General features: G+C 33.9%; 5 protein-coding genes and 1 non-coding gene across 6 annotated transcripts in view; 3 read left to right on the plus strand and 3 right to left on the minus strand.

Annotated features, from left to right (window-relative positions):
• LOC146915055 (FBD-associated F-box protein At4g10400-like) overlaps positions 1–1,130 on the minus strand; it is a 1,420-nt gene extending 290 nt beyond the window's left edge. The window contains exons 1-3 of the mRNA XM_085721218.1: positions 384–1,130; positions 157–294; positions 46–54 (exon numbers count right to left, since the gene is read on the minus strand). Of these exons, the coding sequence (XP_085577344.1) occupies positions 46–54; positions 157–294; positions 384–1,130 (894 nt within the window). The remainder of the gene's footprint in view (positions 1–45; positions 55–156; positions 295–383) is intronic.
• Positions 1,131–23,920: 22,790 nt separating this feature from the next.
• On the plus strand, positions 23,921–24,026 carry LOC146915056 (small nucleolar RNA R71). Its single transcript, XR_015017221.1, has one exon. It is a non-coding gene; the product is annotated as a small nucleolar RNA R71 (small nucleolar RNA).
• A 9,363-nt stretch (positions 24,027–33,389) lies between these two features.
• Positions 33,390–39,923, plus strand: LOC146915057 (albumin-1 D-like). The gene is made up of 2 exons (XM_085717615.1): positions 33,390–33,507; positions 39,395–39,923. Exons 1-2 carry the CDS (start codon positions 33,456–33,458, stop codon positions 39,733–39,735), a joined length of 393 nt encoding a protein of 130 aa, XP_085573741.1. The 5' UTR covers positions 33,390–33,455; the 3' UTR covers positions 39,736–39,923.
• On the plus strand, positions 36,028–39,082 carry LOC146915058 (small ribosomal subunit biogenesis GTPase RsgA 1, mitochondrial-like). The gene is made up of 5 exons (XM_085717614.1): positions 36,028–36,267; positions 36,357–36,551; positions 36,643–36,836; positions 38,196–38,262; positions 38,625–39,082. Exons 1-5 carry the CDS (start codon positions 36,049–36,051, stop codon positions 38,676–38,678), a joined length of 729 nt encoding a protein of 242 aa, XP_085573740.1. The 5' UTR covers positions 36,028–36,048; the 3' UTR covers positions 38,679–39,082.
• Positions 39,924–54,215: 14,292 nt separating the features above from the next.
• Positions 54,216–57,270, minus strand: LOC146915059 (small ribosomal subunit biogenesis GTPase RsgA 1, mitochondrial-like). The gene is made up of 5 exons (XM_085716274.1): positions 57,031–57,270; positions 56,747–56,941; positions 56,462–56,655; positions 55,036–55,102; positions 54,216–54,673 (listed from the first exon to the last, which is right to left on the minus strand). The coding sequence occupies exons 1-5, from the start codon at positions 57,247–57,249 to the stop codon at positions 54,620–54,622; spliced, it is 729 nt and encodes a 242-aa protein (XP_085572400.1). The 5' UTR covers positions 57,250–57,270; the 3' UTR covers positions 54,216–54,619.
• A 9,426-nt stretch (positions 57,271–66,696) lies between these two features.
• LOC146915060 (uncharacterized) overlaps positions 66,697–72,089 on the minus strand; it is a 5,497-nt gene continuing 104 nt past the window's right edge. The window contains exons 2-3 of the mRNA XM_085721219.1: positions 69,815–71,114; positions 66,697–66,833 (exon numbers count right to left, since the gene is read on the minus strand). Of these exons, the coding sequence (XP_085577345.1) occupies positions 66,697–66,833; positions 69,815–71,114 (1,437 nt within the window). The remainder of the gene's footprint in view (positions 66,834–69,814; positions 71,115–72,089) is intronic.

Here is a 72,089-nt window from a genome sequence, read left to right on the forward strand (position 1 = left end):
AAAATAAATTAAAACACATAAAGGTGTGTGTTAAAAGTCCCACACTGGATGAGACTGCGAAATTTCTCATACTGATTTTATAGGGTTAAGTTAAGCCTAACGAAAATTTGAAGAGCGTGAATGAATAAATAAATCAGATATTATCCTTTAACAAACCGGATCAAGGTCAAGCTTTTGAAGCTTAGGGCAGCGGTTGAGAACTTCTATTAAGAATTTCAAACTAAAATTCCGAGATATAAGCTCCAGCTGAGTCAAATTATGAAAAGTAGGAAGAAAATCATTGCAGAAATGATCCTAGAATATGCACAAAGACAAATTGTTAGAAAATAGGGCAAACGTATATTCTTTCCTATTCAATTCTATAGTAAGTATCATTAATAGACCTGATCAAATTCGAAGCTTAGAGACAGTACATCGTGAACTGCTTTCAATGGAAAGTAAGAACCAACACAATCAATATCCGCTTGGATCAAGTTATTTAAGCAAAAGCTCTTCCATTCTCTATAGGTAAGCGATTCCTCGGCATCAAAGGGCACATCGTATGTGAGTAAATTCTCAAGGATTGGGCAACCCTTTAGAAAGGACATAAAATCTCGAAGTTCATGGAACCGAATCCGTCCCAAGTGAAGGGTTTTGAGAGATGGAAGTAGAACGGAAGAAAAACCCTCCACACAGAAACCAAAAAGCTTGAGAACAACAAGTGTCTTGCATGTTAGAATACTAATGGGTAATTTTTGTAAACAACCCACTCTGTCCACATAGAGATATATGAATTCAACACCCCGTGTTACCACAAAGTTGAGCCATATGGGGATACTGTTACTGGGATAGTGAAGTTCGGGATAACTGTATATCAGCTTAAGACGGAAAGTCTTAATGGGAGGTGCAGCCTCTCTGGACATCAAGACAGAGTATACAAAGTCGTTAAATCGAAAATCGATGTTTTTCTCGTTCACGCCTATCGTGTTCTTGAAATACAGAGTGGGAACTGAGAGCCAGAGATGTTTCCACCGTTTCGAAATAATGGATGTGGCATTTGCTTGTTTGGTTTGGAGAAAAGAGAGAATATGACAGAGAATCTCGTCTGGTAAAGTGCTTATGATATCCTTCTCTTCCTCCTCATCCGCCATTGATATTGAGTTATTGACAACAGAGAATGAAGAACGGCTGAAACGAACCAAGCAAACTAGGTCAGACTCTCATGCTCTTTTTTGCATACGCCCTAACATCATATATTCCAAAAATACCCTAAATTTAACTTTAAAAAAAGGTAATGTTAACTTGTGCCCTTAGGGCACATGTTAAGAAATCCCAAAAAAGAAATATTTCCTTAAATTTCGTGCATTCAACTCTTTAAAACATTAAAGATTAAATTTAATGCACGCATTCCAATACATTATTTCTACATTTGGCTTCTAAACTTGTGCCTTAAGGGCACAAGTTAACATTTCCCTTAAAAAAATATGGAATTTTTTTTCATTATCCCTATTTCTTCAACAAATTCATTTATTAGTAGTCCTCATGAACTTGTGACAATGCATAATATATGCAAGGTCCGGAGTTCAAACCCCGACCACCATAAAAAAAAATTCATTCATTCTTTCTAAATGTTAATTTTATTCACCAAATTCATATCTATCTATTCAATCAATCTACTAAATAAAATAAAAATTAATGGATTGTTTTTGATCCATCCACCTTATTATAAAAGTATGATAGATCACCTCAAATAATATACACATTTATGATAAAATAAAAATAATTTATTTGTAATATTTATTTAATAAAAAAACTGGGAAAGAATAAATTTTAAAATTATCTTTGTTATGAATATTATAAGTGGATATCCATATAATAGGGTTATTTGATCATACTATTAGCATATTGGGTCATACACTTATGTTTGTTCCCTAAGTCATTGGTATTTGTTCCCAAGTCATTGTATTTTTCTATAAATAGAGCTCATATGTAATTTAATAACAACTTGTCAAAAAAATGTAATTTAATAACAAGAGAATAATATAATATTTTTCTTTCTTCCTCTCCTTCTCTTTTTCTTGTTCCTATTTTATTAGTTTTATAACATGTTATTAGCGTGCTCTAACCAACTAAGAATGTATACAACTCTCTTTAATCTATATATTTCATAGGTTATACTATTACAATTCCATCAATTGGAATCAATACCTTATAAATACATTTAATCCACTTACGAAATCACGAGTAGCTTTTGTTTTGATTATTATATGATTATGAATCGTATGAACCTTGTATATTTATAAAGATTAAATATCTTTTATACTATATATAAAAGAAATAACCCCTTTCATCTCTTTTAGGCTGACTTTTCTCTTTCAAAAAATGTCTTCAATTTCTAATACAAATAAGACATGTAAGAAATAGATAAGAATAAATTTAAATATTAAGAATATATACCAAACATGATTTGAATAAGTGTAACAACTAGATGAGTATATTTATACTTAATTTTTCATTATCTCATTTATACCCTTAAACAATTTTTTTATATAATAAAGATCGTTGTTAGTGTCATTAAAAAATTAGATTATATATTTTTTGTTTTATTGTTGGTATCATTGAAATAAATAATCATGATTAGTTTGATTTGTTATAACTTGAAAGCAACAAACATTTTTATTTTTAGTTCTAATCCAAATTAAAATTTCATAAAAAAAACACCGTTAATAATTTTCAAACTTTATCGCAATAAAAAGAGTGGAAAGAAGGGCACGTGAATGCCGTCATTTCACTAGTAATTATAATTAGGCTTATTCAATCCTCCGGTCCTTTAACTTAATTGTCTCTCACAAAATGGTCCCCTAAATATAATTTGTCTCAAAGTGGTCCTATAAGTTTTCTGCCGTTATACCTTTCGGTCCTTTCTGTTAACACCCTAATCTTAAATGTCTAAGGTGGACAAATATTGTAAGTGGTCCACCATAGACTTTATTAAAAATATTATTTTCAACCATTAGATATTTTTTTAGGCAAATGGGGTACAGAAGAATCTGTAACACCCTAAGTAGATTAAAATAAAAGAGAAAACTACAAAACACTGGGGGACATAAAACCTAACCTAGTAAAAGCAGTGAAAAACAACCCCAAAGAGTTAAACAAGACAACCCAACATCGTATATAAAAAACAGAACTCAATCCAAAGCAAATCACTACACATCACAAAGCACAATCCAGCGAACCTGCGTACGAGAACAAAACCAAATTGAAAAAAAAAAGTGTTGCGTAGGTTGACAAGTTTCAGACAAGAACTTTGATTACTGGGATAGGACTCGACCGCCAACACGGTAGCAAACCCACAAACCCCAGCCATTTACTATCTAAAAAACAGTCAATTTACCGTGCCATTTTTGGCTATACAATCTGAATCCAGTTAGCAGACCAAACCGACTTTGAAAAGGACAATGACCAAACCCATCTTACTTTAGTCAACCATTGGCTCTCCAACACCAAGAAAACTGCAGATCTCAGCAGACCTGGAAGAATCATAAATCAAGGGATGGAACGAACTAACTGCGACGATGTAGAAAAGGACTTGAACAGATTCGCCAATCCAGATTTTGAAAACCCAGATTTTGAAACATCTTTTCACATCACAAATCCTTCGTATCAGCGGTGAACCAACCTACAGTAGATCCACGATCCCAACCAGCTTTCAGAACCAATGCGCGATTCCAAAAAACTTTCAGAACCAACCCGCTAACTACAACTTGCAACGTGTTTTACAGACCCAGTACCACGACCTTTGTATCAACACGAACCCGAGGCCATAAATCTCAAATAGAACCAAAATCCTTGTTTTTAGCAAAGCAACGGTGTGGCAGCAACCACCACCACTGTGAACAGAAACAACGAAAACTACTTAGAAAGGTGGAAACTGAAGAACAACACCATAAACCAACAAAACAACTGCGGGTAGATCTAGTTTTGAGGTGGTGCGAATGGATAACACCGACAGTCGTACCACCTTCTACTTTGGTTACATCTGAACGAAATCATTTGGATTGAAGTAAAGGAAGGGTGGTGCAATTTAGTTTTTTAGAGAGAGGTCAGAGCAAAAAAATTTTTAGGTAGAGAAACCAAAAAAGCAAATAGATATTTTTAATAATTTAATTAAAATAAAAAGCCTATGCACGCCCTTTTTTTACCACAAGAACATTGTAACATACCTAATTTCAACCATTAGATCTTATTTCTTTTAAAAATGACGGTTTGATGGCGCAAGTTTATTTTATCTTATAATGAACTGTCAACAACTAATTTTTATCGCATGTATTCATTTCTTCCTTTCTCATTTTCATCACCTTTATCACACCTTCATCCTCTAAACCCAGAAATTTAAAAATAAAAAATTAAAATCCAAATTTAAAATAGACGAGGTAAAGAAAGAATAGAAAAATGGAGAGAGCCAAAATCAAAATCCACCATCACCCATTTTCACTCCAATTTTATTCATCAATAAATCACCATAAATCCTCTCCTAATTTGAGTTCACACAAAAAAATACAGATGAAAAAAAACAGAAGAAAATCAAAAGATGAAAGAATGATATAATCAGAGCGGGGAGGTTTCAACAAACTTCTTCTCATCTCTGACTCCACTACCACGTGCACCACCGTCATCAGATCCGTAGCACCACCATAACAACTGTCCCTTTCTCTGACTCCCTCTCTTTTTGTACCGAAATTAATTATGTCGCCGTTGCAAACACCATCATCGTCGGCGTCCCACTCATAATCTGAAGCCTCTAGCTATATTTTTGATGATGTTTTGTTTTTGTATCTTTGATTGTTTTAGGTTAGATCATGTTTGTCTAGCTTTTCATTTTGATTAGACTATGTTAAAGCACCCTAGTGAGGCAACTTGTAACTGTTCATCCTGGTACCCTTTCATTTGTGTCTTGTGTCTGCATGAATCGTCTCATTCCTGTTTGAATCGTCTCAAAAAAGTTCATGACTTTGTGTGAATCGATTCACACTGTATATGAATCGATTCATGTTTGAATCGTATCATTCCTTCTTGAGTCGTATCATCAAACTCTCTGGCTCTCTCTGAACCGATTCATTATTACCTTGAATCGATTCAAACATCCATCTGGGTAGCTTGAATCGTTTCATACATCTCTTGACTTGCATCAATCTTCATATAATTTACTTCATCTTGATTTAGTCTTTCTATTGTCTGAATCGATTCAATAAGTAAATGAATCGATTCAATTTGTTGTTTTTGGTGCGAAAATTGTGTCTTTTCACCCTTACTATATAAACACTTCTCCTTCTCATCTTCAAAGTATTGAATCATTTGCAACTATTCTCTCTAGGTCTCAAAAACTCATTGTTCATACATTCTTCAAGATTAAACATTTTTTCTTAGAATCACTTTGTTCTTTGAGTGTGTAGATTCTGTAGGGTGCTAGTAGGGATTGTAAGTTGGTTCTCTCAAGAAGATTGATTGGGCTTAATCAAGGCTTCAAAGGAAGTGAGTGATTTCATTTCACCTCCAAAGAACTTGGGGGTATTTCTAACTGTTCTTGAAGTCGAAGGGGGTTCGTTTACCGGACGTAGCATTGAAGACTCGAGTGAAGAGATCAAAGCAGTGCACGGGTAATTCAAGGATCCGAAGATTCAAGAAGCACCAAATTCAAGGGGTACTTGAAGTTTGGGGGAGTGTTTTACATAGGAGTTAAAAAATTAGGGATTTAATTTGAAGGAACTCTTGAAAATATTGTAATCAACTTTTCATACATAGTGAATGACCTTGGTGAAGGCGTACTTCATCAAGTAGAGAAGAGGTAGCCCTTAGCGAGGACGAACAAGGGTGAACTACTATAAACATCGGTGCTCTCTCTAATTTTATTATTGCACTTGATTAATTGAATAGTTGATTAGTGAATTGCTAGTTTTAATCTAAGTAGTGTTTTCTCAAAAGGTTAATCTCAATCCATTTGATTTAGGTTAAATCAATTTTACTTGGATCAATTAATTGCAATACTCACTCAATTATTCAATTTCATGTGTATTGTATTTTCTCTTGATAACTAGGTTTATTGTCATATAGGTTTGGTTTGAAATTGTGTATTGCTTTGTACCTTGTTCAAGGATTGTTAATAATTAATTGTGTTAAAAAGATTTGTATCGTGAATCTCTCAATTCTAAGATAAAATCTTATTGCACATATATTTGCTATTTGTTGATTCATTGATTGTGATTGTTCAAGCAAATTTCAAATAGTCAATTTGTTAAAATCATTTTTCACTAAATCTTCAAAAAGTGTTTCAAAAGCGCTATTCAACCCCCCTTCCCCCTAGATTGGTAACCATCTAGCCATATAGACCAACATAACCATCGGATATGAAGCACCACCATCATAACCGTCGCAACCGAGTATGACCTCCCATCAAACCACCACAGATCCATCAATGTCAATCCCGACAACCCATCTGGACCTCTCTCGCATGGTTCTTGGCAACATCCCATAAATAAAAATATTTTTTTATCAGACCAATATAAATTTTCTCAACAAAAAAAAAAAATCAAGAACATGAGAATCACCATGAGTTTATTAGAAAAAATGCATGATTTTGTGAGTTTTCCATTATTATCAAACCGATATAAATTTGGTCCCTTAATCTTGCATATGTGGTGGAGATCTTGTAGAAGAGTGATGATGTTTGATTTTGATTGATAATGTAATTAATCTTTGGGAAGTGAATGATGGTGCTGAATGATTCCGGGTATGGTTTTGGTGTTGAAATGTTAATTTTAAAAAAAAATATTGGGTTGAAGCTCTTCTTTCGGATGGGAAGGTTATGGTGATGGTGGAGTGCATGATTTTGGGTTTGAGTTGATGATGATGAAGGAGGGTGTTGATGATGGATTAAGATGACCACTGTATACATTTAAAGTTAAAAGATAACGGAAAGGACCAAAAGCTATAACAATAGAAAACTTAATTAAGGGACCACTTTGAGACAAATTATATTTAGGGGACCATTTTGAGACAAAATTAAGTTAAGGGACCGGAGCATTGAATAAGCCTATAATTAAAATTAAATAAATAAAGAAATAAATTGGCATCATGTCTTTATGTTTGGATGTTCGATGTTGTTTGTACTTTGCAACCTACACATGTCCGGTGAAACACCAATATGCTTCGTGACCGATATCATTATGGTGAAGCATACCACTTTGATCATTCATATTAACATAAACATGTTGATTTATTTTATTTATATGATATTTATTTGGATATTTGATATTGTTTGAGCTTCATGACCGACATCAGTATGGTGAAGCATCAATATACTTCGATCATCCATACTAATATAAATATATTAATCTATCTTTATTTATATGATATAGATATTTATTTTTGCAATCATATTCAATTAGTGTTCATTTATTTCCTTATGAATTTCTGACGAATTCGACATGCATGCATCCTTGAAGGATTGCATTCCATAAGGGGTTGATATTATATATTTTAAAGACATAATATATAGAAAAGTTTTAAATTTATATAGTTCTTGAAGAGCTTTAACATAATAGTCTCGAATTTATTTTCTATGAATTCTAGAAGAATTCAAAAATCTCATTTTTTGTTGAATAGCTCATGAAGAACTTAAAAACACATATTTTATTCTCGATGAATTTTTTAAGTATTCAATAGTGATACATCATTGAAGAATACAAATAATTTATTAGTTTTGTTATACTCCCTCCGTTTCAAAATGAGTGTCGCTTTAGCCAAAAAAAATTGTTTCAAAATGAATGTCACTTTTAGTTTCCAATGCAATAATAACTTTTTCTTTTCAATTGTACCCTCCAATTAATAAGGATAATTTGGTAAAATAATCATTCTCTTTCTTTTAATTATTGCATTTCTTAATATGTGTGTAAACACCTAAAACGACATTCATTTTAAAACGAAGGGAGTATAGTTCTTGAAGAACTTAGTAAACAAACTCATATTTTCATTCTCCATCAATTCTTGAAGAATTCAATAGTCACGCATCTGCGAAAGATTGCACAAAGAATTAATTTTATTATTGCATTTGCATCTATGATACTGCAAATCAATAATTATCATGATGCCTCTATAATTTTTATCAAAAATAAATGATGCCTATATAATTATTAATGCAAACAACATCGTGATGTGCCTTTTTATAAACCAAATAATTACTCCCCCCGTTTTAAAATGAGTGTCGCTTTAGCAAAAAAAAATTGTTTCACAATGAGTGTCGTTTTCGGTTTCCAATGCAATAATAACTTTTTCTTTTCAATTGTACCCTCCAATTAATACTTTGTACATTACTTCCAAAGTATTACTTTTAAAACTAACCAATAGTTAATAAGGATAATTTGGTAAAATAACCATTCTCTTTCTTTTAATCAATGCATTTCTTAATATGTGTGTAAACATCTAAAACGACACTCATTTTGAAATGGAGGGAGTAAATTTTATTCCCGGATATAAAATGTTCATAGGAATTGAAAAAAATTCCCAAAGAAAAGGGTGGGAATAAAGTTCCCTTGGAGATGAGAATAAATTCATATGTAGTTACCTATTATAATCACTATTTTTATTGTTCCTAGGAATATTATAATGTTAACCAAATATATTTTTGCTAAATATTTTAGAATAAAATTCTCATCTTTATATTTCAAAGAATGTTATTCTAAGGAATGTTATTCGTAGTGGGAATTCTTGCCCCATTAAAACGAGCTAAACGAGCTAGCAATTACTCCCTCCATTTCAAAATGAGTGTCGCTTTAGCCAATTACCACTACTAGAAAAAAGACATTTAACGTCAGGGTTTTAACTTCAGTCAACATATACTTGAGGTGAAATATAACACGATGGCAATTTTGTAATTATTTAGAATTTTACAACTGGTCTAGACATCAGTGGAAAAAATACCTGAGGGGAAAAATAAATGATGGAGGCTTTTCTCATCAGTGGATATAATAGCTGAAGGGAAATAACCTTTCACTTCAATAATTTTCCTTTTCCCTTTTCACAAACACAAACGTTCATTTTCACTCCCACGTAAACCCAAATCACTTCACCGAAATCTTCTCCACCTCAATCGTTTCTCGCAGTCGTTTCTTCACGGCACCTCTTCGTTCTCATAGCCGCAACCATCTTTACCTCTTCAAAGTCTCTCGCGTGACCATCTTCACCTCTTCTCCATCTCTCGTTGGACTATCATCCTCCTCCTTCTACCATCGCACAATCCAAGTGAATCGAACCACTCCAGCCTTTAGTTCGGCCTCCAACAGAGCATGAACAACGATGTATGTATGTCTATTTTGCATTTTTAAAATTTTTGTTTGAGCAAATAGTCGCTTTAGTCCCTGATTCTGCAGCTCGCTGTCATATAGGTCCCTGACTCAGGATTAAATACAAATAAGTCCCTAACTCTGCACTTTCGTTATCACTTTAGTCCCTGACGTTAAAAAAATCTGTTAAGTGATGATGTGGTACATATGAGGTGTCACATGGACCAAAGTGAAAGTAAAAAATGGTCACTTTGATCCCTGAACCAAAAATAAGTATCCCCAAATTGAATATCAAATCCTTAAATCCGTAAATTTTAAATATTTAAATGTCATCTAATTATCTTTTTTGTTCAAAATCAATCTTCCATTAAACACCAACCTACTGTTAGGTCCCTGACTGTGCATATTTACTATCAGTTAGGTCCCTGACAGTAAACACGAAATTTCACTAAAGTCCCTGGCTATTAGGGACCGTTTTGGCTTGAAAGCTGGTCTTGAGGCAATGATATGTTGGGCTAAGGTTTGGAGTTTTATAGTAGTGCCATAGTGTTGTGGTTCTGTTACCTCTTTCTCCCTTTAGTATATAATGACATCATGATTACATATATAGAGAAATGAATTATGAATGGTGTGTTTAATTATAATCCCTGTAAGTATTTTAGAGTTATAGCTTGATTTTTGATGTGTCTTTCAACAACAATATCCAATTTTTGGTGGAGAGATTTGAATAACTAATGCATAAATTCACTTACTAAAATACACATGCTTGCCTGTTGTGATTATTATTATCATAGTTTAAGACATTGTGCATAGACAATGATATTCATATTTATGCAAGAAGGTGTTGATTCAATAGTATCAAATATAATATTCATGCTATTAAGTTAGATGAAATAACTTATGCTTTAGTTGCTTTAGCTTCTCATGAAAGAAAAAATTAAAGTGATAAATTTGATAATAAACTTGGAAACATAAACATCATCTTATGTTAGATGTAGCACTAACCTACTAAGTAGAACAAATTTTGAGTTAGAAATTATGTTAAAAGAAATTTAACAGAAATGAATTATCTTTTAAATATATCTTGAGCTCTTGATTATTGTATGCTCAGACCTACGGGGTAGAGATATGAATTATCATGTGAATATAACGATAATCAAGAGTAATAGATGCTAATGGATTTGCTAATTCTTTGTCAGGAACCTAACTGAAAGTAAGTATGCACAGTCAGGGACCTAACAATAGGTTAGTGTTTAATGGAAGATTGATTTTGAACAAAAAAAAGATAATTAGATGACATTTAGAGGGTGTTTGTTTCAAATTATATTTGTAGATTCTTGGGAATAAAATCAAAAAAATACATATGTCTATGTTTGTTACAAGTTTACTAAATTTTATTCCTGGGTATAAAATGTTCCTAGGAATATAAAAGTTTTACCAAAGAAAAGGGTAGGAATAAAGTTCTCATGAAGATGGGAATAAAATTATGTGGAATTACCTATTATAATCCCTATTTTTAAGGTTCCTTGCAATATTATAAAGTTAACCAAACATATTTTTTCTAAATACCTAGGAATAAATTTGGTAAACTTGAAACAAACACACCTTTAAGGATTTAAAATTTAGGGATTTAGGGATTTGATATTCAATTTGGGGATATTGATTTTTGGTTCAGGGACCAAAGTGACCATTTTCTACTTTCACTTTGGTCCCTGTGACACCTCATATGCGCCACATCATCACTTAACAGATTTTTTTAACGTCAGGGACTAAAGTGATAACGGAAGTGCAGAGTCAGGGACTTATTTGTATTTAATTCTGAGTCATGGACCTATGTGGCAGCGAGGTGCAGAGTCAGGGACCAAAGTGACTATTTGCTCTTTTTTTTTTAGGGTTTTTTGATTTGTGGATTTTTGAATTTGGTGTTTTTTTTTTATTATGAGTCATTGCATAAATAAATTCCACATAATGCTTTAAATTTCTAGAAGAAATATTGGCTCGTCATTGACAAGATCTGCGTTTGTTTTTATCATGATGTAGGGCACCCTTTCAAAATTAAGTGGTAAGAAGGAGGTTGAGAAAGATCCTGGTATTCCTAATGATTGACCTTTTCAGGAACAAGAGGTTAAATTACTTGAAGGTCGTAGATGATATTGCTGAATTGGAACAAAAGAAATAAGGTAAAGACAGGGTATTTTTTTTCTCTATTTTTTTTTATATTTTGTTATGTTTTTGGATTGGAAGAAAAAATAATAATATTTTTGTGATTTATTGTTTGAATAATGATGGGTAATTTTATTTAAATGTAAATATGTGAGATGTGTATGTTTAGTTTTGTAGTTGAAATATGCTATGAGGATATAAATGTATTTTTTTAAAGGAAGAAAAAAATAGAATTTAATGTGATTTGTTATGGTTTCTGGAAAGTTAAAAAATAAAAAATAAAATTGAAAGACAAATTGGAAATTTTATTTGATATTGAAATAGTGAAATTTTGTTTGGTAGGTGATAATGTTATAAGCCCTTCAAGACATTGAAATAGCCTCAAGGTTAGTGGGAATTGAGGTCAATAATGATGACTCCATTGACGTTAATTATAAGCTCTGCAGTGATATATCTCCACTTCCTCATGACAGTGAAGATGTTTTATTAGTTGAGAAGTTTCTACATTACTACCCAACCCCCCACACATATGGCATGTCTATATTTTGTTAATTAGTGCTTATTTGAGTATTCATATTTCCTGTGTGAGCTCTTATTTTCTATAATGTATAAGTTCCTACAATTGCTCTGCATTTTAATGTACATGGGTCTTTGATTAAGCTGACTTTTGCAGATATATATATTTTTTAAGGAAATTTTGTAGATATATGTTGCGTGGACAACTATTAAATTTTCTTACTTTCTTTTTGTGAGTAAGTTATAGCTTATTTTTTACGCAATTTTTGATTGTCTCTGTAATTGCAGGGGGAGAAAATCTTGTGTGGACCAGGACTAAGAATTTTGGTTTGGTCACACACAAAAGAAGAGAGAGAAAATGTAGAAGAGAGAAGAGAAGAGAGAGAAGGAGAAAATCTTGTTTGTGTGATCAAACCAAAATTCTTGGTCCTAGTCCACACAAGTGTTTCTCTTGCATGAGACTACTTTTTTTATGGGTGATAGCTTTTTAACAAGAGGGAGGGTCAACAAAGAAGAGGTACGTGGAAGTTACCATATGATCTTATTTTCACAATAAATGCTCACATTAAAAATATCCACATATTTATATATTTTTGGCTTAATTGATTCTCCGGTCCCTTAACTTAATTCTTTTAGGGTTAATTATGTTTCTAGTCCCTATAAAATAGCGACCTTGTAAGTTTAGTCCCTACTTAATTTTAATAGCATTTTTAGTCCCTATAAAAAAAAATTTACTTATAATTTTAGTCCCTGCTAAAACAAAGTTTGATTAATTATCCTTAAACTCTTAAATTTTTGAACGATTTTTTTGAGACAAGATTAGAACACTATGAAAGGTTCGTTTACTAAAATTTAGAATTTTCTGACATGAAATGAATTAAATATGAATTTTTTAAAACGACAAAAGTTAAAGATAAAAAGTAATAAAATCTGGATGTAGAAATCAAATTTTGCGATAATTTTTTGCGGACGAACTTTTAGTAATGTTCTAAACATGTCTGCAAAAAATTGTTCAAAAATTTAAGAGTTTAAGCATAAATTAAACAAATTTGAATTGAGTAGGGACTAAGACTCAGTGCAGAAAAACAAAATTAGGGACTAAAAATGCTATTAAAATTAAGTAGGGACTAAACTTACAAGGTCGCTATTTTATAAGGACTAGAAACATAATTAACCCATTCTTTTATTCACAATGGTCCCTTAACTAAAAAACGTCTCAAATTGGTCCCTTATGTATTCTACCGTTACCTATTTTAGTCCTCTCCGTTAGTTTTTAACTCTAAATATCTAAAGTGGATCAATATTATAGGTGGTCCACCATAGACCTTATTAAATTTTTTATTTTAACCCTTTGATCTTGTTTTAAAAAAAAGGACCGTTGGATCATCAAGGTGTATTGTATCTAGTGTAAAACCACCTACAATTAATTTTCTCCCCTTTCTTCATCTTCTTCCTTTCTATCCTTCATAATCTTCAACATAACCATCATGCCAACCCATCAAAAACAACAACACACGGACCCAGAAATAAAAACCTTCAATTACCGTCCACCACTCTTCTTCCATTTATTTCCACTATTCCATTTTCATTTCATTCCACTTTACTGCAAAATCAGTCTCACCTCTTCTTCTTTTGAAAATCAATCACATGACTTTCCCTTAAATTGAATGTTTTCTGGGATAATTTTGTAACTTGGTGTATTTATTATTTTGAAATAATTATCCATTAATCCAATGCTATCCTGCATTCACAGATACTTTCTGTAACTTTTGTAGCCTTTGATTGGTTTTAACTGAATTTTTCTTTGAGCTTCTTCAAAACAAAAAAAAAAAAAACTGAATTTTTCTTTGAATACAGAACCTTGAGAGAAAAAAAAGGCTTATTCGCTGTGAATAGAAGCTGAAGAGGCTTTTGTAAACTTCAACCCTTTTTTCTTTGACCATGTTTTCAGATTGAGATTCATTCACATCAGCAGTATCAGATTCAGATTCAGACTTCAAAGGAAGAATCAAAGTGAGATTATCAAGAACTAACCTTGCTTGTTCAACAGAGATCTGAACCAATTTGAAAATCGCAATAGACAGTGTTCTACGGGCTCACGACGTGTATGAATCACGGTGGTTGGTGTGAGAGGCGGACAAGGAGTGGAAGGTGATGATTCAGTTGGTGTTGGTTCTGTCATGGTGAAAATGAGAGAAATAGAGTGAGTGTTGTTGTGTTACTGTGTTGTAATGGGGGAAGAAATGAATTAGGATCCAAGTTCTAACTTTGTGAGAAGAAATGAATTAGTGGTGGTGATTATGTCATGCTGTGTTGCTGGCTTGCTGCATTTCAATTAGTTTTGTTTTTTTTTATTTTTTTATTAATAATGGGATCCAATTAATTAGAAATTTTAGTGAATGGTCAAAGATTCAATCAATTCTTGTTTTTTTTGAACTTGTTTGTTCAAATTTTTCTGGGTTTACATGAACTTAATACTCAAGATGATGAAGATCAAGAGGAAGAAGAGGGAAGGAGAAGAAGAAAAGGAAAAAAAATTAGGTGTTGGTGGTTTACCGTTGTATACAATAGACTTGCAATCGAATGGCTGAAATCACATCAAAAATATTTGACATTAAAAAACTAACGGATAGGACTAAAATAGGTAACAGTAGAATACATAAGGGACTAGTTTGAGACGTTTTTTAGTTATGGGACCATTGTAAAAAAAAGAATTAAGTTAAGGGACTGGAGGATCAATTAAGCCTAGATTTTTTGCTTTAAGTTGTTGGCATATAATTCAGTGTACATGGTTATTAGATATTAGTTAAATCTATAACTAGCTTCCATGAAGCCTATTGTTCATAAGATTTTATAACTAGCTTCAAGGAAGCCTATTGTTCATATGCTTATTAGATCAATATATAACTAGCTTCCAGGAAGCCTTAGTTTAATATAAATTAGGCTTAATACATTCCCGGTCCCTTAATTTATTTTATTTTTTCAGTTTGATCCCTTAAATATTAAGTGTTTCAATTTAGTCCAATAATTCTTCTGCCGTTTACTAATTTGGTCCTCGCCGTTAACCCCACGTCCATGTGTAATTTAAGATTGGTGATCAATGGCTGGATTTAGAAAGAACACAAATATACAATGATCTCACAACATAAGATCATTTCTATTGAATTTCCTACAAATAAAAATAAAAAAAAATAAAAAAATTCTCTTCTCTTCTCTTCTCTGTGTTCCCTTCGTTGTCTTCTTTCTTCCTCTTCTCTTGTTCATTCTCTTCCCTCTTTGTTCATGTTCACTTTTTCCAATCTTTCATAAAAAACTCATTTTTGAATTACAATCCTTCATCATCAACATCAATCCTTTCATATTTCAATTTAAACCCATTTTTGGATCTAATCTAAACCCTTCCAATTCCCAATCTAAACCCATTTTTTATGAACAGTAACCCATTTTGATGTTGTTGTTGGGGAGCAGATTTGGACCGGATTAAAAGAGAAAAATGGGTTTAAACCTCTGATTCCTGATGCACTGTTGTTGCTGCGTTTTTGTTCTTGGAAAAATAATTCCAATCCAATTTTACTGCACTGTTGTTCCTTTAGTTCTGCTGGGTTTTTGTTCCTTTTGTTATGCTGCACTGTTGTTCCTTTAGTTCTGCTGCATTTTTATTCTTGGAAAATTAATTCCAATCCAATTTTGATTCCTATTCCTGCTGCGTTGTTCCTTCTGTATTGTTTGTTTATGCGTTTTTGTTGTTGTTCCTTCTGTTCTTTTTAGATTTACCAATTCAATTCTAGTTTTTTTTTTTTAAATATTAATAATGGGTTTCAATTAATTTGAGATTTTGGTGAAGAATTTAATTAATTTTTCTGGGTTTATAAGAACATAGTATTTAAGATGATGAAGATCATGAGAAAGAAAAGAGAAGGGGAAGGAGAATGAGAATGTTTTCTTTTTTTAACGAATGATTCTGATAGTATTTTTTTTTTTTTTAAGAATGTTAAGGAAAATGAAATGAAGATGATGATGATTCTGGTGGGATTTTTGATTTTTCGGTTGTTTTCTTTCCTTTAAGATGATGAATAAAGATGAGAGTTTTATTTGGGGATGATTTAGGGAAGAATATGGAGAAAAAATTAGGTGTTTGTGGTTCATTATAACCTACGATAGATCTCTCCTTGATCTAACGGTCTCCATTTAAAAAAAGATCAAACGGTTAAAAATAAAAGATTTAGTAAGGTGTATGGTGGACCACCTATAAAGTTGGTTCACTTTAAACATTTAAGGTTAAAAACTAAGAAAGAGGACTAAAATAGTAAACGACAAAAGAGTTATGGGACCAAATTGAAACACTTAATAGTTAAGGGATCAAACTGAGAAAATAAAATAAGTTAAGGGACCGGGAGATGTATTAAGCCTATAAAATTATTAGTAATTTGGGATTTGTGACATGTTATTCGATTGTATTTGATTGAATGTTTGAATTGGGGTGAGTTTGCAGAAATTAAGTGATTTTTTAAGCTCTAAAGTGTACTTTGTCCGAAAATCATGCTCTCAGGTGTTGTAAAATGGGTTTTGGTGACTAATTAGTCGTGTTAGTTTGCTCAGTCGTGTTGAAAGGAAAGGTAAGTTTAATATTTGATAGACGTTTGACAAGTGCACCAAATACTATCGAAGTAGTAAAAATATCGATTCCACGAGGACTGTTTTTAACTTCAATAATTCAATCGCGTTATAGAAATAGGATGTGTAAAAGTTATTTTGAGTTGCCACTAGGCAGTAGATTTGGTTTGATTTTATGAAATCAAATAAAAGAAAATAGATTTAATTAAGAAAATATGGACAGAGATGAGATCAGGTATATCGAATTCTCTATGTTTCTTTGCCCTAATTGGTTACTGCACCTATTATTACTAATGATTCTCTAGTTTCACGATGGTTAACAAATTAGCTCTAATCAATCCCTTGAGTTAGGACCCTCTTCTTAAACTAAAGCCCCTAATTTCTTAGGTGGTCTAATAATCCTTGAAGGTTTTATGAACGTTAACCTAAAATCACTAACAAACGATTATCCATTCCTAGACTAACCATGTTTATTAGAACAATTTAATTAGGTCTAAGTCGAAAGCTATGGTCAGTAGTCATTCGTTCTCACAAAATCATGTTTATATTTGATCAGGATATAAAAAGCATTAAGAACAATTGAATTGAATAAAAACTAGAATATCATTAATAGCTAATAGAGTTTCACAGCAACATATATGAATTAGGGTTACATAGATTCATCTCTGACCTACTCTCTGAGAGATTTAGCTACTCATAATTGAGTTTACAAATAGCATAATCAATGGAAGAATTAAAACATACATAAACTGAGTTAGAGATGATGAAATCCTCTCCTCTGCAGTCTTCTGTGTGTTAAAATCGCACTTTAGCTCTCCAAAATCGTAATCCCCTTTGTTTGAGACTGACTTCAGCTTAAATAGGCAAGTTCTGATCGCCCAAAATCGTACCACGATGGTAACAATCGTACCACGATTAGTACTTTAAACCCTAATTTCCTTCAAAGCTCTTCTTGAAATCGTATCACGATTGGATGGATCGTACTACGATCCAGCTCCTTCAAAAACATGCTCTCTGACTTCAAGAAATCGTATTGCGATGGTGAAAATCGCAATACGATTGGCAGCTTCCAGTTCTTCCAATTTTGTTGCCTTTAACATCTCCTGGATACTTTATATTGCTTAGAACTCTATCAAAATGTCAAAATAAGTCCTAAAAAATTACGTAATGACAGCATGTCATCACAACCCCAAACTTGAACCATTCCTTGTCCTCAAGGAATTCATTTGCAACATTGACAGTCGACAGTAAAATAACAATTACCTGATCAAGTAATACCACCAAAAAGTTCAATCACCTTACCAGCTAAAGATGAGCTAGTTTGACTTGTTCGCATCCACCAATTCACAACTCCACGCAACAATTTGAATAGGGTTCCAGTTGACATGCAATCTACATATTACCATACGCTTGAAAAGTTTCTAAACGTCAATTAAAATCAATGTCAATGCACACTTTGAGGTCTTTAAGGGTTATAACGGGGCTTAGGTGAAGGTGGGATAATATTTGGATAAGTAGGCTACACAAAATTTGAGTTAGGCATTCCTACGAAAGTTAAGCACAAAATTCAATCCATCATTCATTCACCTTATGGAAGAACAATATTGCAAAGGTACTAGAGAATATTTATAACATTAGGGACAATCGAGTTTGAAGTTACTCGGATTTTCAATGTTTTGTCCCTTTTTTCATCATTCAATTTCATTTTTTTTTGATACGCCATTTTTGTGTGTATTTTTCATGATAAAGTTCATTCTTTGTTCTTTTATTCTCTAGTACCCCCACCCCAAACTTAGTTGGTTGCAAATTCCAATAGCAACCCCAAACTTAATCTTTAGCAACATTCTACAATGCCTTAACTCAAAAAAATAATAATAAAGGACAAATCCTAAAAGTTTCTAGGCTTGTAATGTAGTTTGTCACCGAACAAAAAATTCTAATCCTATCGGCTCAAATTGGCTAAGAAATGGATAATATATAACAATTAAAATCAGGGTAGGCTTCAAAAGGCTCACAGGACCAAGCATTTTTGCCTCAGTGTGCTAATGACAAAGACCAATCAACAGTAGAGAAAAATTGCAAGTTCTAGAAATGTAGTTGCATGGAATAATCTAATATAAGTAAATTGAAAAATAAAATTTGGCAATGAACCTTATGGCTGAGATTTCTGGGAGTTGTGACTACCTATCTTGAACTGCCTTACACTTCGCCTTTGAAATACCAAGTCACTCCTCCTTTTGAACTTTTGGAATATCACTTTGATCAAACAATTGTTACTAAACCGTAAAGAGTCAACTAACAAACAAATTCGTCAATAATAAACAAGTTCAGATTTATCGCAAACGGGGAAATAAGAAGTTCACGGACTTTTCACAATACATGAAAATAAAAACATTACGAAACAAAGTTCTCAAAATAAAACTTAGTGGGTTGCCTCCCACCCACCGCTTCTTTATCGTCACTAGCTTGACTGCCAAGGATCCTTAGAGGTCCTTTAGAATGAGTCCCACCCTTCCTTTTGGTAGGTCGCCACCTAGGTATGACTTAACTCTTTGTCCATTCACTTTGAAACTTCGATCTCCTTCAGGTGTCACTAGTTCCACAACTCCATATGGTGACACACTTTTGACCAAGAATGGTCCAGACCATTTTGACTTGAGCTTTCCAGGAAACAGCTTCAACCTGGAATTATACAACAAAACTAGTTGTCCATAGTTAATATCCCTAGGCACTAAGTTTTTGTCATGATACCTTTTCATCCTACCTTTATAGATGAGCGCATTTTCATACGCTCTAAGCCTCATCTCTTCAAGTTCATTAAATTTCAAAAGTCTTTTCTTACCAGCAGCCACTTGATCAAAATTTAGGGCCTTAATGGCCCAGTAAGCTTTATGTTCTAGCTCGACTAGAAGATGACATTCCTTCCCATAGACTAACTGATAGGGTGAGAACCCAAGATGAGTCTTAAAGGCTGTCCTATATGCCCACAATGCGTCATCTAATTTCCTAGACCAATCTTTCCTATTTGACGCAACTGTCTTTTCTAGGATCTGTTTCAGCTGTCGGTTTGAAACCTCTACTTGACCACTAGTTTGTGGGTGATAGGGAGTTGCAACTTTGTGCTTAATGTTATACTTTTTGAGCACATTTTCAAGAAAATTATTGCAAAAATGCTTCCCCCCATCACTGATCAAGACTCTAGGGGTTTCAAACCTAGTGAAAATATTCTTTTGAAGGAAATTGACAACAATTTTTGCATCATTAGCAACACAAGGTATCGCTTCAACCCACTTTGTGACATAATCAACACAAACTAGAATATGGAGATAAGAGTAAGAGGAAGGGAATGGACCCTTAAAATCAATACCCCAACAGTCAAATGGTTCAACTTCAATGATTCCTTTAAGGGGCATTTCATTCCGTTTTGATATGTTACCTGTCCTTTGGCATCTGTCACATCTTGTAACAAAGTCGTGGCAATCCTTGAAAAGGGTGGGCCACCAGAATCCACTTTGCAAAACTTTTGCAGCTGTTCTTTCTCCACTATGATGGCCTCCATAAGCTGAGCTATGGCAGTGCCACATGATACTATGTGCTTCCTCACCTACAACACAACGTCTAATCAAACCGTCAGTACCTACCTTAAACAGATAAGGGTCATCCCACAAGTAGTGGTTCGCATCTTTGAAGAACTTTTTCCTCTGAGGGTAGGTCAGATCATCAGGAACTATGTTATCGGCCTTAAAGTTCGCTATGTCAGCAAACCAGGGCCTTTCTCCAATAGCAAACAACTGTTCATCGGGGAACTCGGCCTTGATGGCCTTCTCCTTCTTTGTCACCTCATCATTCTCCAGCCTTGAGAGGTGATCAGCGACCACATTCTCAACTCCTTTCTTGTCACGAATCTCAAGATCAAATTCTTGCAATAATAGGATCCACCTCAACAATCTAGGCTTTGAATCCCCTTTGGTCAAGAGGTATTTAAGAGCTGCATGATCTGTAAAAACAATGACTTTGGAGCCTATTAGATAAGAACAAAATTTTTCCAATGCAAAGATTACTGCAAGCAATTCCTTTTCAGTTGTGGAATAGTTAACTTGATTTTCACTTAAAACCTTGCTTGCATAGTAAATTGCATGGAAAAATTTGTTCTTTTGTTGGCCTAGGACTGCACCAACAGCATAATCACTTGCATCACACATAAGTTAAAAAGGTAAATCTCAATCAGGTGCAATGATTATTGGTGCTGTAACCAACTTGGTTTTAATCAAAGAAAAAGCATTCAAACATTCAGAATCAAAATTAAACTCATTTTCTTTGACCAAGAGGTTACAGAGGGGTTTGGAAATTTTAGAAAAGTCTTTTATGAATCGCCGATAGAAACCGGCATGCCCTAAGAAACTCCTTACTCCTTTAACATTAACAGGTGGAGGAAGTTTTTCTTTAACCTCTATATTAGCTTGGTCCACCTCAATACCTTTAGCACTTATTTTATGCCCCAAAACTATACCTTCGGTTACCATAAAATGACATTTTTCCCAATTCAAAACAAGGTTAGTTTCGGTGCATCTTTTAAGGACAACATTCAAATGGAACAAGCATTGATCAAAAGACTTACCAAAAACAGAAAAGTCGTCCATAAATACCTCAATATTCTTCTCTATCATGTCAGAGAAGATGGAGAGCATACACCTTTGAAAAGTTGCCGGCGCATTACACAGCCCAAAGGGCATCCTAAGATAAGCAAACACCCCAAATGGACAAGTGAAGGCAGTCTTCTCTTGATCTTCTAGAGCCACTGAAATTTGATTATACCCCGAATACCCATCCAAGAAGCAATAAAAAGCTTGGCCAGCCAATCTCTCAATCATTTGATCCATGAATGGTAATGGGAAATGGTCCTTTCTTATTGCGGTATTCAACCTCCGGTAGTCTATACACATTCTCCAACCAGTGACGGTCCTGGTGGGTATCAATTCATTTTTCTCATTAGCCACCACCGTCATTCCTCCTTTCTTAGGCACCACGTGAACTGGACTTACCCATGAACTATCTGAGATAGGGTAGATTATACCTGCATCTAGTAACTTCAACACCTCTTTCTTCACTACTTCCTTCATTGTTGGGTTAAGTCTCCTTTGAGGCTGAACCACGGTTTATATTCAGCCTCCATGTGTATTTTGTGCATGCAATAAGCTGGACTAATACCCTTCAAATCAGAAATGTTCCACCCTAAAGCTCCTTGATTGTCTCTTAACACCCTCATTAATTTTTCTTCTTCTAAAGGTGTCAAGGTATTGCTGATGATTACAGGTTTAGAGGCATCTTGGGTGAGAAAAACATACTTCTAGTGAAAAGGGAGTTCTTTTAACTCTGGATTTTTCTCTCCTTCTCCACTCAAAATAGGAGCATCTATAAAGTAATTACCCCCTAATTCTTCAATTTTTACCGGTCCCAACTCTTGCTTGCTTGCCTCAAGTTGCTTGACACAATCACTCACTTCAAGATCTTCATCAGCATCACAACTTGCTATAGAATTCATAATTGCTCGTTCAAGAGGTTGTGTTGGTTGAGGTTCACGAGAGTCATCTTCAACTATTTCTTCAGCAACATCAATCCGGTAACACTTGGGGTTTTCATCTTTGTGCTTCATTGCCTCAAATATATTAAACACGACTTGCTCCTTATGGAATCTCAACATTAGCTCTCCTTTCTCAATATCAATTAACGCACGACCAGTTGCAAAGAAGGGTCTTCCTAGAATGAGTGGCATTTCTTCATCTTCAGCCATATCTAAGATCACAAAATCTGTTGGAAACACCAAGTCATTAACCTTGACTAGCACATCTTCAAGTATACCGAAAGGATAAGAGATTGACCGATTAGATAAAGTAATGGTCATTCTTGTTGGTTTTGGCTCACCACACTTAAGCTTCTTCATCATTGAAAGAGGCATCAAGTTGATACTTGCTCCTAGATCACATAAAGCTCTACCAATGTCTACCGGTCCAATGGAACAAGGGATAGTAAAAGCACCAGGATCCTTTAGCTTAGGTGGCAGCTTCTTTTGAAGAATAGCACTACAATTCTCTGAAAGTGCTATATTCTCATCATCTTTAGGCTTTCTTCTTTTAGTCAACAAGTCTTTCATGAACTTAGCATATAATGGCATTTGATCAAGAGCTTCACCGAAAGGAATATTCACCTGAAGTTGTGAGAAAAGTTGCATGAACTTCTTGAATTGACCTCCATCTTTTTCTTTCTTCTTGGCTAAGTGAGGGTATGGAAGCTTCACATGTGATGGAATAACTTGTGGTTTATCTCCATCTTTCAAGATTTGACTCTTCGACTTCCTCAAGATTGAATCCTCATCTATCAATTTCTCACTTTTTTCTCCCTCTATTTTTTTCTTCCTTTCATTTTCAACTACTCCATGATCATTTTCTTTTTCAACTACACCCTCATTATTTTTTTCAACTTCACCATCTTCCTCCATCTCCTCTACTACATCATCAGCTTTCTTTGGAGCTTTTGGAACTAAAGGTGTTAAAACCTTTTTGCTCCTTAATTCAATAGCATTACAAGACTCATTCTTAGGGTTTTCTTTAGTGTTACCTGAGAATCCGCCTTTGTTTTGTTCAGCCAATTTCTTAGCTAATTGTCCCAATTGAGTTTCAAGCATTTTCCTTGAGGCTTCATTGTTCTTTATTTTAGCCTCTTGACTCTTCTTCATCTCTTCAAAGTTGCCTTGAGTCATCTTCATAAAGTTCATCATAGTTTCCTCAAGAGCTGATGACTTTCTTTGTTGTTGTTGTGGAGGAGTAAGCATCTGAGAGTTCAAAGCGTTGTTATTTGAGTAGCTTAGATTGGGATGCTTGTTGATTCCTGGAGTGTAGTATTGATTTTGCCTTTGATAGCCTCCCATGTAGTTAGCTTCCTCACTAGATCCTTCGGGTACACATTCACCATTGGGATGTTCTTCACCATATAAGTCACACTTGATTGCAACTACTTGTTGTTGCTTGTGAGCCAAAGTGAAACCTTGAAACTCCTTAGTTAGAGCCTCTATTTGCTTGTTCATGGCTGCTTGATTAGCTAGGATAGCAGTTTGCTCACTTACCCCAAACACTCCTCTTTCTTTCTTCTTAGCTTCAGCACGATACTCATTACCTGCCATGTTTTCGATTAGGGCTTGAACTTCATGATCAGTCTTGCTTTGGAGACTACCTCCCACGGAAGCATCTAAGAACATCCTAGTGTTTGGTGTCACCCCCTCCGTGAAGATTTGGAGGTATTGTTTCTCCGTGAATTCATGATTAGGGCATCTCTTAAGAAGCAAATTGAATCGCTCTCAAGCATCATACAAAGACTCACCTTCTCCTTGCTTGAAGTTAGAAATCTCCATCTTCTTTTCCCAATATTTAGACATAGGGAAATATTTCTCTGGGAATTTCAGCTCTAACTCTTCCCATGTTTGGACATTCCCGTTTGGTATTGTTAACAACCAATCTTTTGCTCTTCCCGTCAAGGTGAAAGGAAATAGCCTTAGTTTCTTTTGTGCTTCAGTCACGGTGGCTGGTTGTACACAAAACTCACATGTTTTGGCAAAGCGGCTTAAGTGTTCATGTGGGCTCATGGCTTCGGTTCCATCGAATTGTTTGTCTCTTAAACCGTTGAGAACGGTGGTCTTGATGTCAAAAGCAACGGGGTTAGCTGGTTGAAAAGTGTGGGTCAGTTGACCGCGATGAGTTGCTAACCCATAGTCTCCCAATTTTGGTCTTGGTGGTACAACTTCTTCCATAGTTTCAGAGTTAGGAGAAGCAGTTGTTTCAGATTCAGTTGAGAGTGGCTCCGGTATCGGTGTTCGTTCACTAGGTGGCACAGATTGAGACAACCTTTGTAACCGGACAGCTTTCCGAAGTGCTCTAGCAGTCCTTTCTATCTCTGGATTGAACTCGAGATCGTCGGAACTCCTTTTACCTCGCATAAACAGCAAAATACCTTAGTAGCACTGCACAATGCAAAGTAACCAAATGAATACTAAAATAGAAAATTAAAAATAAAAACAGAAATTTAAATTGCAGAAATCCTAAATTATAACGTAATTGCCTTGTTGAAATAAATCAACAGTTCCCGGCAACGGCGCCAAAAACTTGATAGACGTTTGGCAAGTGCACCAAATACTATCGAAGTAGTAAAAATATCGATTCCACAAGGACTGTTTTTAACTTCAATAATTCAATCGCGTTATAGAAATAGGATGTGTAAAAGTTATTTTGAGTTGCCACTAGGCAGTAGATTTGGTTTGATTTTATGAAATCAAATAAAAGAAAATAGATTTGATTAAGAAAATATGGAGAGAGATGAGATCAGGTCTATCGAATCCTCTATGTTTCCCCTAATTGGTTACTGCACCTATTATTACTAATGATTCTTTAGTTTCACGATGGTTAACAAATTAGCCCTAATCAATCCCTTGAGTTAGGACCCTCTTCTTAAACTAAAGCCCCTAATTCTTTAGGTGGTCTAATAATCCTTGAAGGTTTTATGAACGTTAACCTAAAATCACTAACAAACGATTATCCATTCCTAGACTAACCATGTTTATTAGAACAATTCAATTAGGTCTAAGTCGAAAGCTATGGTCAGTAGTCATTCGTTCTCACAAATTCATGTTTATATTTGATTAGGATATAAAAAGCATTAAGAACAATTGAATTGAATAAAAACTAGAATATCATTAATAGCTAATAGAGTTTCACAGCAACATTTATCAATTAGGGTTACATAGATTCATCTCTGACCTACTCTCTGAGAGATTTAGCTACTCATAATTGAGTTTACAAATGGCATAATCAATGGAAGAATTAAAACATACATAAACTGAGTTAGAGATGATGAAATCCTCTCCTCTGCAGCCTTCTGGGTGTTAAAATCGCACTTTAGCTCTCCAAAATCGTAATCCCCTTTGTTTGAGACTGACTTCAGCTTAAATAGGCAAGTTCTGATCGCCCAAAATCGTACCACGATGGTAACAATCGTACCACGATTAGTACTTTAAACCCTAATTTCCTTCAAAGCCCTTCTTGAAATCGTATCACGATTGGATGGATCGTACTACGATCCAGCTCCTTCAAAAACATGCTCTCTGACTTCAAGAAATCGTACTGCGATGGTGAAAATCGCAATACGATTGGCAGCTTCCAGTTCTTCCAATTTTGTTGCTTTTAACATCTCCTGGATACTTTATATTGCTTAGAACTCTAGCAAAATGTCAAAATAAGTCCTAAAAAATTACGTAATGACAGCATGTCATCAATATTCATACGTCGTCGCCGGTAATAATTTAACACCAAATGAGGGAGAATGGAGATTTGGTGAGTTAACGCCACCACACACATCTCGTCCTCGAAAAAGTTACTTCTTTTCTCAAATGTCCGGTGTCATCTTTCTTGAAAAAGAAGGACGCTAACTCAGACATGTAACAGATGTCTGGTTCTCTTCTTCAGAACAATCCTCCCTCTTCAGATGTACACGCTAACTCCGTTGCTCCTTAAAGAGGAGTCATGCATGTGTTTGACAAATTGAATACTCATGCACAAATATAGGTGTCAACTTCTTTCACATGGATATGATCATATGAATGTCTCTTTGTTACTTCTTAAGTAGTGTTTTTGTCAATTTGATTAATGTTGTGAACCAAAGGATTACACCTAGTAATCAAGGTTGGTTTCATGGGTTGACTTGTACTTTTAGGCTCGTGCATATAATTCATAAAGTTTCTTAGTTTATGATTTTTCTTTTGGATATTTTGACAGGAAGAGGATGATTTTTATGTACGATAGATATTATACTCTACAAATATTGACTGCCCTTCTCAGTATTTTTCAACAGAGGTATTAGTTTACTAGTTTCCTTGGTATTCCCGATATTGTTACATCTTGTGTGGAAAGGACCCTTGCTGACTTCTTTAGGTTCCAGGAAACTATACTGGCTATCCACCGCGATATAACTCGGCTAATGGATTATGAAAAAATGATCATTGTTTACCTTCTAGGTGATAAGAAACGAGGCCTTGCTGGTTCTTACTCATCTTACCCGTGAAGCTGAGATAACCTTTTTGCTCTATCATAAATGTTTTTCCCACTACTCATAGAGACCATAAGATTCGATTCATTGATACTGTTTTGAAGCTGAGAGGAAGTTCTTACTCTTTTTTTTTTGAAGAAAAAGTTCTTACTCTTTTACTCAACAAAAGGTTGGATTCTTTCAATTTTTTTACTTTAACTTTGTGCTATTAGTGAACCCTTATCTAATGTGTGTTAAAATATTTGCTCGCAAGGTGTGCCGCAAGGGATACATTTTGGTTACTACAGATGGCAGGGTAAATCAACAAAGGGTAACTATAAGTATTCTTTGCCAGACTGCTATTTCTATTGAAACCTAAAGAATCCATCAGTATGTTCGCTGCTCTTATTTTTAACTGCAAGCCAAACATAAAATAAGTTGAAGGTTATGTCTTTCATGTAGTGTTTGAGTATGAGACTATGATTACATAGGAGTAGTAAAAAGACATCTACTTTTGACTGTTGACATTGGTTCTGATCCACAGTTAGCAATGTAGCGGCAGTTGCATCGCAAATGTAGGCTCTCTCGTCTTTCAAATTTGGTGGCCAATTGTAGCTGCTTGTGTTTGGGCGGGTTGTGTTGGTTGTAGTTGATTTCTGGTTTGTTCTGTTTTTGTGTGTTTATATTCGTTGACAAGGGAACCTTTGATAATTAAGAGACTAATAACAAACATAGTAGGTGGTTTTGATTGCTTTAGCTGGCTATTTGTGATTCATAAATTGTTTGCTGATTGAAACAAAATGACACTCTTGTAACACTAGTTTAACAGAAATATGATTAATAGTAATGTTGGCAAATTCCATGCAATATATTTATGTCACATTACTGTTATGGATGTTCTAGTAACACAATTGAAAATTGAAAGAAAAAGCCACATGGTAGTCAATTCTCATTTCATAATAGTGAATTAGCACTATTTTTTTTTTTTTTGATATTTTATTAGACTTTTTGCTTTGTTTTCTCTGCAGATGTATATGTGAATTTGATTCAACTATCATTCACCGGACGTGTTTTTCTGAGACTTTTAGAATTATAGGCTATCCGGGTTAGGATTCTCTCCATTTTCTATTCTCTCAAATTCTTCCATTACTATAGTTTTCGAAATATAAATACAAAAATGTGATATTTAATGAGTCCAATCTTTTGTAAACTTTTCAAAATATTTTAAAACTTACTAGTGGAGAGAATAAATGGAGAAAAAGAATGGACAAGTCCTAACTCGGGCTATTATCATGTTTCTTTTTCTTTGGTTGCTTTTTTGGTTCATCAATGTTTCTTTTGAATTATTAGACAACCAACAAGGACATGAATCATTATTAAGTTTGTTTAATGCAAGGGACTTGTGAGCAGTGAAATCTTATAATTCCTCTTCTATTTTTATTTTTCTTTTATTTGTTTTTTTCTTTATAATGTGTTTTGGTTTTAGTTTAGTCCTCTAAATATGCATATTTTTATCATAAAATGAAAGATTATAGTTTCAGGCTGATTTGTTTCAGAACATATATATATAGGGTTATGTTACAAGACACCCTTTGGTGGTGTCTTTTATCAAGCAACACCTTAAGGTGTGATTTTCACTTTTTAGTTATAACTTTGCTAAAAGACACCTTCATAAAAGTAAGTTGGTGTCTTTTCGCAAAAGCTCATAGAGTAACTTGATAAAAGACACATTCACAAAAGGTGTCTTCTATCATAACCCATATATATATATATATATATATATATATATATATATATATATATATATATATATATATATATATTTAATCGGAGGGTTGTATATTAACTTTTTTTTTTTGAGGTAGAGATTTCACATCGGTGGTAAATATGACTGATGTGAAATATACATTTTTCACATCAGTTTCTTCGGTACAGCCGATGTGAAATCCTCTGTTTTTGGTTTAATTGATCATATGTCAAATCAGTGATTGGCTGCCAGATGTGGAAAAGCACATACCACAACGGTTCCCAGCCCGATGTGAAAAGCTGTTGACTTACAACATCACCTTTAGTTACATCGGGCGCCACCCGATGTGAAAAGTGAATTCCAACCGATGTGAAATCTCATTTCTGTAGTACACAAATTAAGGAATAGAATAAAATAGTCAAATGTCATAGCAATTTTACCAAATTATCCTAACCACCTATTGGTTTGTTTTTCATTAAAGAAAAGTTAATACTTTGGAAGTAGTGTAACACAGTATTAATTGAAGGGTACAATTGAAAAGAAAAAATTATCATTGCATTGAAAACCGAAAGTGACATTTATTTTGAAACAAATTTTTTTGGCTAAAACGACACTCATTTTGAAACAGAGGGAGTATATAGAAACATTATAGGTGGTAGTTGCCACCCCAGCCATTATTGCTAACAATTATATAGAAACATTATTGGTGGTTGTTGCCACCCTAGCCATTATTAATGTAATTATATTAAATAGTAATTTCTTTTGAAAGAAAGATTTTTTTTTTTTTGACAAATTGATAGAAAGATTATAGGCTTATTTGATTCAATAGTCCCTCAAATAATTTCAAGTTTTCATTTTGGTCCCACAATTAATAAAACGTACATTTTAGTCCTTTACTTTTTCCTCTGTTTGCCAAATAAATCCAAACTGTTAATCCATCATAGACATTTGAGATTTAACTTAACATCTAGGAATTTATTTGGCAAACGGAGAAAAAAGTAAGGGACCAAAAGGTACGTTTTATAAATTGTGGGACCAAAATGAAAACTTGAAATTATTTGAGGGACCATTGGATCAAATTAAGGCAAGATTATATTATATGGTACCCCCTCCATTTTAAAATGAGTGTTACTTTAGCCAAAAAAAATTGCTTCAAAATGAATGTCACTTTACATTTTCAATACAACTTTAATTTTTTTTCTTCCAACTTTACCCTCAATAAATAATCAAACTTTTCTCTCACACAATTTCCAATGCAACTTTAAGTTTGTCTTTTTCATATAAAGTAAGGGCAGTTTAGCAAAGTGTGCAATTGGCTAAAGCAACACTCATTTTGAAACGGAGAGAATAATATATAGTGATAGTAGTTGCCACGCTATAAGACGAAATAACATACCTCCCTATTACTAGTACTAGTAATTAATGATAGTGAGATTCATTTAATGATATGATCCACCACCAATATTGTGTTTATCTCTTCCTTAATGACAATCTCCATTTATTTTTAAAGAAAATGCTAACATGTGCTCTTAAGATAAATGTTAATGACACATGTTAATGAACTTAATATGGAAATTTCTTTTTGAAACTTGTGTAAATTTATTGTTCAAATGATTCAAAATTAATCCTTTACAATAAAATATTTGCTATTTGTAAAGGGAAATGGTAACTTGTGCCTTTAGGGCACATTGTAAGAAACCTAGAGTGGAAATTTTGTGAAATTGTGACAATTTATTTTCCTAGAAATTGAAAATTAATATTTTTTTAATAAATATGTAACATTAATTAAATCCTTAACATGTATCTTAAAAGCACAAGTTAGCATTACTGATTTATAGAAACCTTAAACATGTACCTTTAGCAAATAGAGACTCCTTGCTCCATTAAAACGAGCTAAACGAGCTAGCAATTACTCCATCCGTTTTAAAATGAGTGTCGCTTTAGCCAATTGCACACAAATTAAGGAATGTAATAAAGTAGTCAAATGTCATAGCAATTTTACCAAATTATCCTAACCACCTATTGGTTTGTTTTTCATTAAAGAAAAGTTAATACTTTGGAAGTAGTGTAACACAGTATTAATTGAAGGGTACAATTGAAAAGAAAAAGTTATTATTGCATTGAAAACCGAAAGTGACATTCATTTTGAAATAATTTTTTTTGGCTAAAGCGACACTCATTTTAAAACGGAGGGAGTATACAGAAACATTATTGGTGGTAGTTGCCACCCCAGCCATTATTGCTAGCAATTATATAGAAAAATTATTGGTGGTAGTTGCCACCCTAGCCATTATTAATGTAATTATATTATACAGTAATTTTTTCTGAAAGAAAGATTTTTTTTTTTTTGACAAATTGAAAGAAAGATTATAGGCTTATTTGATCCAATAGTCTCTCAAATAATTTTAAGTTTTTATTTTGGTCCCACAATTAATAAAACGTACATTTTAGTCCCTTACTTTTTCCTCTGTTTGCCAATTAAATCCAAACTGTTAGTCCATCATAGACATTTGAGATTTAACATAACAGCTAGGGATTTATTTGGCAAACGGAGAAAAAAGTAAGGAACCAAAAGGTACGTTTTATTAATTGTGGGACCAAAATGAAAACTTGAAATAATTTGAGGGACCATTGGATCAAATTAAGCCAAGATTATATTATATAGTACTCCCTCCGTTTCAAAATGAGTGTTACTTTAGCCAAAAAAAATTGTTTCAAAATGAATGTCACTTTACATTTCCAATAACAGCTTGGGATTTATTTGGCAAACGGAGAAAAAAGTAAAGAACCAAAAGGTACATTTTATTAATTGTGGGACCAAAATGAAAACTTGAAATTATTTGAGGGACCATTGGATCAAATTAAGCCAAGATTATATTATATAGTACTCCATCCATTTCAAAATGAGTGTTACTTTAGCAAAAAAAAATTGTTTCAAAATGAATGTCACTTTACATTTCCAATACAACTTTAATTTTTTTTCTTCCAACTTTACCCTCAATAAATACTCAAACTTTTCTCTCACACAATTTACAATGCAACTTTAAGCTTGTCTTTTTCATATAAAGTAAGGGCAGTTTAGTAAATTGTGCAATTGGCTAAAGCAACACTCATGTTGAAACGGAGAGAGTAATATATAGTGATAGTAGTTGCCACGCTATAAGACGAAATAGCATACCTCCCTATTACTAGTAACTAGTAATTAATGATAGTGAGATTCATTTAATGATATGATCCACCACCAATATTTTGTGTTTATCTCTTCCTTAATGACAATCTCCATTTATTTTTAAGAAAAATGCTAACATGTGCTCTTAAGATAAATGTTAATGACAAATGTTAGTGAACTTAATATGGAGATTTCTTTTTGAAACTTGTGTAAATTTATTGTTCAAAAGATTCAAAATTAATCCTTTACAATAAAATATTTGCTATTTGTAAAGGGAAATGGTAACCTGTGCCTTTAGGGCGCATTGTAAGAAACCTAGAGTGGAAATTTTGTGAAATTGTGACAATTTATTTTCCTAGAAATTGAAAATTAATATTTTTTTAATAAATATGTAACATTAATGAAATCCTTAACATGTATCTTAAAAACACAAGTTAGCATTACTGATTTATAAAAACCTTAAACATGTACCTTTAGCAAATAGAGAATCCTTGCTCCATTAAAACGAGCTAAACGAGCTAGAAATTATATAAAAACATTATTGGTGGTAGTTGCCACCCCAGCCATTATTAATGTAATTATATTATATAGTAAATTTTTTTTGAAAGAAAGTTTTTTTTTTTGACAAATTGAAAGAAAGATTATGTTATATAGTACTCCCTCCGTTTTAAAATGAGTGTTACTTTCGCCAAAAAAATTTGTTTCAAAATGAATGTCACTTTACATTTCCAATACAACTTTAATTTTTTTTTTCCAACTTTACCCTCAATAAATACTCAAACTTTTCTCTCACACAATTTTCAATGCAACTTTAAGCTTGTCTAATTCTTATAAAGTAAGGGCAGTTTAGTAAATGTGTTATGTCTAATGATTATTTCGTTCCATTCCTTAATCCATGTGCAATTGGCTAAAGCGACACTCATTTTAAAATGGAGAGAGTAATATATAGTGATAGTAGTTGCCACACTATAAGACGAAATAGCAGACCTCCCTATTACTAGTGACTAGTGATAGTGGTTGCCATATACAGCAATTATACACAGTAGAGAAATGCTAGCAACACTCTCTTTTGAGCACTCTCTCTAGCACTCACTCTTTCATTGGGTGAAATCAATGTGAGACCTACACTTTGGAAATGGAACCCACATAAAGTGATGAGACATACATTGATTTCATCCAATAAAAGAGTGAGTGCTAGAGAGAGTGCTCAAAAGAGAGTGTTGCTAGCATTCCTCATACACAGTAATATACTAATACAATATTATATAGTAGCAATATATTGGCGCTAGTAGAAAATGTGGAATGTGTCGTGAGACCGGACACTCACGAAAAAATTGTCCTCTTACTAGACAAAAGTAGTTACTTTAGTGTAATTGATATTTTATATTGTGCTATCTTTTAATGTAATAAATATTATTGTTGTTATATTTTATTATGAAGTTTATTAGTCTATTTTCAAAATATTTTTAATTTAAGTTTTTAGGTTTTAATAATTAAAATTGAAAAAAAAATTGTACAAAACCACAACAAAAAAAAAGAAAAAAAACGAAAGACAAAAAGAAAAAGCTCTTCACGAGTCCGCCATTTCAATTGGCAAACTCGTTGCCATGTCGCATTCATGAGTGCGCCATATGATTTGGCATACTCATGCTTCAAAAACTCAACTAGGGCAAATTGGTATTTAATTTCTCATGTAGGGCAGGTTGGTAATAAAAACTCACATGTAGGGCAGACACGTGAAAAAGCCACGAGGATGACTCTATAAATTCCTGCACGCAATAACGACCAAATGCAGCAAGAAGCTAATATAAGCTCTCATAACAAACAATCGTAGCTGGTTCTTTCTTTCCATCAAGCAATGACTTATCTTAAGCTCACTCCTTTAGCAGTGTTCTTTCTCGCTACATTGAGTATGTATTTTAACCATCTTTATCACCATTAACGTGCATTTCCAATCATATTTTAGAATTAAGAAATTAATCAATCATATGAGAAATAATATTTTTTAGATCTTTTGGACAACTGTCTCTTTAACATACTTTCATTGCACACACACACACTCGCTCTCTCTCTCTCTCTCTCTCTCTCTCTCTCTCTCTCTCTCTCTCTCTCTCTCTCTCTCTCCCGTTCCCTCCCTCCCTCCCTCCCTCCCTCTCCTATCTCTATTGTTTTTGTTAAATAAAAGAATGGAGACGAAGAAAGTTATCCCAATTTTTTTTTTTAATTATTAAGGATCTATCCCAGTTAACTTAGCTCAGTTAATTGGTAGAGATATTGCATATTTTATACATAGGTTGGGGTTCGAATCCCGGGCACCTCCACTTCTCCACATTTAAAATGTGTGAGTTGTAGCCACTAGACTACTTGATCAAAAAATTATTAAGGATCCACCGTACTAAATCTATGATAAAAAGGAATATGAAGTTTTGATGTACCTTACTTTCTTCTTCCAATTTTTCTTTTCACGGAAACTCTTTATTTACAATTTTTGTTTATTCACCAAATTTAACAATTTAATAATCTAATTTAATTTAATTTCAAATGAATTTTGATTTAATGAAAATTTAAATTTGGAAAATGCTAACTAGCGTCTCTGAGACATTTTTTAAAGAAACATATATAATATGAATATCTTAAAACTTGTGTGGTCAAAAAAGTTTTAAAAGTATACAAATGATGTTTTCAATCACTACCACAATTTTGGCTTTTAATAGCACAAGTTTAATAGCGCTTATGGATAAATGCTATTGAAAATGCAACTCATAGACCAGTTATAGCACTTTTCAGAAAGCGCTAAAAAAAACATGTTAAAAACTGGGTTTGATAGTGCTTTTCTATAAACGCTATTATTTTGGTTCGCACTAATAGCGCTTTTCAGAAAGCGCTATTGTTGGAGGGGGTATAGATAGCGTTTTTACACAAACGCTATTGTTTGAGCTTAATGAAAATTAAAAATAGGCGGACTATTTTCTTTTTCGCGCACAAAGGGATTAACCTGGGCCCACAGAACAAAACAAAAAGAACATGACCCTCTTTTTGTAAAACAAAAAATAAAAAAGAACATAAGGCTTCCTGCTTCTCCATCGTGCACAATATTTCTTTCCTCCGTCACTGAACTTCTCCATCACCGACGAAGTACTTACGTTCCTGCTTCTCCTCCATCACCGAACTCCTTCATCAAAAGACACCATCAATCTCTTCTCCATGAACCCTCACCTCACACCATCAACCCTTCTCCTCACCGAACCTCACACCTACCTGGATCGACACCCCAATCGTGAACCCAAAACCCAAACTCTTCACTGTCACTCTCATCAACGTCCCAGATCGTACACCATCAAAACCCCAAAACCCAAACTCTTCAAATACCACAAAACCTAAACTGTTCTATCACAGATCTGAAGAACCAAAACCCCACTCATTTCAATTCCTATTTCATAAAGACAAGAGCATCCGTCGCCGCCGCCGCCGCCATTGTCTCTGTTTGTCCTTTATAAATCGGTATTATTTTGTTTGTCAGGTACTATTTCATATAATCATTGATCAAGTTGAATTATTTTGCTCTTTTATATTATGTTTGTGACATATGGTTATCGTATTTTAAAATATTTTTTGTTAATGGATGAGATTTTATTGGGTTCTGTTGAATGAAATAGTTGGTTATGTGTTCATTGGCTAAGTTAAATTGTTTATTGTTGTTATAGGTAGTTTTTGTGTTTGTAATTGTAGACATTTGGTTGATAATAGGTAGTTTTTTAAGTTTACAGGACACATTGGCAATGATCTTTAGAACCGATGAGACCCTCTTTAAATTTAAAATAGACAATTTGGATGATCAATGTATTGGGATATTTGAACTTTGTTTCTAGTGTTTGTAGATTTGCTCATTAAGTTGTTGATTAATTTTTTTGTTATAGTGTTTCTAGTGTTTGGATATGGATAAAATAAGTTAAAATGTTTCTTTATATAAGCTGTTTCCATAAGCTATCTTGGAGAATTCATGAAAAGAAGTTGAAATGTCATAAGCTGTTTTCACAAGTTCTTCAAAATAGTTTTATAAGTAAATATGCTGGTAGATAAGTTCAAATAAGTAAATCCAAGGAGGTCCTTTTTCAATTGAGATAAGTACTGGCTCTTAATACAAACATGCTTTTATGCGTTGAAGGTGTGCTAGATATGTTACATAAATGAGCTTCTTAAATAATTTGACGGGGAAAAACTGATTCGTTTTAGGTGCAATTATTATTTTAAATATTCAGTATCATTGGGCTATTTTTCAATTATTTTCCTTTAAATTTAAGAGTTTGTTGAAAAGTTTGTTCAAGTTCGGTATTAATCAATTTCTTTGAAGTTTGTAACTACTGTAGTTTTTATTTGTTATGTTTCTAACTTGGAATCCAGTTGTGATTATTTTCTGATGTGAAGTAGTTGTTTTCACTCTTGTATAGACCATGGATTCCTGGAAGGCTAGGTTTCGTGGCTGGGGATACGAGCTAATTTTTTGCAGTGTTGAATCCGGACATAACATTGATCTTCTCGCGTTCCAATTGAGAGATCAAACAACAGTGGTTGTTGGTCCTAGTGGAGTCGGGAAGTCTAATTTGATCAACGCCCTTAGAAGCAATCCTCGTGCTTGTGATACTGCAGATGGGGGGAATTGGTTTGAACCTGTGCGTTTCTTTCTCTCGACTTTTCATGTCTTTTACTACGCGTATGACTCTGGTATTTGTTTCACCTGTGTACCTGTATTGTTTCTCAGATTTTAGGTAGCAAGTGGTATGACGACCAGCGAGTTGCAGAAGTTTCAACAAGAAGCGGCAGAGGGAAGCATACGACTCGACATGTCTCTATGCTTCCTTTATCTGGAGGGGGTTATCTTGCTGATACTCCTGGATTTAACCAGCCTAGTTTATTGAAAGTGACAAAGCAATCTCTTGCACAAACTTTTCCCGAAGTTAGTTTGTTTAAGTTATATCCAACTATATCTAGTCTATTCACAGTTTTTCCGGTTTGAATAATTGTTTTATTCTGTTTCCCTTATTCAGATCAGGAAAATGCTCGATGGAAATGAGTCTGCAAAATGTTCATTTAACAATTGCTTGCATCTTGGTGAACCTGGCTGCATTGTGAAGGGGGATTGGGAAAGATATTCATTCTATTTTCAACTTATTGATGAAATTAGAATCAGAGAGGAGTTCCAATTGAGGACATTTGGAACTAAAAGAGAAAGTGATGTAAGGTATGATGAGCAATTTGTCTTTGTGATTAGGAATTCTTGGTTTTAATTGAAAAGTATGATACTTGGGTCGAAGAATTCAATTCTTGGAATTTCTATATATTTATATTATTTGTCAATAAAATGAGTATTCTAAGCTGTTTTTGTGACCATGAGGATGCTATACATACTTGAAATCTGAATTTAGTTTTGTACATGACACTAACATGAAAGAGAGTGAGCTATTTTTAGATTGTAGGGTCGTCTGTAGTTGAAAAACAAACTTACACAATCAGAGGGTTGTCTGTAATTGAAAAACAAACGTACACAATCAGAATAAGTTCTGAAATAGCAATGCAAAAGATTTCTAACTTGGATATGAGTAAATTTCCGATGCAAGTTATTAAGAGCCTATTGGGCCTACAGATCCATCTTACTTTCTTTATGATGGTGAATCATGTATATTAAGAAAATGGAGTACAAGGGGTACCAGGTACTCCAACTGATTGCAAAGTAATAGACAAGGCAAGATTTAATTTTGAATGAATTTTTTGTCGGTCTTGTCTGGTCTGATCAGTCATTTTTTTTATTGTATTATCTTTGTTTCTACATGTGTAGCTGGTCTGATCTTTTTTATATTTTTGAATGCATTATCTTTGTTTCTATATATGTATAGTTGGCCAGTTTAAATTTTGTAAAAAAATATGATATTATCTTGTTGAAGTTTTAGCCATTTTTATATTTTGAATGCATTATCTTTGTTTCTATATGATGTTTAGCTTCTACTAGTTAATATTTTTACTTGCCACTCTTAATAAATCATGACATGTTTGGTTATTATTGTTGGTTGTAATTGTAGGCAATAGATGAAAAGATTAGAGAATTGTCTAATTGTCACATTGTTTATCCTGGAACACGTTCTCACTTTCTTTCTTATTTCTCATTTTGCTATATACTTTTTGAGACTTTTGTGCTCGTGTCAGCAGGTATGGTGTCCAACTAAATGTACCTCTCCATTCTATTGATTATGTTAGATCATTAGTTACCCTTGCCACAAAATTTAGTAAACTAGAATACTCCCCGAAGTCCCTAGACAAACCTTTTCAGTTCCAAATAAATGCGAAAACACTCTAATTGTCCCACAGTGAACTTAGTTTCGATTTTTTTCATTTCATAGCTTCCTCAAAATCGCTCAATGTTTGTTTTTGTGTTGCAGTTCAAGTTCAGCCCTTCCTTTGAAAATCGAAACCCCTTTATTTTTTTAGTTTATTATTTTATTTTTCTGATTTTTATTTTATTGAGATCAAATCACTAGACTTCTATGTTTCAATTGTTTTTTCTTAATTCTTATAGCTTCTAACTGTTTATAGCTGCTGCTTATAGATTCTGCTTTCCTTCAAGGAGCATCCGTCGTGGTAGCCGCCGTTGTCTCTGTTTTCCTTCAATAACAGTAAGAAAACGTTGTTTTTGTGTATTGTGGTCATAAGTAGTTAAATTGTTGATTGTGGTTGTACTAATATATTCTGGCCAAGATTGATACACATATTGGGGACCCTTACTAAATCTAGGATGAAGATGAGTATTAAGAGATAATATGCAATGTTAGTGAGACCATTAGTGAGAACTTATAGAAATAATTTCAAAACTACTACTAAGGAATGGGCAAGCTTTATGGTTGAGTATCTTAGTGAGTTTCATTTTCATTTCCAACAATTTTCATTTGCATTTTTTAATCGAGTTATTTTAAATCGTAATTGGTTGTGCTGGAAATTCTATGTTAATTAATTTTTCGTTTCATATTATATGACACAGGAGACTATATTGCTAATAGACTTAAACCGTAATTGGTTGTGCTGGACTATATAGCTTGTCACGAGTCCTCTTAAATTTAGGTGTTTTTTTTGTTGGTAACTGTGGTTGCTTTTAGGAGTTTTTTTTATTGGCAATTGTGGATTGACTAGTATTATGACATTCATAATTAAGTTTATGATCAATTTGTAATGAGCTTATCATGAATGTAATTTGCTATATTCATATTTCAGGATCTTATAGTATCTTATTATAGCGTTTTATTATAGCATTTTTGGTTACAAATTTAAAAATAAAAATAAAAAATAACGCAACTTTTATTAGCGCTTTCAGTAAAACGCTAAGAAACCCCTATTTGAGTAGAAAGGCTACGATAGCGCTTCTCAGAAAGTGCTAAGAAACAACTGTTAGAAAAGCTACTTTAATAGCACTAGAATAAGGCTATATTAGCGCTTTTCTGAAAGCGCTATTGATGTGTTGCTATTTAATAGCGTTTGGAAAGCGCTATTATAGGCTCCTGACCTTTTATAGCGGGGGCTTTCTTAGCGCTTGAGAAGCGCTATTAAGAGCCAAAATAAGTGCTATTAAAGAGGGTATTTTGTAGTAGTGAATGTAAGACTTTTTTTTTTTTTTTTTTTTATGTACAATCAAATTCTAGTTTCTTAACCCTATAAAGTTTGAATGGAAAATGTAAAAGTAAAAGGAACAGTATTAAAATGAAAGAGTTTCATTCTAGCTAAAATATCAACTTTAATTGGCAACTTCATTTGCAGTAATTCTCCCGATGAATAAAGTAGAAGCAAGCCGTTGTTATATAGCTCTTTGTGAATATTATTCCGGAACATGCGGTGTAGGTTGTGTTTGTTTCGGTTATGATTGCCAACCTGCATCATATAAAGATCTTGTGAAGATACCTGGGAAAAATACTATGTTTTGTCAGTCTCATGTGGAATGCAAAGAGAAGGGACGTGGGAGCTTCTGCGCTCGTCATCCTAGTCCTAATGTTGATTATGGTTTGTGTGTTGCCTCTTTATCTGAGGGAGAAGATTTCTTGAAGATTGCTTCTAAATCTACAGTCCCAAAGGACTTCTTGACCATGCTTGAGATAGCTTGATATTGATATGTCCATAAAATCTACATCCATGATATGATGCATCATCTACTTTAAATAAATAATCTTTATTTCCAATCGATGAGTTGGATTTCTTAGATATAACTGATGCATGTAAATGGGTGTGGAACTTTAATATATGTTTATGTTGTTACATTCCTAGTAATATTATGAATCATCCATTACTCGTTCTCTAATTCTTTATATATATATATATATATATATATATATATATATATATATATATATATATATATATGGGCTATGATAGAAGACACCTTTTGTGTAGGTGTCTTTTATCAAGTTACTCTATGAACTTTTGCGAAAAGACACCAACTTACTTTTATGAAGGTGTCTTTTAGCAAAGTTATAACTAAAAAGTGAAAATCACACCTTAAGGTGTTGCTTGATAAAAGACACCACCAAAGGGTGTCTTGTAACATAACCCTATATATATATATATATATATATATATATATATATATATATATATATATATATATATATTCGGTGGCATTAACTCTTTCATTTTTAAAAGTCATTATGATATGCTGTAAAACATTGAAACAGATATATGCAAATATGGCAATTGGCACCATTATAAAACATAATAGACGTCATGAAAATTAGAATCATTCGAATGAAAATTAAATGAGCGCAAGAGGGGTTATGTAAAGCTAGATAATGATTCCTATCTATAAGAAATATATTGAATGATTATTATTTGACATGATCAAATGATTATATACAAGCATTGGTAAGTTAAGAAACAGTAGCTAATCATGGCTCATAAAAGCTAAACATTGACTTACTTAATAACGACTAATAATATTTACATCAATAATAAAGATATTTTGTTGATATTCTATCATACCCCCATAGTCTGAGCAGGAGAATATCCTACGCTAAGATTGTCCCCTATATCTTGAAAGAGTACCAAGGAAAGACCTTTGGTAAAGATATCTGCAATTTGATAAGGCGAGGGGACATGAAGAACACGAACCTGACCACATTCCACTTTTTCATGGACGAAATGAATGTTCATCTCAATGTGTTTGGTCGATTTATGTTAAATGAGATTACCAGATAGATATATTGACCTGAAATTATCGCAACAAACCATGGTAGCTTCGTGAATCAGGCAATGTATTCCAAGAAGCAAATTACGTAACAAACAAGATTCAAATACCACATTTGCAATGCCACAATATTCAGCCTCAAAACAGAAGCGTAATAATGTGGGCTGGCGATTCGGAGAACATGAGAGTAAGTTGTCACCAAGTAAGAAAAAGTAATTGAAGGTGGAGTGTTGGGTCTCTGGGAAGTAGTCCCAATCATCATTGGTGAATGCTATTAATGATGTGGCAGGTGATGGATACAAATGTAGTCCACAATTGATAGGGCCTTTGATGTAACACAAGATGCTCCTAAAAGCCTGCATGTGAACTTCCATTGGATTGTGCATAAATAAACATATATGTTGGACCACGTATGAAATATTTGGTCTTGTAAAAGTGAGATACTAGAGAGTATTTGTAAGGGTGCGATACAGGGATAGATCCACATATTGAGTGTCGATTGTGGTAATAAGTTTCGATTTCATGTCAATTGTGGTATGAAATGACTTACAAGAAGACATACCAACACATTCAAGGACGACTACTACGTATTTTTTCTCATATAAGAATCTGCCACTTGAATGTCGCATTACTGAAATGCCGAGATAATAAGTGAGTGGTCCCAAGATATTCATTGTAATTTTAGAGTTGAAAAGAGATATAATAGATGTGTGAAGAGCATCAATAGAAGTGGTAAGAATGATGTCGTCAACATATATCAGAAGATAAGCTATAGTATTGTCTTTCCGATAGATGAAAAGATGGTTGTCGACTTGCTTTGGGAGAAACCAATCGATAAAACGTAATCATGAAATTGTTTGTATCATGCTCTAGAAGCTAGCTTGAGGCCATATAATGATTTTTCCGAAGGAAGATATGATCTTGACGACTTGGATCCTTGAACCCCAACGGTTGATAAATGTAGACTGTTTCTTTGAGTTCAACGTGTAGGAAAGCATTTTTGACATATAACTGGTGAATAGGCCATTCTTTTGAGAGAGCAAGACTGAGAACGATTTGAATGGTCGCCAATTTAACAAACGGGTTGAAAGGTCCTCCATAATCCACACCAATCTGTTGACCTGCACCATCTCCTTGATGATATAACAGTTTTTAATCGAAAGTGTACCATTCGTTTTTATCAAGTAATAAAGTGATAAGTAGAGTATCGTATCAATAGGGATTGTCCTTTCGTCCGAACCATTCTCGTTACTTATTTTTGTAAGTTTGATGGTATATAAGTTAAGTTGCAATTTTTATATGTTCGCAACAAACGAGTTTACCTCTTTTTGGTTGCAGAAAAATAAGCAGCGGTTATGATTCTTTGAATCCCCTATGTATATTTGTTGTTGATAAAAAGTAATACAAATGTCTCATTTCTTAAACAGGTAGGGCACTACCTGACCCAATGGGTTTTCGCCACTAGGTACCTAATTAGGCATTTCCCTTCGATGGCTAGCTGCACCTGCAGATCGCACGTTGATCCTTACGTGCGGGTTCTTGCTAATTCAAAGGTAATTAAAACAAAAACTTTATGTTGGTTTGCCAGTGTTTCCCAAGGCAATGAAGGCCAAGGTTCCCATAGGTCTGCCCATCTATGAATCTTAGGACACTCATAGCACACTCACTCTACGCGTACTTAGTAGTTCTACAAACGGGCAGCCCTAATCTACGTCTACCTTACTAAGGGTTTCAAGAGAATGGTCTTATTAGGTTATTAGGTGCTTGTTTCCCTAATTACTAACAAGTTAATTCCTAGCTTCGGTAATGCACCACACGACCGAATGGTTTCTAGCCACTGGGTACCTATGTCTAAGAACAATTCCTATGGTATCTTTGGCTAGTTAATAATCACTTACTTCCTAGACAGATATTTATCAGTAAAAAGATATAAATATCAAGATATAAGCATCCAGTTAGTAATAGCAATATTAGGCCCTGTCACAACCTAAGTACCTAATCTAGGGTTGGACCTCTCACAGAAATAAAACTATATCCTAATAAAACATAATAACAAACAAAAGGATAAATAAAAAAAAAAAACAACATATTATATTAAATAAATATCCAAGAAAAATATAAAGAGGTTCATCTTATAACTCTAACCTAAAAAAATTTAGCTACACATGGTAACTAAAAATAAATTACTAATGATAAAAACATACCTTAGAAAATAAACGAGAAGATAATAACTCTCCTGAAGCTCCAAAGTTGCCTTCCTCTTGAACTGCCACAGTTCTGAACAAAAAATTCTAAATGAGGAAGGCTAATATTTATAGTGAGAGTTTCTACCTGGGTTTAGGCTAAAAGTGCGGGCTTTACCCAAAATAAGAACAGGAAAAGACGTTTGTGCCCCACATTTTCATATGCACGGGGCACATTGCTAGTTTGCCTAGCGCATGAGAGAGGGGACAAACCCATGCCCTAGGCGCACGAACATGTGACCTAGGCGCATGGATGCTTCTGCATATTCTAGGCATATTTCCCATGTGCTAGGCACATTGCATCTCTTTCTTTGGCCTAAATTCTCTGATTTTCTGTTGTTTTAAGTTTTCGTCTTCAAATAACTTGCCTCAGGACTTGGGTACAGAGCTCCTCCCATTTGTAAGTTTTCTTAGGCCTCTTGAATCTTCATTCTTGGTTTCCTTGAATCTTCGTAATTCTTCGGATGTTCTTGATTTTCCGATTTGCATGATTTCTTCGTGATTACTTCGAAAACCCCCTAAAATTGCTATGTTTCGGGAACACTAGAATTACAGACCCTAATATAGAAAACATTACAAAAGTCCTGAAATCATAGGCAATCGTTCTAATACTCCTCATTTTTGCTGCTAAAACCTAATTAAAATAACTGAAAAACATGCTAAGAATAACGTAAGATGACCTGTCATCACTCCTACGAATCGAGATTTATGCCTCTCAAATTAACCGTCAGATTTTTCTTTATGTCTAAAAATCCATATAGATTAATTGAAGGGTAATTAAAAAACTTAAAACAGAATATGCAATGGATAAAATAGAAAAAAATTCCTTACAATGGATTCTTATGAATGAACATGACCAGGGTATAAGTATTACCTCTTTTAGTGCAATTCTATTGATATTATATTTCTAAAATTGATCACAAGCTCCACTCAAATGGAAGTACCTTTACTCAGCCTACTCGAGCAGTTTCCTCCACTCTCAGTGTAACGCCCGTTTTGATTATTTGATTATTTTATGGAGTATAGAATATATTTATAAGATTTACGGGATTTATGTGATTTTAGAGATTTTATGAGGTGTTGTGGCTTACTTTATTGTTTAATAAAATAAGATTTGAAAATAAAATAAATAATAAGATGATGGGTTGTTTTGAGGTTTTAGAGAATTTTGGGGGAGAAAGAGGAAGAAGATAGAATGAATAGGAGAGAAGCTAGGTTAGAAACTTTTTAACGTATGATCAGTTTTGGAGAAAAGGGAGAAAAGTCAAGTGAAGAGAAGAGGACAAGAGAGGCTGCGATTTCGATTTTGTGATGATTTTGAATGAATGTGAAGTTTGTATAATATAAGTTGCTTTTCCTGATTTTTTCTTATCTCTGTCCCGAATTTTGAAATAGAAATTTGTATTGATCAGTACAGAATTGGTCTTAGGTGATACCATGAAAGTTGTAGGTATGGATGTTAGCTTTCTAATGTCGTTGGTCTGACGTCAAAAACGATTTATAGAACTTGAGTTATGGTCAAATTACTGCACGTAGGTCGCAGTAAATTTTTATGGACTGTTAGCATAACTTTTTCGAATTTGAAATGAAAACTGGTATTTGATCAGTACATAATTGGTCTTAGATGTAAACACAAAAGTTGTAGGTATGGATGCCAGTTTTCTAATGTCATTGGTCTGACATCAAAACGATTTATAGAACTTGAGTTATGGTCAAATTACTGCACGTAGGTCACAGTGAATTTTTATGGACTTTCTGGACAACTTTTTCAAATTTGAAACGAAAACTAGTATTGATCGGTACAGAATTGGCCCTGGGAGTAAACATGAAAGTTTTAGATAATTTTGTTAGTTTTCCAGTGGCTTTGGTTTAACGTAAAAATGACTTTTAGTTTTTGAGTTATGATGAAAATACTCCAAGGAGGTCTTAGCGAAATTGTACGGTGACAGCATTCTCTGTTTCATGTTTTTGCATCTTTTTCACACGTCTCTGTTTTAAATTGGTCTTTGGTATAAACATGAAAGTTGTTGACAATTGTGATATCTTTGTAGTATCCTTAGTTTGACATGGAAATATGTTATGTATAATTTATTATGTTTTTACAAAAACGCATGATGAATTGTTGATGTTTGAATACGATGTTATATGATGAATTGTTGATGTTTGAATATGATGTTATATGATGAATTGTTGATGTTTGAATAAATGATGATCTGTGAAGTTGTTATAATATGATTTAATATTGTTACTGATTATATATATAATCGTATATGTATTATGTGAATTATAAGTGATGTTTTGAGACGATGATTAGATTTTGACATTGTTATATCTTGAGATTATTGATGTGCTGCCATGTTGCTGTTTACTATTGATTAAAGCTGCATGTGTCGGTCTAAGATGTGAGATGTTGATCCAAATTATTGGAGTCATATAAGACGTTCATGTTGTCTAAGTTGTAAGATGTTGAGTCCATGCATACTCATTTAAAGACGAGGGTTCATGCCCTAGGAGCTTTTGCTCAATAAAGACGAGGGCTCATGCACTAGGAGCTTTTGCTCAATAAAGACAAGGGCTCATGCCCTAGGAGCTTTTGCTTAATAGCGATGAGGGCTCATGCCCTAGGAGTATATTTATGCTCAAAAGCGACAAGGGCTTAAGCCCTAGAATGGTACCACATGCATGAGTAAAATGATAGAGTTGCATAGTCGAGTTAAGTTGCATTGTCGAGTCAAGTTGTTAAGTTGATTTATGAAGTTGATATTGATGTTGATTATGAAGTTGATTTTGATGATGATAATGATGCTACATGACCATTGTTAAGATATGTTGATGATGTTTATGTTGTTAAATATAATTGTTGAATTATATGCTTAACATTATTGTTTGTGAATCTCACCGCTTCTGCTTAGAAATGTTGCTCTTCATATGAGTAACTTGCAGGTGATCGAGAATAAGTAGCTGTTGATTGCTGTGGTGAGTGGCTATCTCTCACTGTGTCTTTAGGTGCTCTGACACGTAACAGGATGGGAACTTTTGTGGCTATTTTCTATTCCTTACGTATTGCTTATGATTTTACATGACTATGATTTAGTTTTTGGATTATTACGAGATGTTTTGATGAGGCCTTCGTGCCAAGACTAATTATATTGTTGAATTAAAATCCGCTGCGAAGTTTTGAATATTTATGTTGACCAATTTATGAAGGATAAATTGTTATTTATTCCATTTATGATTTTTAAGAAGTGTAGCATTCCGTTTATGTGGGAAAAAAACTATGATTATTTGTTATGAAATTTTATGTTGGGAAAACGGGGTGTTACACACAGTGCTAGTTGTCTTGAGATGGAGGTTTAGAGAGAAGATAGAGGGGCGGTTAGGGTTAGAAGAAAAAAATGGTTTGTAGCAACTGTTACTTCCACACACACACACAATGCCTCTATTTATAGAAACGATTGTATGCTCTCCAAGTCACGTGTTATTGGGTTTTCACAAACCCAGTAACCCATTTGCTTGATCTGCTAACTAATTAGTTGAAGTCATATGTAGCTTTAGGGCTTTGTTTTCATGATGTTTGTTAGATAGGTAATATTGTTTATTAGATTGTTCATTTGATGATGTTATATTGTTGATTGATATAGGCTAGAATCACGTTAAAGCACCTAGCAATTGTCCTCTCATGTGTCCTAATGATTCATTGTGTCTAGAGTGGTATACACATATAGAAATGTCATTTTCTCTTGGCAAAACTCTGTTTCTACTAGTTTGATTCGATTCACATTTATTTGAACCATATCAATTGAACTCTCTACCATTTTTCTGTATTTATGAAACTTGAATTGATTCATGAATTGAGGAATCATATCATTCATGAATCTAATCAACCTTCATCCTGGGCAATATGATTTGATTCGTTTTTTGTCTGAATCGTATCAATCTTCATATCTCATCTTGCTTGTCTTTTAACTGTCTGAATCGAATCACACATTATGTGAATCGATTCATTATGTTGTTTTTGGCCAAAATATTGCTTTTGCGACCCTTTCCTATATATACTCGTATCTCCAATTGTTTTTCAGATTAAACACTTTTCTCATAATTATTGTGCTCCTTTGAGTCATAGATTTCTAGATTGCTATAGGGATTGTAAGTTGATTGCTTTCAAGGATATTGATTGGAAATCAAGAATCTAAAGTGAATTGAGTAATTTTATTCCACCTCCAAGGGTATTAGGGGTTCTTTCTAAAGTTCTTGAGTTGAAGGGGATCCAACCACTAGACGTAGCAAAGAAGAGTTCGAGTGAAGAGCTTTAAGGATTGCACAAGTGATTAGGGATTCATAGACTTCAAGAAGCACCAACTTCAAAGGGTATTTGAAGATTGGGGGAGTGGTTGCACATGAATTGAATAACTAGGGTAATGAGAATGATATTAAATCTTCACTTAATATTTTAAGTATCACAAAATTCTAGCTCGTGCTTGACACGAGTATTCATAATAGTTTTCTCAATTATGCTACTTCAAGAGCATATTTGGCTGGTATAAAATACTCATATTATCTCATGTCTTTTCCTTCTTTTTCTTCTTCAAATTAATACAAAGATGAATATATTTTATATTTCTATCATAGTCTGAATGTGTACATCCTCCGGTCACTATTATAAGCAAAAAACAATATTGTAGGTTCATTCATTTAATGACGTATGTGGTCTTTATTATAGACCACATACATCATTAAATTAATGAATCCAAAATGTTGATTTTTGCTTATAATAGTGACCGGAGGGTGTAGTTCTTAAGGAACTCAACATCAAATCTTCATAATTATTCTAAACTAATACGAAGATCAATAGATCTTATAAATTGCTATCATGTTTTAAAGGTGTGGTTCTTCGGTAACTCCACATCAAATCTTCATAAACGATGATCAATAAAGATCACACGTTATGAAATTCTACCATAAATATAAATGGTGGAAATATTACCTAGAGCAATACTACAAGGATGCTTGAATATAATTTCTTTTATTTACCTCTTCAATAATTATATAACAAATATTCAAAAGCATTGATCAATACAAATCTATTCTTCAAGAAATCCTTTTAATATTAAATATTTAGTTCTTTAGGAATAACTTCACATATGATCTTTATAAATAATGATTGAGAAAAAAATTGCTTTAAAGACTATAATATATATATATATCCTTTAAGAATAGTATCTTGAGTTTAATTGCAATACTCTGACAGAGTATAGAAATTTTACACGGTCAACCAATTAAAATTATTCTTTAAGACACATAAGCTTAAACGTTAAAAAGGAAAAAATAAAATAAAATCTATACTAATAAATGACATAACCAAGAGGACACCAATTAAAATCAATTCTTGGTGAGTTTTATGTGTTGCAATTGAATTTTGTTCGATCTGATGCACTAATGAGAATTAAAAGGCTTGATGAGTTTTATATGTTGCAATTGAATTTTGTTAAGAGTGGTGATATATGTATAACCATTTTGGACAACTTTAATGACAACTTTCATTTTTTCTCTTTTCATTGGTCCAAAACAATGGAGAGAGAAAAAGGAAGACACTACAAGTTATGTCAATACTAATTTGTAAGTTCTCTCTTCAAGTTTACTAATTGTTATGTCAATACTAATTTGTTATGTCAATGCTAGTTGTAAGTTCTCTCTTCAAGTTTACTTTTCTTATTATGTAAAAAAATCATGAAAGAAGATTCATTTTCGAATATTCTGAATATTCTTCATGTTTCATCACAGGCACTTATTTTGGTTTAGCGCTTTGGATGTTTTTTATCAGGGAATCAAGCACGGACTAGTGAGATTAAAGTTTTCCTATTGATATTGTTCTAAGGTTGATGAAGAAATTATTGGTCAAGTAAAGATTGTCATTTTCACGTTAAAGATATTAGACTTTGTTTGTATTTTGTTGTTAAAAGTTATTTTGTAAGCAATACTTGGTGTGATATATATTCCTTGAATGTAATTTATTAAGTGGAACCAATATGTTCTAAAATATATTACTTGTTTGCATCACTATCTCATGTGGGATTGAAATCCTTTCCAACCTATAATGTGTGAGCCTATAATAATATTTATTATGATTCATCATATCAAGGTTTTCCCTAGGATGATGGTTGTAAAAAAATGTCTGAAACTATGATAACATTCAAACTACCAATCTATAAAAAAAATTACAATTTAAGCATATATTTATATATTTTTTATTTTAAAAAATTTATGCTATAAGCTATGGGGACGTTTTCTCTCAAAAAAAAAAAAAAACGAAGCTATGGGGACGTTTTAAGATTGTGCTCATTGTTTAACTCTGAGGCCACATTTGAAAAGCGTCTCCTTAGGTGCGCTGGGAAAATCGTCCCCTTTTCCCATAGTTTAGGCAACGTTTATGAATAGTGTGCCGAAAGAGGCATAAAAAACGTCGCCTTAGACAATAGGCTACGCTCGTATAGGAGACACCTGAAAAACGTCTCCTATACTCTTAGGCAACGTTTTTCATAGTTCTGGCAACAATTTTCCATTGTTGCCGAAGACAATAAATGCTGTAGTGAGAGAAAGTGGTCAAAAAGTTGTTAAAAAGTGGATGTACAAATATCATTTCTCTTTTGTTAAATCTGCTGCACTAATGAGAATTACAAGGGGACTAGAACACTGATGATTGAGACAAGAAAGAGACCAACGAGACCAACGAAATCAAGCAAACTTATAACGACAAAATCAATTTTGTTTATTTTGAAAAAATTGAAAGGAAATTGATCACTGAAATTGAATAAGAAAATCGATAATCATAGAAACTATTACTATAGTGTGATGAGTTTTTTGCACGAAAATTGATTTCCTTGGATGATTTGTGCTTTGATGGGAACTAGGCGCAGTGGTAGGAGAAGGTTAAGGACAGGTAAACGATGTTGTAGTAGTTTATAATCAAAACAAGGTTTTTTTTTCTTCTGACTAATAATCAAAACAAGTTTTTTTTTTTTGAAGGAAAATCAAAACAAGCTTTGTTACCCTGTTGATTTGATTTATCGGGGAACAAGGGTTTTAGAATAATAAGGAATGTGGGTTATAGCATTTATTAGTATAAATTTTATTTGATTTTCCCCCTTTTTAACATTTAAGCTGATTTGTCTTAAAGAATGATTTTAATTGGTTGACGGTGTAAAATTTCTTTACTCCGTCAGAGTATTCCAATTATCTATTTCCCGTCAACAATTTTTCACAAAATGGAAAAATAACTACTAACGAATAAAAGGAAGCAAAAAACATAACATTAACCAAATGATCCACATATCAAAACTTAACCAACGTATATCAATCCATTGAAAAACAAGCAACCTCATAAGTAAATGTACTCAAATAAATTGACTCGAAATCTTCATCCTTCATAACCGCTTTAATGACATTCATGTGTTTAATTTGTGCTATGTTAAATGATTTCTTGATGGTTCTAAAAACCAAAAAGTTACTTGTTGAGTTTTGCAACTCCAGAAGACTTCACGGATCATACATGAACAAAGGTCTGCAAAATTAGAATATGAAGACAAGGTTTGCCAGGGTGAAAGAATGCAAAATCATAATGAAGATTAAAAATGGCTAAATCAAATGTCCAAATTAAAAAACGTGGGTAGAAGACAATTATTAGCAAAGATTTTATTTGATTTTTTCCATTTTTAACACTCATAACACTTAAGATGATGTGTCTAATTAGATGAATTTAATTGATTGATGGTGTAAAGTTGTTTTACATTGTCAGTCTATTCTAATTAATCTCTAATTTTAATATTAATATGAAGTAAACGATAACACAAGTATCTCAATATAAATAAAAAACAAATCATTCCATATAATATATAAATATATTAATGCGATCCTTCCATAAATAATTAAACCGAATAAAAAATTTCAAGTATGAGTGCTGCTATACAGCACGACATATTCAACACACGAAACGGCACGCCATGTTCATTTAAAGGTAATTTACTTTATTTTTTTGAGGGAGGTAATTTACTTTATTAATGACTTCCTTCTAGCTTATTTCATGCATATATTACTTTTCAATATTTTTGTATATAGTATATATTAAAAAAATATTGTTACCAAAGAAATCCTGAGACAATCGACTGTCTTAGTTATAATACACATGCAGAACTTATATGGATAATCACCACCGCATAAAAAGGTGTTTTTTTTTGGTACGTGTTTTATGTGATTTATCATATGAAAAATTTAGCAGGGGTGACATTTATCATTTTAGGTCAAATCAAAGTTAAGAGAAAAAACTAAATAACAACTGTAAAGTTATTCGTACCAATTTGACGACAAATTATGTCGTGCGTTTTATCATTTTCCTTCAAGAGTATTTATTCCAACAAATATTTATACTTTAAACCAAATCAAATACTTCCATATTAAACTATTTAGAGAAATGCTAAAGACACACCTTAACATCTGCCTTAAGGGTTAGCATTTCCTTCAAAATAAATGGAGATTTTCATTAAAGAAGAGATAGACACAAAATATTGATGGTGGATCATATCATTAAATGGGTCACACCATCATTAATTATTTTTAATTGTATTGTATCTTTATCTTTGTAAATGGATGAAACTAGTTTGAAACCCGTGCCGTGCACGGGAAAATCAATACTGATTTTTTATATATATATATATATTTTAATTTATGTTGACAATGTTTGTTATAAAACAATAAGTAAAATACATGTTAAAATTTATGCATATCCTATATATAAAGGAAATACACATATTTTTAAAGTATTTTTTTATTCTATTGTTTCCCTTCATTTTAATTATTTTATCGTTTTGGGATTCAAACTTTGGAGGTTTATTAGGGTTAGAGTAAGCCTCAAGGCTCAGTAAACGTTAGTAGAGATACTTACATATCACCCATCAAAGAGGTCATTGACAACAAAAATTAAACACACAACCTTGCGGGTAAGTTAACTCCATATCAAGTGTGTTAACCTTCGTTGGTTATTTTTTTTTTTTACAACATTATTTAAACTATTCTATTATTTTTGACATTTTTTTAATCTTATTTCTCCAAAATTATTCTTTTTATATTTGAGTGCAATAGAAAATCTCCAATATATAAATTGAAGTCGGCCCTATTTAAACATGATTTTTTTTAGAAAAGGAATCTAACACGCTTGTTCAGAATTAGAAATGGAAGAACTTTAATCCAATCACTATTGTGATATACATGCAAAAAAAAACTAATATATATTGTGGGGGGGGGGGGGGGGGGGTGGCTGTGGCACACAAAGAGAGAGATATCTGATAATATCGTTCAAACACGCACTATTTATATAATTACTAATGGCTACTTTGGATTTTAGGAATGAAAAATCAAATTCAATTACATATTTCACACCCTTTTTCATATTCTCTTTTATGCAACCTTTTTTTTTTACAATAGAACTTTGGAGGAAAATCTTCAATCACCAATCCCTAAAAACATTCATGAATTGACTATGTTGATGAACTGTTTCAATAACAAAAAGTGCCTGCTATATGACACCAATTTCGGCCCTGAAGTTATTTCTAACATATTATATCTCTTTTTCAGTAGTAGTTAGTAAACCAATAATGTTTGAACATAATATAATAGCATCACGGTGTGATAGTTTATATTATTAAAATGAAGTTGTTTATAAACAAATTCATCAACCAACAAATTTATGTCAAAATCATCTTGGAAGATAACAACCCGTGGAGTGGAATGATACAAATTTCATGGTAAATCATTATTTTCAACCCTTTTAAATTTAGTGTCATACACTTTGTCTATCTCAAATGATATTCTCACGTGTTCTTGACAACATGGAACAAATTGATAGTAGAGACAACACATTCTCTCAAATGAATCTGGTTTCCCTGAACAAAAAAATAAAATTCAAAATTATATTTACCAAGAAACACTTTTAATTCTCTCAAAAAAAACACTTTTAATTCAATTTAGTATAAGAATACTAAAAACAAAAAATTAATGATAACCTCAACATCTATTAATTAGGACCATTTCAAATGAGTGTGACTCTTGATATTTTGACATTCCAGTCGCACGACGCATTCTAACAATCATCACCATCAAAAAATAATCCCAAGTAGAGTCTTTGACGTTATTAATCACGACAATATTTGGGTTAACTATCATGTCAAAAGACTGATAAAACAAATATTCAGTAAAAAAATATGTAACTTTAAGGTCAATGATGCTTAATTAATAAAATTTTCAGTAAACAAAATATAAAACAAATATTCTAGTTTTGTCAAAATTAGAATGGAGCAATGATGCTTAATTAAAAAAATATTCAGTAAACAAATATAAAACAAATATTCTAGTTTTGTCAAAATTAGAATGGAGCAATGATGCTTTAAGGTCTAATCAAAATGAAAATGTGTGATGTAGCCTTAATTGAAATAAGTTTTTGATTGAGTGCCACATGGCAAAATGCATAGGTGGATGGCTAAGAGAAAAGAAGCATTAAAAATTGGTCATGGTAATTCATTCTCAATTGTATATAATATAGATATAGATATAGATAGATATAGATAGATATAGATATAGATAATATTATGGATGGAACTGCACTAATTATGATATTGGCTAAATTACATATATGATGAAAATAATGTCTCAAATGAAACTTTTTCAAAAATGATATTTATCAGAAAATTATTTATACCTCTAAAACACAAGGAGCAAATAATATAAATCAAATTATGAGAAGATCCAAGATCATTATAGTTTATGTCTTCCTTCAGCTTCAAAATCAATTTCTCAACAAATGAAGCATACACCTTAAAATTTATCGATAATCAAAGGATGATTTTTATCCGGCAGTATATTCGCTAATACAAAGCCGCCTGTTCTCTTTGGATCAGCTCCCCCTCTATTGCAGTTCTTGTTTTGGATAATCTTTTAAGACTAATATATCTATATCATTAAGACAAACACTACTACAAAATACCCTCTTTAATAGCACTTATTTTGGCTCTTAATAGCGCTTCTCAAGCGCTAAGAAAGCCCCCGCTATAAAAGGTCAGGAGCCTATAATAGCGCTTTCCAAACGCTATTAAATAGCAACACATCAATAGCGCTTTCAGAAAAGCGCTAATATAGCCTTATTCTAGTGCTATTAAAGTAGCTTTTCTAACAGTTGTTTCTTAGCACTTTCTGAGAAGCGCTATCGTAGCCTTTCTACTCAAATAGGGGTTTCTTAGCGTTTTACTGAAAGCGCTAATAAAAGTTGCGTTATTTTTTATTTTTATTTTTAAATTTGTAACCAAAAATGCTATAATAAAACGCTATAATAAGATACTATAAGATCCTGAAATATGAATATAGCAAATTACATTCATGATAAGCTCATTACAAATTGATCATAAACTTAATTATGAATGTCATAATACTAGTCAATCCACAATTGCCAATAAAAAAAACTCCTAAAAGCAACCACAGTTACCAACAAAAAAAACACCTAAATTTAAGAGGACTCGTGACAAGCTATATAGTCCAGCACAACCAATTACGGTTTAAGTCTATTAGCAATATAGTCTCCTGTGTCATATAATATGAAACAAAAAATTAATTAACATAGAATTTCCAGCACAACCAATTACGATTTAAAATAACTCGATTAAAAAATGCAAATGAAAATTGTTGGAAATGAAAATGAAACTCACTAAGATACTCAACCATAAAGCTTGCCCATTCCTTAGTAGTAGTTTTGAAATTATTTCTATAAGTTCTCACTAATGGTCTCACTAACATTGCATATTATCTCTTAATACTCATCTTCATCCTAGATTTAGTAAGGGTCCCCAATATGTGTATCAATCTTGGCCAGAATATATTAGTACAACCACAATCAACAATTTAACTACTTATGACCACAATACACAAAAACAACGTTTTCTTACTGTTATTGAAGGAAAACAGAGACAACGGCGGCTACCACGACGGATGCTCCTTGAAGGAAAGCAGAATCTATAAGCAGCAGCTATAAACAGTTAGAAGCTATAAGAATTAAGAAAAAACAATTGAAACATAGAAGTCTAGTGATTTGATCTCAATAAAATAAAAATCAGAAAAATAAAATAATAAACTAAAAAAATAAAGGGGTTTCGATTTTCAAAGGAAGGGCTGAACTTGAACTGCAACACAAAAACAAACATTGAGCGATTTTGAGGAAGCTATGAAATGAAAAAAATCGAAACTAAGTTCACTGTGGGACAATTAGAGTGTTTTCGCATTTATTTGGAACTGAAAAGGTTTGTCTAGGGACTTCGGGGAGTATTCTAGTTTACTAAATTTTGTGGCAAGGGTAACTAATGATCTAACATAATCAATAGAATGGAGAGGTACATTTAGTTGGACACCATACCTGCTGACACGAGCACAAAAGTCTCAAAAAGTATATAGCAAAATGAGAAATAAGAAAGAAAGTGAGAACGTGTTCCAGGATAAACAATGTGACAATTAGACAATTCTCTAATCTTTTCATCTATTGCCTACAATTACAACCAACAATAATAACCAAACATGTCATGATTTATTAAGAGTGGCAAGTAAAAATATTAACTAGTAGAAGCTAAACATCATATAGAAACAAAGATAATGCATTCAAAATATAAAAATGGCTAAAACTTCAACAAGATAATATCATATTTTTTTACAAAATTTAAACTGGCCAACTATACATATATAGAAACAAAGATAATGCATTCAAAAATATAAAAAAGATCAGACCAGCTACACATGTAGAAACAAAGATAATACAATAAAAAAAATGACTGATCAGACCAGACAAGACCGACAAAAAATTCATTCAAAATTAAATCTTGCCTTGTCTATTACTTTGCAATCAGTTGGAGTACCTGGTACCCCTTGTACTCCATTTTCTTAATATACATGATTCACCATCATAAAGAAAGTAAGATGGATCTGTAGGCCCAATAGGCTCTTAATAACTTGCATCGGAAATTTACTCATATCCAAGTTAGAAATCTTTTGCATTGCTATTTCAGAACTTATTCTGATTGTGTACGTTTGTTTTTCAATTACAGACAACCCTCTGATTGTGTAAGTTTGTTTTTCAACTACAGACGACCCTACAATCTAAAAATAGCTCACTCTCTTTCATGTTAGTGTCATGTACAAAACTAAATTCAGATTTCAAGTATGTATAGCATCCTCATGGTCACAAAAACAGCTTAGAATACTCATTTTATTGACAAATAATATAAATATATAGAAATTCCAAGAATTGAATTCTTCGACCCAAGTATCATACTTTTCAATTAAAACCAAGAATTCCTAATCACAAAGACAAATTGCTCATCATACCTTACATCACTTTCTCTTTTAGTTCCAAATGTCCTCAATTGGAACTCCTCTCTGATTCTAATTTCATCAATAAGTTGAAAATAGAATGAATATCTTTCCCAATCCCCCTTCACAATGCAGCCAGGTTCACCAAGATGCAAGCAATTGTTAAATGAACATTTTGCAGACTCATTTCCATCGAGCATTTTCCTGATCTGAATAAGGGAAACAGAATAAAACAATTATTCAAACCGGAAAAACTGTGAATAGACTAGATATAGTTGGATATAACTTAAACAAACTAACTTCGGGAAAAGTTTGTGCAAGAGATTGCTTTGTCACTTTCAATAAACTAGGCTGGTTAAATCCAGGAGTATCAGCAAGATAACCCCCTCCAGATAAAGGAAGCATAGAGACATGTCGAGTCGTATGCTTCCCTCTGCCGCTTCTTGTTGAAACTTCTGCAACTCGCTGGTCGTCATACCACTTGCTACCTAAAATCTGAGAAACAATACAGGTACACAGGTGAAACAAATACCAGAGTCATACGCGTAGTAAAAGACATGAAAAGTCGAGAGAAAGAAACGCACAGGTTCAAACCAATTCCCCCCATCTGCAGTATCACAAGCACGAGGATTGCTTCTAAGGGCGTTGATCAAATTAGACTTCCCGACTCCACTAGGACCAACAACCACTGTTGTTTGATCTCTCAATTGGAACGCGAGAAGATCAATGTTATGTCCGGATTCAACACTGCAAAAAATTAGCTCGTATCCCCAGCCACGAAACCTAGCCTTCCAGGAATCCATGGTCTATACAAGAGTGAAAACAACTACTTCACATCAGAAAATAATCACAACTGGATTCCAAGTTAGAAACATAACAAATAAAAACTACAGTAGTTACAAACTTCAAAGAAATTGATTAATACCGAACTTGAACAAACTTTTCAACAAACTCTTAAATTTAAAGGAAAATAATTGAAAAATAGCCCAATGATACTGAATATTTAAAATAATAATTGCACCTAAAACGAATCAGTTTTTGCTCGTCAAATTATTTAAGAAGCTCATTTATGTAACATATCTAGCACACCTTCAACGCATAAAAGCATGTTTGTATTAAGAGCCAGTACTTATCTCAATTGAAAAAGGACCTCCTTGGATTTACTTATTTGAACTTATCTACCAGCATATTTACTTATAAAACTATTTTGAAGAACTTGTGAAAACAGCTTATGACATTTCAACTTCTTTTCATGAATTCTCCAAGATAGCTTATGGAAACAGCTTATATAAAGAAACATTTTAACTTATTTTATCCATATCCAAACACTAGAAACACTATAACAAAAAAATTAATCAACAACTTAATGAGCAAATCTACAAACACTAGAAACAAAGTTCAAATATCCCAATACATTGATCATCCAAATTGTCTATTTTAAATTTAAAGAGGGTCTCATCGGTTCTAAAGATCATTGCCAATGTGTCCTGTAAACTTAAAAAACTACCTATTATCAACCAAATGTCTACAATTACAAACACAAAAACTACCTATAACAACAATAAACAATTTAACTTAGCCAATGAACACATAACCAACTATTTCATTCAACAGAACCCAATAAAATCTCATCCATTAACAAAAAATATTTTAAAATACGATAACCATATGTCACAAACATAATATAAAAGAGCAAAATAATTCAACTTGATCAATGATTATATGAAATAGTACCTGACAAACAAAATAATACCGATTTATAAAGGACAAACAGAGACAATGGCGGCGGCGGCGGCGACGGATGCTCTTGTCTTTATGAAATAGGAATTGAAATGAGTGGGGTTTTGGTTCTTCAGATCTGTGATAGAACAATTTAGGTTTTGTGGTATTTGAAGAGTTTGGGTTTTGGGGTTTTGATGGTGTACGATCTGGGACGTTGATGAGAGTGACAGTGAAGAGTTTGGGTTTTGGGTTCACGATTGGGGTGTCGATCCAGGTAGGTGTGAGGTTCGGTGAGGAGAAGGGTTGATGGTGTGAGGTGAGGGTTCATGGAGAAGAGATTGATGGTGTCTTTTGATGAAGGAGTTCGGTGATGGAGGAGAAGCAGGAACGTAAGTACTTCGTCGGTGATGGAGAAGTTCGGTGACGGAGGAAAGAAATATTGTGCACGATGGAGAAGCAGGAAGCCTTATGTTCTTTTTTATTTTTTGTTTTACAAAAAAAGGGTCATGTTCTTTTTGTTTTGTTCTGTGGGCCCAGGTTAATCCCTTTGTGCGCGAAAAAGAAAATAGTCCGCCTATTTTTAATTTTCATTAAGCTCAAACAATAGCGTTTGTGTAAAAACGCTATCTATACCCCCTCCAACAATAGCGCTTTCTGAAAAGCGCTATTAGTGCGAACCAAAATAATAGCGTTTATAGAAAAGCGCTATCAAACCCAGTTTTTAACATGTTTTTTTTAGCGCATTCTGAAAAGTGCTATAACTGGTCTATGAGTTGCATTTTCAATAGCATTTATCCATAAGCGCTATTAAACTTGTGCTATTAAAAGCCAAAATTGTGGTAGTGAAAAAAAAAGAGTTAAGCTCAATAAGTCCCAATAGAAAATAAATGAAGAAAACCCATTGAAATAGATATTTAAATTTCATGAACAAATAAATGAATTAATTTGACAAAAAAAATATGAATGAATTAATAATAGATCAAAAACATGCAAGGACAACGATAATAGGTAAATATATAAAGAAGGAAAATGAAACATGAAAAAGTGTGTATTACCCAAGGAAACACAGGAAAAAGGGGAAAGGATCAGAAATCAACATAATCGTCACATGAATGTTAAAAAAATCAGAAGAAAAAGAAAATCTCATAAACAGAGTAATTTACATAGAACAAAACCTACCTTTGAATAATTTTGCAGAAGTTACAACATAGTCTGATGGTGCTTTCATAAACCTTCATGCTATCTATAAATACCAAACTTTTCTTGAGTAAGAATATGAACTGAACTATAAAATGAAGAAATTATAGCAAACAAACATAAAAAAATAAAAATAGAATAGAAGGAAGAAATTACTATACTCAACTTGTACATCAAAGCATGCGAAATAGCTTTTCGATAAACACCTAGAACATAATACGAAGTCTATGTGTCTCCTAAAACAATGAAACAAAAAGAAAAACCAGAAAATGAATCAAACCAAAATGAAATAATGTAAAGGAACAAAGAACAAAAGGATACAACAACCACCATGAAAACAAATCTACAGAGATAATATTAGGAATTAGGAATAACAATAATATGAGAAGCATTTTTTATATATATTTATGATCACAGAAGCAGTTTTGAAGAAGAGCAATATAAATAAAAATTTGAGAGTTAAAACCCTTCGTTTAAAAAAAAAAAACTTCATTTTTCGTTGACTTGAGAGTTTTCCAACTTATAGTAACTAATATGTGACAAATTAAAGACATTAACTATCCTATTATTTCATTTTTTTTGTGGTGAAATTGTATTAATTCATTTTTTTATTCTAGCAGTATCAATTAACAAAATTGCTAGAATAGGGGTATACAATTAGTGCAATTTAATTTTTGAAAATATTCTATTCAAAATTTGTTTTACTCCTATTTATGTTTTAGATTATTCATTCCATATTTACTCCTCAAAAGAGGAACAGGCAAATTTTCAAATACAACGTTAAACCGTGATTAGTTGGCCATTTTTTGCAACGGGGGTCTTTTTTTGAGGAATAGAGATTTGAATAGTTTAATTAGCATATCATTAATTAGTTAGCATTAATTTAAAATGATCCTAGAAACTGCCACGTGTATTTGTGAATGAAAAGGGTTTGAATTGTTTATATTGTAGATGGAGAAAAACCTATATGGAGAAGATTCTACCTCGTTTTTACGGATGATTACGATGCTTGATTTTGTTTGCAAGGCTGATTTAAAAAGCAATTTCAGACTTCCTCCATATTTTATATTTTAGCATTTTAGCATTATTATACATATTTTTTTTGACAAACATTATTATACATATTAAGAAGTCTCACGAGGACACACAAAATCTTGAAAAAAATAAAAAAATAATTAATTATGGTGGAACCTACATAATGGTAGGACCCATACCTTAGTTTTTGTGTCTACCATTTTCTTAATGACATCCTTCATTTAGTTTCATAAATGAAAAAGATCCTTACTCGTTTTTAAGAATGATTATGATGATTGATATTGTTTACAAGAGTGATTTAAAAAGCATAATGAGAAGGGAAGTAATACATAGACCACCTTAGGTGTCATGTACCACTTGTTCACCCACACACAATTGTGACATGTGTCCATGTGGTCCTTGTTTTATCTTGGTTTTTCGGGTGTCAAGCATTGATTAAGCTTTGGACCTTTTTAACCTTTGATATCTCCATTTTTGCTTAGGAAGGGCAAAATGAGGAAAAAACCCTTGAGAATCGAGGTTCGGGAGTTGTTTTCGTTATAGGAAGGTGTTAGGCACCCATAACCACTATAGTATCCTATAGGAACCATCTTTACTTTCTACATCTAACGCTTTACTTTTATATGCTATTTATTGAAAACGTTATTCACACCTAAAGGTTTGCTAGGTTAAGAATTGGAGGAAGAAGAATGTGTTTGGATTTTTGTTTTATTTGATTTGGAGGAGTGTTGGCTCCTTGCCTACGTACCCTTTTAAGGGATCAAAACCAATCGTAGTTCACTTCCAAAAAAGAGTTTTTGTTTTCATTGGTTGAATTTTAATTTTGAAAATGGATTTTTGAAGAAAGGAAAGGAGAGACCTCGAGGGCATAAGACTTTGGAAAACGTGAGGTGTGATTAGTTATTTTGCAAGAAAAAGTCTAAGTATGATTAAAATTCATTGAAGTTCTTGTTTAAGAAAATAAAAAGGAAAAGGGAGGGGTTTTGACTCCTATTTTTTTGAGAAAAGATTTTCCAGTGAGATTGTTCACATTTTTTTGAAAATGAATTTTTGTCTAGGTTTCAAATTCCTAAGCATACATCTAAAACATACATTCCCTAAGCATACATCTAAAGCATACACGTGATGTGTGTGCGTGTGTCGGTGAGTGTCGGTGTACATGTTTAGAGTCCATTGTCCTTTTACATCATTGGCCTAAATACACACTACTATCCTTGCGAGAACTTAATCTTGCACCAAAAAATGAACCGTAAAGAGATAAAGTGCGAGAAATTAAGGTGTGGAAAAGGGTGGAGTATGAGATGCTTATGTGACCCATGAAACATGAAACAAAAGGGTTAGTAGCACATGATATAATAACAAGAGATAAAGCAAGTAAAATCACTATAACAAAACTAAGAAAATCATTATAAACCCAAGCAAGAACAAAGTAAAAAAAATATGCCTAAAAATCATACCACAAAATGCCAAATTCACATGACTTATAATCCTCATAATCCAATACATTTTCAAAGGCATACATTCAGGTTTTGCAAAGAGGATCGAAGAAATGTGTCATAATAAGCATTTTTAGGAAGAAATTGGACATATCCTTCATTTATTATTCACAAACAAAACTTGTAAAACAAGTAACTAACCACAACATATTCACATACAGTAAAACACACCAAAACAGTAGTAATTTCATCACAAATTCACACATCACAAGTCACAAACATATATCAAGAATTGGACTCAAGATTATGCAAATTTTCACAAGATTTTAACATGAAATTTCACAAATAAGCAAAGGAAATATCACATCATTTTTTATCAATTTTTTAGTACAAAATGTCCACAAAAAGGCCACAAAATTAACAAGAAACACTCATGAATTTTCGTAGAATTTTTTTAAAAGATTTTAGGCATGACAGGGGGTGTAAAAAGCAAGACACAGAGTGCAAATAGCAAGAAAATAGAGAAAGCAACGAAATCCAATACAAGATCAAGCCCAGGCCCAAACCTAATGGATCCGGATCACAGGGAAAGCTCTCAACCATTGGATTGATCCGGATCCATCTTAACCTAGATCTAGCGGTTGAGAGGTGAAGGAGAGGTCTATAAAACCCTCCCCACACCGGTTTCCTCATTTTCCTCTTTTCTTTCTTTCTCTAACCTATTTCTAGTGAGAGAAGCTCTCGCCTCTCTCTTCTCACCGGTTTCCTCCCCTTCGCCGGTTTCTGGAAAGAAACGGTCGGGGAAGATGAAGATCGGCCAGGATCTTCATAGATCCGCCGGAATCTTCATCTTCTTAGTTCTAGACCCTAATCCACTTATTATTTAAATACGAACACAAATATGAACTCAAAACTGGAAACTAAACGGTGAAACGTCGTAGATCTACATTTAAAAATTCGGTTTCAAATCTTTTCAATCTTTTTCAAAGTTTTTTGAAAGGACAAGTTCTGAGACTTGTTTATCTACTTCGATTCACCGGTTATTTGTTCTTACGAACCTTCGTTGAGCTTTTGTGATGAAAATGAAGAGGTTCTTTGTGATTACCTAGTTTTAGTCGGAGATTCGAATCAAAAGATCCTCTTCTCTGGTTCGATCTTTCACCTTCGATCCCTCTTCTTCTTCTTCTCTGATTATTCTCTGTGATCGTGCTTGAGTTTGCCACTAACAGTGGTGGATTCTCACTTGAATTGCAGAAATAATGATTTGATGATGAAGATTCTTCAACGAATCACTGAGAATCACCACGAATTCATCGAATTTGGTCTTGAATTTGCATTCTGGAAATTTAGGGTTTCGAAATGTTCTTCACGTTCTTGGTGTTTCTCTGGATTTTGATCTTAACCGAATGGAGAGAGAAAATGGGGAAGTGTTTGTGATGTGGCGTGTTGTAACACCCATACTAAACGTATCTAGAAAGTTTAGCATGAACGTTATTCTTAGTACTGGATACATTAAAATATACAACATTAAAACTTCGAAAGAATATTCTCTTACAACAAATGTGTTTGTACATCATAAATACAACTCAACTTTTCATAAATATACTATGAGCAACCTTGATTATCCATACATCCTGCAGCAGTACAAACGAACACTTGTCGCAATATCCATCCGGCTACTAGCTTGCTAATCCAACCTGTTTATCTGAAACAAATAAGGATTGGGATGAGACATAATGTCTCAGTGAGTTCCCCTAAATCCTAGGCTATAGGTAACCTCAAGGGGGAAACCTACGGTCACCACGTGTCTACATTACAACCTGACGGTTGATTATACGTGTGTGAGGACTTGCATACTTAGACGGTAGTACATACTAGAGCCGTCATAATCTTATCTTACTTGTTATAGGCTTCACTTCCTATACATGTCATGGCGGTCGAGGGGGAAATCTAAGACCGCATTGCCAAGTATACGATCTACGTATCAAGGCCTAAACTAACATAATCATGACATAAATCTAAACCGGACGATTAGGGGAACCTAAGTTCGTCATCGGTTTCATATTCTTTACTTGTTCTATCCATAACTTGCTCTTGTTCTTGCTCTTAAACATAATCATACATGGGCTCGTTCACGAGCATAAACATAATCATAATCATAATCATATTAAACATAAACGTATCTAAGTTCATTCATAGGTTAGCGTTGAACAAACAATCATTATCTTGGTTCATTTTACGGATAGTCCCGGGTGGAGTAACCCCGAGATCAATCCCATACATGACCGATGTACGTACATCGGACTCCCTCGGTGTCGTGCGGGTCCCTTGCGGCTTGAACCGTTCCCCTTAGGTCGAGAACCTCCCGTATCCCCCTAGCGTGGATAACAAGAGACACGAACACCTACGTCTTGTTAATTTCAGTGACATGCGGGTCCCTTACGGCTTGAATCGTTCCCCTTAGGTCGAGAACCTCTTGTGTCCCTTTGATGTGGATAGCAAGAGACATGCCACCTACTTATTAAGTCATAGTCTTGTCATACGTATACATAAACATAATCATACTTGCTTGCTTATTACCTCGGACCCTTGAGTCGATCCGATTAGCGGTAAACTTATACTTGTTCTTACTTATACATTCTTATTCTTAGTGGAGAGATTAACTAATCAATCCATGGCTTAATGTGCTAACTAATCATACATGATCATATGCAAAGAGATTACACTTCGCGTCTCACATACTTAGGTTCCTTCCTATACTTAACATACTTAGGGATTCATGCTAAACTTGCTAGTTCTCGACTACTATGTCGAGGCTCTAGTTCTTCCCTTCCTTAATGCTTACTACCCGAATAAATCGGCTTAAACTCTCTTGTGCCTTTCTTGATGTACATGTTAAGATCACCATGATTCTTGATTCGAGGTTGCTTGATGTTATGTGCATTGATTAGATGTTGTTTTGGGGTTACAAAGTTATAAAACGATGACAGAAAAGCATCGGAACGCACCACGGACCCTAGAATGGACCAACAGGCCAAAGCATGCTGGCCCATCCAGAGAGCCACGCTATTAGCGCAGCTGGGGCGTAGCCCTTGCTGAAGAATTTCGCTATTAGCGTATATTTCGCTAATAGCGTGGTTCTTCGGGTCTGTGGTACAAATTTTGCTATTTTTGACCCAAAACTCATCCTAATCGTTCCTGCAATGCACCAAAACATCCAGCAACATATATATACTTGATAAAACATCTTCCATAGCCATTTTAACATGTACAAAGCAAGATCAAGGCAAGGGGATAAAATTCTCATATTCCCTAATCTTAACATAATTCATGATTCCTTGCAAAATAAACACATAATCCCAAGGGAGGGTTCTATCTAAGAACTCACCTAACATAATCCTTGTGATTCCTCAAGTTCCAAGCTTTTCCAAGATCAAACCCTAGGCCAAGAATCCTTGTTCAATCCTTTCTCTGTGTTGTTTCTTGTCCTTGAAGCTTCTATGGTTCTTGTTTGATCACCTCTTGCATGATTTGGAAAGCCTAGGATTGATTGGAGAGGGAAGGGTGGCGCCATCTTAGAGAGAAGGAGGAGATAATTCTTTCTCTCAAAACCTAGAGAGAGAAAGAGAAGTGGAAAATGAATAATTTTGGCCCCAAAACACTTATATACTCCCTTGCGAGCAATTACCCAAAATACCCTTCACATTAGTCGCGTTTACCTGGCTCTGATACATAAGTCCATACTTGACTGATATCACCTAATATTAGCTTCCCTCGTACTTAACATTTTCGTCATACTCACTTTCCATGAATCTTAGTCCTCTGACACATTTAACAGATAAAATTTCCATTAGCTGACGAACGGGATATTACACGTGTGATCAATGGGATCTCTCTCTGAGACATGTGATGAGATGGACGTTATTTATAGGACAACTGTGATCCTTCTGAACCAATAGCAATGCGCCACCCATCCCTGGACTTGAGTGACTCGGCTTTGGATTTATTGGACCTGAGGACCTTTCTGCAAAATAAGAAACCTGAAGGACTAATCTGCAAATGGGGAAAAGGACTTAAAAATGCAATTATTAAAACTTGAGGACTAAAATGTAAAAAAAGTTAATAAAATTGGTTTTAACAAAGTAATTTGTAATAAAAGTAAAGTGAAACCAACAAAATAAAATCAACAAAAGCACTAAAATGAAACAATTACAAAATGAGGTATTTTAAAATACCTCTGTCAAAATTTTGAGTGAAATGACCAAAATGCCCCTAGGGACTAAATTGACCCAAAATGACTCAAATGCAATTTTTGATAGGTATCTTAAGATGGAATTAAAACAAGAATTTATACAAACTAATTGGAAAGACTCAGAGACAATTTACAGGGACTAAAATGAGTTTGAATGCAGGAAATGACTAAAATACCCTTTTCATGAGTTTTGCAAATAGCATTGAGATAAAATGTAGAGAAAAATATGCAGTTGATCAGAGACAATTTCAAATAACTTGGAATGCAAGAAAAACCCTTTGGGTGGTTTCAAATGCAGGAAAACACAGACAAAATCACAATTGAAAATATCTTCAAACACAGACAGTAGAAATACGTAAATACAGCAGAGTAAAATATCAGAGTAAACAGTAGCAAATTAGCAGTCTCTCAAAGGTCAAAGACACATATCAGAGATAAAAACATTTTGAGCAAATAATTTTAGGTCCAAAATTAGGATATAACAGCTGCCCCTATTTAAGTTTCTTTGTCCGGAGAGTCACAAGACGAAGTCTTTGTTTGATGGGACGAAGATGCTTAAATATCAGACATGACGTTATTTTTGGACATAAAAATATGCTTTCACATTTTTAACTATCAATGCCATGCAATATTTCAATTATGAATGCAAGACGAGCAAAACCGGAGTCTACAGGATATGTCATACCACCAGGGGATTGACTGACATCAAGGTAGACAGAACGGGCAACAAACAAGCAGGTACAAGCTGTTATTTGGAACGAACTAGCCACTTGACCGAGAATACAAACAAAAGATGGGTGCAAGCTGTTCTTTGGATCGAACCCGCTACTTGACCGGGGATACAAACAGAAGACAGGTACAAGTTGTTCTTTGAATCGAACTCGTCACTTGACCGGAAACAAAGACATATAGGCAGATATAAGTTGTTCTTTGGATCGACCTTGCTACTTGATCGAAAACACAAACAGATAGGCAGGTACAAGCTGTTCTTTGGATCGAACTTGCTACTTGACGGATTACAAAACACAAGATGGGTACAAACTGTTCTTTGGATCGAACTTGCTGCTTGACCGGAAACATAAGCATATAGGCAGGTGCAAGCTGTTCTTTGGATCGAACTGGTCGCTTGACCGATAACAAATTATATAGCGAGATACATTGGAAGTTTGATTTAACAAGATGCAAATTGAGAGTAGATTGACATTGACTTGATTTGGAGATAGCCATGACCACCATCGTTGGCCCAAAAAGACTTTCACAGAGATTTTAACACAGACATCAGTCTTGCAGGTAGAAACATGGCCAAGTAACATTGGCTCACAGAAATTTTCACAGGGGTTTTTACATAGACATTAGATTGAATTGGAAATTGAGATTGGAAATGCAACATGTATGTACGGTATATCAACTTTACCAATGCATGAGCACGTAGAATGCATGATTATGCATGTATGGATGCTTGGAAATGCATGATTGTTTGCAATTTGGCGGGATAGTTTCACAAAGACAGACAAAACATTGGAAGATTGGGCACGTAGTGGCTCGTGCCATATCATATACATTTGGAAATCCTCCTTGGAGAGATCGACGTTGAGACCATGGCTGAGGGCAATATATTACATCACATATGCAAAACTTGCAGAAGAGGGAACCTTGGAAGATTCTTTGATACCGATCGCCATTGCTAGGCGCGTCAGTGCTGGGTAAACATTGGATGTTCGCATCTGTGGTCAATGCTTTTAATATCATTTTTCATTTTCCATTTCTCATTCCCATTTTTTGCCTGAAACGCCCTTTCGGGTTTTCGATCCACCAGGAACACATTCTTCTCATTGCCCCATTTTTGCCTGAATTGCCTTCACAGGTTGTCAATCCAGCGGGGTGCTCATTTTTGCCTAAGCCGCCCTTTCGGGTTTTCGACTTAGCGAGCCTTTCATTTTCATTTTTTCATTTTTCATTCTCATTCTGTTTTTTCATTCTTGCCATTGACCACAAATCGCCCTGGGGAACAACCTGCTTGCACCATGTATTGAAATAGACATTGACACTCAGTTGTTCATGCATGTTTCACTTAAATGTACCCTGTTGCTCAGGTCTGCTTTCAAAATAAACAGAAAAAAGGTTTTTCAACTTTCAAAAATCTTTGTTTCAGACATTGGCTTAATCAAATGGAAAGAAAGTATTTTGTACATAGCATTGGAAGTTGAAGGAAAGTAGAATTTCAAAAAAAAAAAAAAAAGCACAGGCTCAAATTGATGTAGAGGAGTGAAAATTAGCCAAGGGCATAACTCCACGGATTTACAAAGCTTGGAAAATGGTAATTTTATTGGTTGGTGGTACATTGAGCACGATGACCCCTACATTTCATAGAAATTTTGAATTTACCGGTACAGAAGCTTCTGATGAAGACAATCGTTGACAGTTGCAGATGCCCCAAGGAGTGATGGTGATTTGTCAGATATAGTTACTTGTCTTTTCATTTTCAATCTCATTTTTGCATGAACCGCCCTTTAGGGTTTTCGGTTCATCGAGACGCTCATTTTTGCCTGAGCTGCGTACAATCTCAGCGAGCTTTTTCATTTTCATTTCATTTTTTTTTGTCCCTAACTTTTTCCTGATCTCCCTTTCGGGTTTTCGATCCACCGGGAAGCGTATTTTTGCCTAGGCCGCCCTTTCGGGTTTTCGACCTACCACGCTGTTCTTTTCATTTTTAGACAAAGTATTTCTTGAATATATCGGCATTTACAGGGTTTGGAAGCACACCACCAGAGAAAGCCTTCTTGACAACATAAGGGCCTTCATAGTTCGGTGTCTACTTGCCCCTGGGGTCGGGTTGCTGACTTATCTTTCTCTTCAATACAAGTTCGCCTTCCTTGGATTCATGAGGTCGGACTTTCTTGTCAAAAGCACTCTTCATTCGTACTTGATACAACTGTCCATGAGCCATAGCATCCATGCGTTTTTCTTCAATCAGATTCAACTGATCATACCTACTTTGACACCATTCAGCCTCAGTTAATTTTTCTTCCATGATCACACGAAGAGATGGAATCTCCACTTCCAGAGGGAGAACTGCTTCCATACCATATACAAGAGAGAAAGGAGTTGCCCCGGTTGAACTACGCACCGTAGTACGGTAACCATGCAGGGCAAACGGCAGCATCTCATGCCAGTCTTTGTAGGTAGTGACCATTTTTTGAACAATCTTCTTGATGTTCTTATAAGCGGCCTCAACTGCACCATTCATCTGAGGTCTATAAGGAGAAGAGTTGTGATGTTCAATCTTGAATTCTTCGCATAAAGCTTGCATCATGTTATTGTTCAGATTGGAACCATTGTTAGTGATGATCTTACTGGGAACACCGTATCGACAGATGATGTTAATCTTGATAAACTTCACTACTACTTGCTTGGTCACATTCGCATAGGAAGCAGCTTCAACCCACTTGGTGAAGTAGTCAATTGCCACTAGAATGAAACGATGTCCATTAGAAGCTTTTGGTTCGATTCTTCAGATTATGTCAATGCCCCACATAGAGAAAGGCCATGGGGAAGAGATAACATTGAGAGCATGTGGAGGCACATGAATCTTGTCAGCATAGATTTGACATTTGTGGCATCTCTTGGCATGTTTGTAGCAGTCGTGTTCCATAGTCATCCAGTAATAGCCGGCTCTTAACAGTTTTATTGACATAGTGTGGCCCGTAGCATGGGTTCCGAAGGTACCGTCATGGACGTCATGCATCAATTTCTCAGCTTCTTGTTTATCATCGCATCTCAACAGGACCATGTCATAGTTCCTCTTGTATAGGGTTTCTCCATCCAGAAGGAATCTACTAGCCAATCTTCTCAGGGTCTTTTTATCTTTGTTGGAAGCACCAGGCGGATATTCGTGATTCTGCAAGAACCGTTTGATGTCATAGTACCAAGGCTTTCCATCACTCACATCTTCATTAGCCTGACTAGGCACTTTTTCAATAGTAAACACATGAGCAGGTCTATCAAGCCGTTGCACCTTGATTATGGGCACATCATTCCAGTGGTTCACACGAAACATGGAAGACAAAGTAACAAGGGCATCAGCCATCTGGTTTTCGTCCCGAGGGATATGGTGTAGCTCAACCTTCGTGAAGTATGTCAACAGCCGTCTTACATAGTCACGGTAAGGAATCAGCTTCTCATGATGGGTCTCCCATTCACCTTTTATCTGATTAATGACAAGTGCAGAATCTCCGTAGATGTCAAGACACTTGATCCTCAGGTCAATTGCTTCTTCAATTCCCAAGATGCATGATTCATACTCAGCCATGTTATTTGTGCATTCAAAAGTTATCCGAACATTAAAAGGAATGTGATGCCCCTGCGGAGTTATAACAACGGCCCCAATCCCTTTACCATAAGCATTGACAGCACCATCAAATACCAACCCCCATTTGCTATTGGGATCTGGCCCTTCACCAATCAGTGGTTCCTCACAGTCCTTTGCCTTTAGATACATAATCTCTTCATCAGGGAACTCAAGCTTGATCAGCTGGTACTCATCCAGAGGTTGACAAGCAAGGTGTTCAGCGAGGATGCTTCCTTTGATCGCCTTTTGAGCTTTATACACAATATCATATTCAGACAACAACATTTGCCAACGCGCAATCTTTCCAGTAACAGCAGGCTTTTCGAAGATGTACTTGACTGGATCCATTCGGGATATCAACCAAGTTGTATGATTCACCATATAATGACGCAGGCGTTTGGCAGCCCAAACTAAAGCGCAACATGTCTTTTCAAGCATTGTATATCGAGTCTCACAGTCGGTGAATTTCTTGCTCAGATAGTAAATAACATGTTCTTTCTTTCTAGTCTCGTCTTGTTGACCGAGAACGCATCCCATGGATTCATCCAATACTGACAAGTACATAATCAAGGGCCTTCCTTCCACTGGCGGGACGAGGATAGGAGGTTCTAACAGGTATTCTTTAATGCTATCAAAAGCTTCCTGGCATTCATCATTCCATACAACGGGCTGATTCTTTCTGAGCAATTTGAAAATTGGTCAACAGGTAGCAGTCATGTGAGATATGAATCTAGATATGTAATTCAGGCGTCCGAGGAAGCCTCTGACCTGCTTTTCAGTTTGAGGGGCCGGCATCTCTCTGATGGCTAGGACTTTGTCAGGATCAACTTCGATGCCTCTTTGGCTGACAATGAAGCCTAACAGCTTTCCAGATCTTACACCGAATGTACATTTGTTGGGATTCAACCGCAGCTTATACTTTCTCAACCTTTCAAACATCTTTTTCAAGTATACAACATGCTGCTCTTCGTCACTTGATTTCACAATCATATCATTTACATATACTTTAATCTCTTTGTGAATCATATCATGAAACAGAGTAGTCATACCCCTTTGATAGGTAGCACCAGCATTTATCAAGCCGAAAGGCATTACTTTATAACAGAATGTTCCCCATGGAGTGATAAAGGACGTCTTTTCTCTATCTTCAGGCGACATCCGTATCTGGTTATAGCCAGAGAAACCATCCATAAAGGAGAACACTTTGGATTGAGCAGTACTGTCAACAAGCACATCAATATGAGGTAATGGGAAGTTATCTTTCAGACTGGCTTTATTCAAATCTCTGTAGTCAACACACATCCAAACTTTCCCATCTTTCTTTGGCACCGGGACGATATTGGCAATCCACTCAGGATATTCAGCTGTCATGAGGAAATCTGCATCAATTTGCTTTTGCACCTCGGCCTTGATCTTAAGAGCCATGTCTGGATGAGACCTTCTCAATTTTTGCTTGACAGGAGGGCATTCAGGTCTTGTTGGTATCCGATGCTCCACAATCTTGGGATCTAGACCCGGCATGTCTTCATAGGACCATGCAAAAACATCTGGATAATCATGGAGAAGCTGAGTAATCTTCTTTTTCACTTCTGGCTCAAGTGCAGCATCGATTTTGATCTCTCGCTTGTTTTCTTTAGTGCCCAGATTGATGAG

Source organism: Medicago sativa, chromosome 6 (assembly GCF_051527215.1).
Source record: "Medicago sativa cultivar Bolivia chromosome 6, Bolivia_mono, whole genome shotgun sequence".
NCBI lineage: Eukaryota > Viridiplantae > Streptophyta > Magnoliopsida > Fabales > Fabaceae > Medicago > Medicago sativa.

Bases quoted from the DNA above. Each gene is read 5' to 3' on its own strand.
- LOC146915057 (XM_085717615.1), top strand. From the start codon at position 33,456: ATGACTTATCTTAAGCTCACTCCTTTAGCAGTGTTCTTTCTCGCTACA. The intron at 33,508-39,394 runs GTATGTATTTTA...CTTCATTTGCAG, and splicing joins GTTCTTTCTCGCTACATTGA to TAATTCTCCCGATGAATAAA.
- LOC146915058 (XM_085717614.1), top strand. From the start codon at position 36,049: ATGGATTCCTGGAAGGCTAGGTTTCGTGGCTGGGGATACGAGCTAATT. The intron at 36,268-36,356 runs GTGCGTTTCTTT...ATTGTTTCTCAG, and splicing joins GGGGGAATTGGTTTGAACCT to ATTTTAGGTAGCAAGTGGTA. The intron at 36,552-36,642 runs GTTAGTTTGTTT...TCCCTTATTCAG, and splicing joins TTGCACAAACTTTTCCCGAA to ATCAGGAAAATGCTCGATGG.
- LOC146915059 (XM_085716274.1), bottom strand. From the start codon at position 57,249: ATGGATTCCTGGAAGGCTAGGTTTCGTGGCTGGGGATACGAGCTAATT. The intron at 56,942-57,030 runs GTGCGTTTCTTT...ATTGTTTCTCAG, and splicing joins GGGGGAATTGGTTTGAACCT to ATTTTAGGTAGCAAGTGGTA. The intron at 55,103-56,461 runs GTATGATGAGCA...TGCTGCTTATAG, and splicing joins AAAAGAGAAAGTGATGTAAG to ATTCTGCTTTCCTTCAAGGA.